General features: G+C 40.6%; 1 protein-coding gene across 4 annotated transcripts; it reads right to left on the bottom strand.

Annotated features, from left to right (window-relative positions):
• Positions 1 to 34,545: 34,545 nt before the first annotated feature.
• On the bottom strand, positions 34,546 to 61,730 carry LOC112977436 (meiosis-specific coiled-coil domain-containing protein MEIOC-like). 4 transcript variants are annotated; one of them, XM_026089808.1, is made up of 9 exons: positions 57,475 to 57,631; positions 56,585 to 56,751; positions 50,989 to 51,090; positions 47,233 to 49,039; positions 43,939 to 44,073; positions 43,644 to 43,824; positions 41,113 to 41,714; positions 35,900 to 36,217; positions 34,546 to 34,875 (listed from the first exon to the last, which is right to left on the bottom strand). In XM_026089808.1, exons 2-7 carry the CDS (start codon positions 56,728 to 56,730, stop codon positions 41,458 to 41,460), a joined length of 2,628 nt encoding a protein of 875 aa, XP_025945593.1. In that variant the 5' UTR covers positions 56,731 to 56,751; positions 57,475 to 57,631; the 3' UTR covers positions 34,546 to 34,875; positions 35,900 to 36,217; positions 41,113 to 41,457. The 4 variants fall into 4 exon arrangements, with proteins under 4 accessions (XP_025945593.1, XP_025945591.1, XP_025945589.1 ...); XM_026089806.1 differs by lacking the exon at positions 57,475 to 57,631 and adding an exon at positions 61,708 to 61,730 and having other exon boundaries at positions 34,546 to 36,217; XM_026089804.1 differs by having other exon boundaries at positions 34,546 to 36,217.
• Positions 61,731 to 72,089: the final 10,359 nt, after the last annotated feature.

Here is a 72,089-nt window from a genome sequence, read left to right as displayed (position 1 = left end):
AGTTTCTCTGGGTGGGTAAATAGCAAACAAGCTACATTTAGGGAGAGGAAAGAGGGAAGCCATTCTGGGGGAGTGTGAGCAGTTGAGGTGGTCAGCTGCTACAAGAACCAATGTTTTATGGGTCTGGGAGCAGAAGTGAGCTTAGTGGAGGGATCTGAAAGGGCACAAAAAGACAAGAGGCAGCTGTGCACACAGGAAAGTCATGGGGGAAAGCACAGAAGTAACTGATGGAGAAGTTTTTTGTTCTCCCCAAAAGCACCAAAGTCCCTGGATCAGATTTGTCAATGACAACAACAACAAAAAAAAAGAAGAAGAGAGAAAAAGCCCATGTCTCCCACCTGCCACATCTTTCTTTCAGCAACTGGGCTGCACTGCTCCAGCTTAGGGAGAAACCAGAGCGTAGATCAAACATGCGAAACAGCCGCATGGCAGTGATGGAGGACACTTTATGAACAGAACAATATAGATATCATTTAAATCCAGTGACAGCTGAGCTGTGAGAGCATCCCGATACCCCAGCACTGACATAGAGAAGGAAGAATTGAACTAAACAGGACAGCTTCTGGTCACAGCCACGGGACACAGTCACGCAGCAAACCTGGATTAGCCAGTGCTAAGGCATCACTGCTCACACTTGGTGAGAGATCACATCCCGACATGTACCCCTCATCTTCTGATAACTACTGCACCCATTTCCAGTCTTTTCTTATGACTCCCTTTTCCCTYTCCCTACCCACTCCCAGGCAGATAATTTCACATGCTCACCAGCAGCTTGTAATGCTAGGCGTTAGCCTAAATGTCAGACAGAAGTGAATTTCTCTTAAATTCCTGATCCCATGCTTGCAGTGGCACATCCCGCTCAGAGTCACCCTGCTCTAGAGTCTGGAAAAACAAAAATCAAGGCCCTCAAACATCCCAGCTCTAAGCTTTGGCAATCAGGAAAAAACATTTTACAAAAGGGAGAGCTGTGTGGTGGGTATGTTGCTGTAGGGAAAAGCAGAGGAGGCACAAAACTGCCCTTACTTCTGAGAAAGAAGGGCTGATGTGCACGCAGGCTCATGCACACACACAGCATGAAAACCTGCTTCCCAGCCCGCAACACTTCCAGTCGGATGGAGCATGGTGTAAAAGTGGCTTCTCCTGCTTTTGGCAGTTCAGTGTAAAAACTGAGTCCGTCATCTGTCCCCTCCTGTCCCAACCATTAGGAAGSAGGAGCCTGTTACAGGAGCAGGGCTCTCTTTGGTCTGTTTAGTTCTCTTTTGAACTCAAGCCCTGGAAAGCCATACATTCAGTTTTGCAGGTCCCTCATCCCACCCCGGCACAGCCAAGATTGCAGCTGTCACCCAAACAACTCCCATCATTTCTAGCCGAACACGGCCTGGACTGTCCTGTCAGGCACCCAGGTACCAGCAGGGAGCAATGCTATCTGCCATCTCACTTGTYATCCAGAGATTAAAACCTGACTGAGAACCTGTAAAATACCTCAAGAGCAGGTGTGTGGCTCCAAATGAGCACCTGCCACTAACTTATCTTGTTGATTTGGTTATTTTCTTGAAAAGGTTCTGCCCTAACGTGCCTCATTTCAAGGCTTGTTAAAGTCTTTCCCAAAAAAGCCTTCAGCTACAGTAACACAGACCTGCTCTGACCTTCCTTGGCATGTTATTTTTCCTCTTCTCTCTAACCAACATGCAGCTCAGACTCCTGCCCTGCAATCCGGTATATCACCTCTGGAAACACCGCATGCGGTCAAGGGGAATGCAGTGGATGCAACTCTCACGCCATGGGACCAAGAAAGAGGATGAGACCAAGAAAGCATTTATCAGAAGGACGCCAGCCTCAGGGAACTGGATACAATGGTGATGTATGAGATACAAGGGAATCTGGAGCAGACTATGAGGACACCCTGACACGTCAAAGGGCCAGAAGGAAATACGAGACGCGCAGGAGAAGCACACAAGCATATTTCCGTATTTAGAGCAATTAGCCACATCATTAACCCCTGCCCCTTTGCAGTCACTCAACAGTATCTAAAGTAAAAAAGAAAGAAAGGAAAAAAAAAAAAAAAAGCTTCTCTAAGAAAAAGCTATTAAGTGTACAAACACAGAAGAATCAAGGAAAGATCTCAAGGAAAGATCTATGAAAGGTAGCTGGTTGATCTTCCTTGTTAGGAGACTAATAAACACAGTCTGACTATATAACCATATAATATTTACATGAAAAAGCTATGTCCTGAGGAAAGAAGCCTAAGACTTCATACTGGCTTTTCATCTTAAAGATGATCAACATTACTAGCTAAATGCGAAAATAAACAAAAATGCCCATTCTCCCACTGGCCCGAATGATGAGTTGAGCGGAGAGCTCCATATCACTCTCTTTCATCCCATGTTGGTCTGTAGCCTGTCTTATCTTGACAGGCTACACTGCAAACTCTCTAATGCAGGCGTACTCTGTTACCTGTTTGTACAGCACCCAGCACAGTCGGTATCCTGACCTTTGGCTGGAATTAATATATTTCAAAGTTCCCATTCATAAAGGGGTAGAAAATGATACAGAAATATTCTGTGCTACGACTAACATAGGTACATCAGGAAGAGTTCCTGCAGATAACTATATTTGATCTGTCAGATCCCATAACTATTGATTGCTCATTTCTGAATGCCTATTAATCATGTATTACCCTTTTGCAAGGTAATTATAAATGGCAGCTCATGTTAAGTATGYAGTAGAGAAGCTAAAACCATTTGGCTATCTACTGCTTTCCTTACTGTTCAAATTTTCRTAACATCTGAAAATGTCCTTGGGAGATAAGCAAAAAGTGCACTCAGCTGAGGTTACATGAGACATAATTCTCACTGGAATCCTCCATTTCAGATCAGAAGTGCCATCAATTCCCATACATARTTCTTTTAAATATCAGAGCTACTTAGAAGTTATTTAACATTCAATGAGAAAGGTGATTTCTGATACATCTCTATGTTCCACAGCAAAATGCTGATTATGCTCAAAATTCAACTATTCGAATTTTCATCGACAAGATCTAAGTGATTTGTGTCACAATGACAAGAGTTGAAATATTCAGGAGCGTTCAAGAAAATCTTTTTTCTTCAGTTCATTTTGACTTTCTGGAAGCCATGGTTTCACTGTTTCATGACCATGTCCTCTCCTAAGAGGCACTCTCCCAGCTGAGCTGCATCTYCCACAGTACAAAAGCACTTTCATCTCTGCTCAAGTCACCACCACTCACAACAGTAGGAAAACGAGTGTCACGAAGCATGGAAGACACAGTTTAGACAGAGCTGACAGAGCAGTTCAGGTGGATGCAGTTTAATACAAAATCCGATCCAAAGTGTGAAACTATGTTTTTCTGATCACTCCACACCAATCATTTGTAGAAACAGGTAATTTCATGAAAGCTCAGAGGTTTCAGTCTGGGTGGCAATTCTGCTTTGCTTTCTAACAGCACATGACTCATTTTCATTAACTCACAGTGCCCCAAGAGGTCATTTAAATTCATCTCTAGTATCAATAGCATTTCTTTTGTTAAATGATGAGTTCTCTGCAATTTAACTGTACACATTTTCCTATAATCTGTTTTTAGCCAAAGCAGAAATGCACATTAAGGCATAAATGAAGCCAATAATAAAATTTCTAAAGAAGTACTTGCAAAATAAGAGATCTACAAAAGTCTGCCTATTGGGAAAAATGTGAGATGGAAACAGCAAAGCAAAACCCAGAGCCAGCGTAGAGCAGGAGCAGCTCATGGAGTTAGTGGGTAGCTGCAAGAGCTTAGACCAGCTATGAATTTGGCTGCTTGTCTTGAGAAAATATTTCTCCAGAGAGTCATACACTTTTGTTTGGTCCATACCAACCAAACTAGCAATGAGATGATGTTATTTTTCAAAAGCAGGTTCTGCTAACACATATTTTGCTAAGAACAGGTGCAGGCTGCAAAGAAGCCAGCGTCTCCTCAACCTTCTTAAGGCATCTGTCTCCGAGCTGGTCTTCTCATCTGCCTGCATTTCCTCCTGCCTGCTCCTGGGCTTCCCATGGGCTGGCCATTTATTACTTCAAAGTCAAATTTTCCCTCTGTCAAATAAAAATGATCTAATGATGGTGAGAATATGGAGAATCTTTTCAAAGGAAGCAATCTAAAGGGGTACAGACAAGCTTGCAACCTTTGGTCTTCTTCCCATTTATGGTGGTTTCCAGCTTTCCCCTGTGCCTCCATATTTCTCATGTCTCAATTCTTTTTCAGATCTCAGATCTCACTGCCATGATAGTCAGTGGTCACCTAAAATCACTTCAGAGCAGAGGAAGAAAGAACTGGCCTCAGTACTAGTCCGTTTTTCCATTCTTTATCCTACTTGACTCGCAACCTTTAACCTTTACATACAATATCTGATTACTGAACTAGTCCCTCTGAATTCAGGGACCCAGTCCCAAATTCCATTACTCAGATGAACCTTCCTTGGCCCAGGAGCAAGGGTGGAGACCTGTACGCTGTTCTTGCTAACTTTACAAACAGCCTAGAGACATCACCAAAGCCTTCATGAAATCCAGGTCATTTATTCATGCTCCTGCCACCCTCTCTGCTCTTCTGGAAATGACTTGTCAGAGGTGGTTTACTCTTTGGAAGCATTTTGTAACTTCTTTTGCAGCTTGAATTTCAGCACATGGCATGTGATTTTTATCCCTGCTGAAAACACTAGAATCCAGCACATTTCTGAATCGGAATAACTGACTCTAGGTTTTCCTTAATTGTGAGATGACAATCTGCCCTGTAGCCTCTCCTTGGAGATTCACATCTGATTCACTACATCTCATTTAGGAACAGCTCAAAAATCTCTTCTTTTTAGCTCAGTGATCTGGAAGGCCTGGGTTCAACAAAGCGCTTATGAATGTGCTGGGGCCCCTAGGCCTAGAAGCTAGACTAGAGTATCGGAGGACAGACTAGTGGATTTCTGACCTGTGCTCAGTCCCATACCTGAGAGGCCGCTAATATCCACCTTAGAGGCAGGATGCTGGGCTGCATGGCCTTTTTTGCGTTCTTACCTTTAACACACCCACAGATACCCTCAGATTCTTCTGTTTAAATTGTGTGTGACTCAGAATCCTACAGAGTATTAAATCTGTGAAGCTTGTCTTCCCAGGTATCTGCATCTATAGATGCTTGCTGGGGATGCAGTACCACAGGCTCTATAAATATGCTGTTACCTTTATAAAGACCAATGCAGCAGCATCATGCTGACAGAAGGTGGCTGCTTGGAGAATTTAGCCTCTTCTGCATTACTGAGCAAAGAGAAGATTGTTTGGCAAGATGACCTACCCCCAAAAACATGACAGCAGATGAGCTAATAACACATCACCAATGGCATAAATAGCAGATGAAAAGCTCCCTTCATGGCTACATCATTTGGAGCTGTGTCTTTGAAGGTCTGAGAAGGACTTCTGGTGGCACAAAGGAGAGTCATTACCCAGGGCCTAATTATAACCAACAAACACAGTTTTTCCATGCCGCCTTGGCCTGATCAGAAAGCCCAACATGGCTATAGAGCAGCAAAGAAACAGACTGTAAACATTTCTGCTTTATCCCTCTGACTCACAGATGTCTCTTGACAATGGACACTGATAAATAACCTTTTCCCGTGCTGCTTGCTCCCGGACCTGCTGCTTTGCATGCTTGCCCCATCTCCTTTGGAAGGGGTTGCACCCACTGGTGCAGTCAAATAAGCACGGGCCCTGGGGAGAAACTTGTCTTTGCAAGACAGGTACTGGGCAAGTAACGGCGCTTGAGCCATCCTCAGACTGAACACCCACCGGAGGGCCAGGATCAGTCTTTTCCTTTGAGTCCCGGCTCATGAAGCAGTCAAAGCTTTATGGAAGAGGCCAAATGCCTTTCCTGACACTACTCAGCACCTCCCAGGGATGGCAATGAGTGGGACTGTTGCCAGAGAGCTCCATGGATTAGGTGTCTCTGATGGACACAGGGAATGAATCACTGATGCGAAAGACAGTGAATGGGAAAGGAGAGGTCCAGAACAGGGAAAACAGAAAAGCAAATAAAAGATGAGACTCTTGAAGATGAGTACGAGACACAGAGCCTTCCTACTCATTTGGATTTCTAAAACATTTTGCTGTCAGTCAGAAAAGTCTATTTTACCACTTCCATTACAGAAGCAAAGCTTTCACATCCGAAAGTTAATTTATAGGTGCTGCCTGAAACCTTGCCAAATGGGAGAGCAGCTAAAAAATTTAGAACTTCCTTTGTAAAAATATTTGTGTCACATTTTTCCCCACAGTCCTGAAGAACTCAGTCTGACCCCCGCCAGAGTCAGAGGACTCTCTGAAGGCAAGTTCAGATTTGCCTTATCACTACTGACCACAATGGGCAGAGGCACCCTGGAACTGGCACAAGCTGGGAAAAGGCTGAGGAGGCCTGCAGAAAGCAAGGCCGCTGGTGGGCAGGAGAACTGAGGGGGGCTGCGATCAGAGTTGGAGTAGGTCCCCAAGGGATCTAAGGCAGCCTGACACACACAGCTTGCAGGGAGGAGTTTCCCCTACTACTGCTTAAACTGGCACATGTGAGGTTTGATTAAGCCCTGGAGGGTAGGATGGGGCTTTTGCAGTCACTGAACCAAAGGATGGTAACAGATTTCTTAGATTACTATAGGACCAGGCTGCAAGAGAGCTTTAAAGATCTAGTCCATCCCAGCTGCCCCACAATAGGCCAGTTCTACATCATCCAACCCTCACTGATGCTTGTTTACGCCCTTCTTATAAATCCCCAGTGATGATGCTCTCCCTCTCCCCAGGTCATCTATTCGAGTGGTTAACACCCTTTACAGCTAAGAGGACTTTTCTTCACATCTAATCCACATCTCCCTTGCCGCAGCTTTGTGGCAGAAGCTTTGCTCATACTCCCTGTGACCGACCGATAAACTCCTGCAAAGGAAGAAGGCTCAGAAGAGATGGGCAGAGACCATGAGCCCATGAAGCTCAGGGAAGAACAGGGAGTGACTGACCRCAGCTGTTGCAAAAAAAGCTGAATTTATGTCAGTACAAAGGAGACTGGAGAGCACCTCTCTTTTAAATAAACAGCTACATCAGTTGAGTAGATCAACTGACTACATCACAGTGGACCAATGGTGGTGTAAATGTTTCTCCCCTGAGTTAATCAAAAGATTGTGAATGTCTCCCTTAGTTAGCCAGATCAGCATGGAGGGAGTGAGTACGTGGCTCAGCCCAACACAGAGTATAAAAACCGAACAACTCACGGAAAGAATTTTGAAGATGGCAATGGGCTTGAGCTGGTTTCAACCCATGTATTCCTTCCTGGTGATTGGGGATGCCCACTATCGTGATGGTGAGCACATCATAGAAACCAGTAATGAAAATCACATTTGTGTTGTGACTCAACTGTGTATTGCGATTGCTATCTATTGCTAAGTCTAACTTACACGTGCACTGTGATTTTGCTGTATCACTGTATATTGCTGTATCACGCCACTAAATCAAAATCTCAAATAAGTAAAATCAGTATTGATATTAAAATTGAAGTAAAAAAAAAATCAAAATCTTCAAATGCATGAATTTGACATTAAATATTACACCCTCCATGTGTGGAATATCTAAAAGAACCTGGTCAGAGAGTATTGGACTCTGACACTCCCACGCCAATTCGGGAGTGCATTGACTTTGTCTCCGTGCAAGGCTCCCCACCCCAGTTTGCAAAGGTAACCACCCACCTTTGACAGTGACCAGCACAGAGCTGTAGGTCTGGCCTGCCAGGTTGGAGGCTGTGCAGGTGTACAGCCCATTATCCACCTGTCTGCAAAAGAGGATCTTCAGCACAAAGTTCTCCTGGTCATCCTCATAGATGACATGCCGCCGCCCTTCCAAAATGACCTCGTTGTCCTTCTTCCACACGATCTCTGGCTTGGGCTCCCCTGTCACATAGCAGCTCAGCTTGGCGTGTTTCCCCTCAGTTACGCTGCACGCGCGTGCCAGCGCCCCAAACATTGCGTTGCGGGCCCCCTTGGCGGTGAGGCCCGCTGCCCTCTCGTAATCCCGGGAGAGGCTATAGCTGATGCCGGACAGCCCTTCCGTCATGGAATAAGACTGAGCGGACAAGGAATCAAGAGCGTCGTGGGCAATATCCGTCTTCCTGATCTCCTCCCGCCTCTTTTGCAAGTGAGACAACAAGGAGACGGTCTTGCCACAGCTGGTATCAAAATAGCTGCTGCTGCCCGGGTTGTGAGAGCCCTGCCCTTCCACAACCAGCGCTGCTGAAGCACTGGCAGAGCCGATGGGATTCTCTGCTCGGCACGTGTATGTGCCACTGTCTCCGAGCTGGGTACACTGGATGGTGAGCGCATTTGACTCCCCAGCAGACTCGATCTGGAAGCGGTTGGCATCACTCCGGTTCCGCAGGTGTCTCCCATCTTTCTCCCAGTTCACAGAGAGTGGCGGGCTGCCCTGAACTTTGCATTTGAACATAGCATCTTCTCCCAAAGTTACTTTGATGGAGGTGGGTTTCTGGATGAAGTATGGGGCTGACTCTGTTACTGTGGTCTCCTCTCCAACTTTGATACTGACAGCTGCAAAAGCTTCCCCAATAGTGTTCTTGGCCCGGCAGATGTACTGGCCACTGTCCTCTAGGCTCAGGTCATAGATTGTTAGCCGGTAGAGATCCCCATCTTCGGTGGTTTTAAACCTTCCTCCAGACTGGACTGGAAGTTTATCCTTTTCCCAGCTCACAGCTGGAATGGGGTTTCCAATGATCTGGCAACTCAAGGTGGCATCCTTCCCCACAGAGACCATAAAGGCCTTAGGCCGGGTCAAGAACCGGGGGACTCCACTAAACGAGCTGTAATCCATCTTGGTTTCCTAAAGAATGAGAAAGAAAAATAGCAAGAGAAAGCAGATTAAATAGTGGAGGCAAAGAATTGCTACACTTCCATGGCATCAGGATGCTTGTCATCTAGAACAATCTAGTTGGATGATATTTTCGTTGTCCCTCTTATTATGGGTGAAAAGGTCTTGGAACATTTTAGGTCTTACAGATTTCTTAGATTTCAGCTCAGTGATGTGAATCCACTAAAGGAGAAGGTAGCTCACTTCCCCACAAGGATCACTGGGTAAAGTACAACCCTTGGGAGTTCATACGGAAATAACATAATGGTCCCTTTCAGCCTTAAAGACTTGGCACTAGCAAAAGGAGCAGCACTATATAATAGTGCTATACTATACTATAAAGGAGCAGCTATATAACATATAGGCTAGTTCTGTAATCATGGAGAAGCAGACAGACATTATATTCTGATGGATGTGTCTGCCCATCAAGACACCTTCTCTTTCATACTCATCTCCTCTTCATCTCTCTTTTCCACTTCATTTCCCTTACCCTTTTCAATTTTTCTTTCTCCTTGCTTTTTTTAAATTCTGTTTATATGCCATTCTCCATCTCTCCTCTTGTACTCCTCTCTGGTCGTTGCCCATCCCTAGACCTTGTCTCTGTAAGCGCCACATGACAGAGACCACCACATTCACACAGGGTTGTGGTAAACCCCTCTCCTCTAGGGGCCAGCCTTCAGGAGGACATGCAGATACGCCTGTCGTATATTACTGATGATACTTCTCTTTATTTCTAATTGCTCTTCAACACAAATTTAGCTATAGCTGCTTTCCCTCAGATGGTAGCCAATGAGTACCCATCACTTATAGGCAGCCTTGTCTGGACAGTCCGGACCAGACACAGCTGCAGTGGGAACGGGTGTCTGTGCACACGTATGGCTTGGGGCGCGCACACCACATAGGACGAAGCTGACTCGCGACCCCCACCTTCTCCCTCTTGCTCATGCCCACGGCAGTGCAAAGGAACTGACGGGGGAACGCACGCTGCAATCCAAACAGGGCCCGATTTCTCCAAAAAAAGCACCACGTGGCTTAGGGCTTACAGGAAAGATTTCTCATTACCCGCTTACTCTCAGCTGCTCTCTGAGCTTGCTGTTCAGCAGCCTGCAGCTGTCTGACAGCAGGGATCAGCCACGGGGACGTGGCTTAAGCTGCGTTCAAAATTAAAGCTCAGGGCAATTCTTGTGTTTTATGTCCCGAGAAAGTCAAAGCGATCGCTGGCACTAATCTTTACAGCAACATTCGCTCGCGCACACATTCTCCCGGTCCCTGAGCAGCTGGAGAGCAACGCAACGGACAGCGCTGCACTTACAGTGCACCTAGCACACAAAACTATTCACGGGGCTTCACTACTCCTGACCTGGATTCCTGGTTGTCCTTTCTCTTGCTGCTGGGGTGAATCTACTTCTAAACCTCCAAGAGCAGAAGCCCTTTTCTGTGCATTGGCTAGTATTTAGCTTGATGAGTACAGCACAGCTAAAGGCCCTGTCTTGACCCCGTTAGCACCAGTAACAGAGTCTCCTTGGGAGGAGGATTAGGCCTGACAGGAGTGCTCATCAAGGAGAGCAAACTTCCCAGCTCCAAGCCTCTCTGGAAGTCTCACTCAGGTGACTTGATCGGCGTTTCTCTCACCAAGCTACTATATCTTCCTGGCCTTATAATGCCAGACACTCCTATCTCAGCAAGTTGYACCCCTAATTTGTACGGAAGTTCTCTCCTTGGGGGTGGTCTGCACTGCTGCTCTCACGTCTGTGCTTTTTCACCTTCAGAGTGGCACACAAAGCAAAATGCCTAGGGTACTGCATGTTGTAAGGAGCTCAGAAAGGAAATAATAACCGGTCACTGCGACAGAAATATCCTTCTTAATCCTGCAGCAGTTTGGCTTCCCTGCTGGCCACACATCCACCCACTCTCTCACCCAATGACAGATGCCCTCACAATCTCCCTCCACCTCCAGCAGAAATCACTAAGGCCAAAAATCCTGCACTTTCATTTCTTGATTCACCATTTGGGCAGTGGTTTCATTACTTTTTCCATCCTCCTCCAATTCCTGTTGCAACGTGTTAACGTTAATGTGCAAGTGATGGCGCACGGGAGCGGGAGCTGGCTCTGCCACTGACCTGCTCTATGACCTTGGGGAAACTGCCTCTTTTCCCTGTGCCTTGGCTTCCCTCCCCTGTCTTCTTCACATCAGGACAGGCACAGTCTCTCAAATAATGATATGCACAGTGTATATGACAACATATTTGCAGGAGTATAGGATAAACCATGAGTGAAAAATTGTAAGATAATTTTCCATTCCATTTACTCCGCTGGGGATTGAAAGACACACAAGTCACCATAAAAATTAAATACTGGGAAAGTGCTGGTACAAAAATCCAGCATGGTATTCATTGTAATCATTACTATCATTGAGGATGGTATGACTGAACTAACCTTCAAAATTCATGTAGGCCACAGATTATATATAAGCCCAAAAAAGTGTAGTCTTTTTATACTTACCAAGAAAAATACACACTATTTCCTATCCTATCCTTCGCACTCCAAAAAACATATGAAACTCTTAAAAAGAAGCTAAGGAGAATCACACAGTGCATTCTGTTCATAAGCTTTACTAGTTGAAAAATATAAAAGTATTTTTCCCTTGGTCTCAAACTAGTCTATAAATCTGAATGCAGGAGTTTGCACTTCCCGGTCACTCTTACTACATTCAGCCTCTGTCTCCATGCAAGTCATTCAGCCTCTGTCTCCACTTATTTTAAAATATATTTTCCATAAGCACTTGCAAAACTGCAAGAACAGAAGCTGCATGAATGGTTAGAAGATGCACATATAGGCCTTGGGCTTGAGCCAAAGTGCATTGAACTCGGTGGAAATTTCCACTGAAGTCTTCCTTGAAGACTAGAGTCTTGTGCTTGTTTGGGGCAGGACCATTTTAACGTTCTGTGTGGGCTGCTGGGATTCCGGTTCCAGCAGTAGCAATCACTACAGCAACTAAGAATTAACAATCAAAAATGGACTCGGAACTCGCATCCTAATCTTGCCCACCCATTAGCCTGAATTTTAAGCTGCATCATGTCAGCAAAGTACTTGGATCTTTCTTCAGAAAGCACTGCCATGTCTCATCCTTCCTAGATCCCTGGTAGTTTCTGACAGATGTGTCACACCAACCCACTTCTAGCTTCAAATCCACGGTGTCAAAAAAGAGTAAAAAAGTTGCCTCACTTCTCCTTCAAACTAGGCTCTGCATAACATGGAGAAGTGCGTGGAGCATGCAGACAGCTAGGGACACAAGAGCTGCCTGACCCGGCGCCAGCGAGTGACCCTTCAGCAAACAGCGACTTCCCCCGAACCACCTGGGTGCCTGAGCACAGACTTCCTCGCCCGGGCACGAGGAGACACGTGCACGGCTAGAGAAGAGCTCCGTTCTGTGGGCGTGTGGCAGGCACAGACAAGGCGCGAGCACAAGAATGCTTCTCACTTCCTAAAGCTCTTGTGCATCTGCCTCGCCTGCCCTGCCGGCGCTTTCCTTCCACCCACAGCCTGCTTGCTTGGATATGTCCCTACTCCAAACAGCGCCCAAGCAGCCTTCAGCCATTCACTGGTATCTCTGATAGTCAAGGATGATTAAAACACAGGGAAGCTGCTGCATCCTGAAGGGTGTCATCAGGTGCCTATMGCCTTTTCCCACAACCGGATTGACGTAGCACATCCATCCAAGACCATTCTTCCCATAGCCTTGAGCTCCAGCTTCCYTTTCCCATTTCTCCCAAACACTTCTCCGATGTTTGCATCTCACTTCTCTCTTCACTCCAAGAGGAAGAAGCTGTTGTGCCCCAGCAGACACAGACCTGCTGGTGCAAGGTCAAGACCCCATGCTGTAACCTACATTGCATCTTGCTGTCTACCAGCTTTTGCCATGCACCCTTGCACCCAACTGCTCTTACGCCACTATGAACAGCCAGGATGTCAAAGGAAAATTCAGGGATTAGCAAAAACAGTGTGCTCATCAGTATTATTTTATATGAATATCTAATATGTTAGGAAAACAAAAGGGGATTTATTCCTTCCTCTGCTTACTTTTGTAACCACGAGAAAGGCATTTAAATCCCTGTATCTTCAGTTCCTGTCTGAAAAAGGGCGTAAAAACATTGCCTCCTGGGGCGCTGAGAGCATGAAATCCAATAACAGGCATGAAATCCCARTGCTGCAAGGATGAAACCACAGTAAGCGTAACAGCTAGGCAGACCATGCAGTTTAGATATAGTTTATCTAGTCCAACCTATCTTATAGATTAGCTGAGATAAAATACATCATAGTGGATTAGACTGTGATAAACAGACAGATTAGGAGCCAGAGAGAGAGGACGGCCTTGTGGAAATATTATTGAAAGGACAAGATTTAATTTTCTACAGTGTAACTTGTTCAACAATTTACTAAGCAAATAAACTCATTCAGATTCTTTCTGTGTACTTACAAACTTCAAAAAAAAACCCAAAACAGTAATTCTCTGCAAGTGCCAGGACAGTTGTCTTGCAAGTAGTCAGACTGACAACAAAACATGAATAAGCCTTTTGGGGGAAGAGGTACAAGTGAACAAACGTGTCAAAATAACGCAAATAAATCAGATCACTGCACAGAAACTAACTCACGGCCGCGCAGCCAGTCAAYGCCTCCTCTCCGCACTGCTTTCGGTCTCTGCCCTATACCTGCTTTACCCACAGGCAAGTGAGCAAGACCCTGGCAGTCCCTGGAAGCACCTGGAGACTGTTTCAGTGAGACTTCATCTCAGGCCACTCTGCTGACATCAGTGCCAACAGCAGACCTCAGGGAGAGGCAAATTAGCCTGCTGCACCATTGACAAGAGTTGCAGAAAGACTCTGGATCTATTCATGGAATGATTCCCTCTTACTTGAAGCTTATCCATTCTCTCAGCCCCTGGAGCAAGGCACTGCTCTGGTTATTAAATGTCACCCCTTGTACAGGCAGTGTCATCAGTCTCTTGACCTCCTGTGATGCACAGGTTGGTAACACGTTGCTTCACCAATTTTGAGTGTGTCTGCAAAGCCTTAAACAACTCTAAGGCTTCAAGGCTGTAGCAGCCAGCAGCCTGCGATGATGCTCTTTGGCATGAAGGAGGACAGAGGTTGCAGGTTATTCTCTGTCAAGGCCTTTCAATTCAATGTTTGGAAGGGAAATCCTGTCCACCATGACTTCGGGAAAAGGGCAAAAAACACTGGGCAATCCACCTCATAAAATGTTCCCAAGACAAATGTCACCATGGGTAGCACAATTGTGTAATCCTAAAACTTTGAGGATATAAAGCACATGTGAGGACAGATGCCTAAATCTAAGAGGCTACTAAAGACTAAATACAAATCAGGAATAATGAAGTTCTCTCAGACACCACCTAGAGGTATAAGACCAGTCATATGTCTGTTTGCTTATTTTCTCAGTCAGTTTTTACTCTTTCTTTGCCAAATCAGCAAGTTGTTGGTTTGGGGTCTTTTTCTCACTTTTAGAGTTGTTACCTGGACTTTCTGCATAATGACAATTGCTACAAACTTACACTCCTCCCTCTCCTGAGATGAAAGGTAAGAATCTCAGGGAACCTCCTGACTCCAGGACCTGGGCCTTTCGAAGAAAACTGCTAAAACAGAAAGCTTCAGATAAAAATCAAGACAGCACTGTTATTACTGTAGTTTACATGACATAACTGTATGTGCTGTTCCATCTAAAAACACCAGGAAACTGCATGAAATACCTGTGGGTGGGAAGGGAAGTTGATGGACATGAAATGGGAAGTGCTGATTTCCTTTGATGTTCACAGAAGTACTGCTAAGAGCAAACTGCAATAATCCAGCTGCCTTATTATTTCTCAGTCTCCCAGGGAATGGGCCAACTTTAAAAACAAATAGCTAATGTATTCTGTGCCAGCTGCAAGCTGGATGACTCAGTTGGGCACTGATGGATGCCTACAAACCATTACACGAGACAGAAGGCTTCAAGGGTGAAATGCACACCAGCACACCCAGTGCTATATGCCCGTTACATCTCTAAATCAGCTATAAGTAGAGATTTGCACAGATGCACTAATCCGAGATGGCAGTTTATCTGACGCCCATTTCATCAGAGCAGAAGTATACCTGTCACTGAAGAGCTAGACTCGGAGCTTAGCTCGGGCTACTCTAAATTCCACGTCAGTGAGGGACGACAGATTCTGGCATGTTCAAAGGTCATTTGATGAGCACATGAAAGAGCTTTCTGGGGTGGTTTGGGGGATCTGTCTCCATACTCTGAGGAGTTCTGTCGGTTGCAGAGGACTCGGTGAACCTGCAATATGCTCACCTTATTGCAATAAGCTTCTAACTCATTTCAGAACACGGCTCATCTATTCCCTCCATAGTAAGCCAAAGTTCACAGGAGATGTTAGGGGAAATTTTGCAGCTGGTCAATGGCTAACAACAAGTGGTGGTAAACTTTTGAGTGTCACTCAACAAAATGATGACTAAAGCTCAAAGCAAAACAGTCTTTCAATTATGACCTTCAGGGTAGGGCTAAATATGCACCAGTTATCTAGGAAGGGACTTCCATCACCTCATGTTCTTGCTATTAACCCTTTATCAGTAACCTGAATATTTCCAGTGACTGATAACATACAAAAAAAATCAGACAAATCGTTAGAAAATACCAGCAGGAAACAAGCGCCATTCACATGGTTTGTGTGCACTATAGAGCAATGCACTCAGATCCCTCTCCAGTCACATAAGTGTATTCTTAATATAAAACATGGGAGACCTAAAACAATTAGATGACTTACATGGTTAAAGCATATACTTATTTCTCCTGCTTGCTGCAGAGACAGAGCTATTTCTCATAAAGCTCATCCCTCTATTAACCATCTGGTCAATCACTTTCCTTCTAACACATCAGTAGTTTCTGGCTTTGCTCCAGAGTAGGAGCTTCACCTGGGATTTTCCCCATGACAGAGCTACAAAGCAACCCCAGAAACTTCTGAAGGACTAAGACAGCTCAGATGAGTCCCTCTGATGATAAATGATCTAGTCCTTTTATCATCTTTCTGAACCTAAGGCTACCAAGGCTGCTCTCACAGTGTGTAAACAGCTACGACACAGGGGAGGTCTCACGCATATAGCAATGCCTTCCTGGTCTGCGGGGATGAGCATATAGGACATGAACAGAGGGAGAAGACAAATTCTGGGGTGGCTACGCTGGGGACAGGGGTCTGCAGGAACTGTTATCAGTATTATCAGGTCTGGCTGGTTTCACCACAGATTTCACATAAATTGGATTTTGCTTAAAACACAGCTGGAGGTGAGCTGCTATGGCAAAATCCCAGCTTTAGTTACACCCTAGTGCCTGTGCTCAGATTACAAAGACTGAATCTTTAAAGCTCACCTGACTCAAGCTGTCAGAAAAAAAAAAAAAGAAAAAAGAAAAAAAGAATTTACACTGATTTATTTTACTTCAGTGGTCTCATGGTTTAGAAGTTTTACATATCTGAGGCTGGACATACTATAATATAGCTATGCGACCATATATGTTACCTCTCTGCACACACGCTCTTGTCTCTCCCTCAAACACACATTGCCATGAATAAAACAGGTTCTTACCAGCACTGAACCAAATAATCCCAACTCTTAAATCCTTTGTCAGCGGCAGTAAAAGAAAAACAAACTTGCTTATCTCAAGCTAGTAACACCACCCTGAGTTTTAGTGAGTGTGATTTCCTGTGCGAGCAGTTGGAGGATCACAGCTCCCATAAGGATGAAGAATTCCCTCTGTGACAACTAGCTGCAAGGCTCCAGCCTGAACGCTTGTATTTTAACAAGTGAACGTCACCATCATTACAGCCACTCCACCCCATTGAGCTGTAGGGCTGAAAATAGCCTCAGCTGTCGAGCTCCATCTCTCTCCATCTCTCGTCAGAGCCATTTGTAGAAATGCGAGCAGGGTGGGGGGTTGCAGTTTGAATTGGCATCGACACAGGAGCAGAGAGAAGCTCAGAGAAAAAAAGTCCTCGTTGAAGAGAAAAGCAGCACTGAGATTATGCCTTAAACTTAAAAAAAAAAAAAAAAAAAACACCACTCCTTGCTGCCACTTCTCCAGAGGAACCATTTTTCCTTCAGGCTCTTCACACACACTGCTATCCACAATTTGGGGCTGAAAACAATCATGTACAACCAACAGCTTCAAACCTGTTTTTACTCTCTTTTCTCCTCTCCTTTAGAGGCTGTTCTTTGCTCTTTGGATAACGTGTCCAGAAGTAGTTAAGCAAAGTAATCCATATTTGGTTCAGGCCAGAAGGACGAAAATTAATACCTTCAGCTCCATCTTCTTTCACACGGCAAGACATATCCCAGCATAGGAACATTGACATAGAAATAATCGCACCCCTCCCTCAGCTATGAGCAACTCCCTCCACTTTCTCTTGGCTACCAAAGTCCCCAACTCTCCTTATCTGTAGTGGAAGGTTTAGGGCTTACCTGGAGTCTTGTCAGAGTCTGAGGAGGAACAAAGCTCTAGGCAGAGCAAGAGAAAGCCGATTCCTACTGAGATGACACAAGGGGGAAGGGGGAAAAGGGGAACAGAGGACATGGGGACACCATGTTGGTTTCAGTTCCCCCCTTTGCCCTCCGGTAAAATAAAACAGAAACCCCAGCGATGGTAGGGACGCACAGCAGAAGGTCCCCCCAAGTCCCCCTGCAGTGCCTTTGCTGCTCGGGGTTAGGCTGTGCCACCCCCCCTCCCCACCCCTCCTCTCCGTTGTCCTCCTCCAGTCAAATTGCTGACGTGCTTTGCTTTCCCTCTGCAGCCCAGCTCCAAAATAGCTCTGGGTGTCACTTACAGGGGAGATTAAGTTTCCCGCAGGAGAGAGGCAAAGGGCATCGTTTTAGGGACTCGCTGGGATGGACAGTCCAGCCACAGGGGAAGAATATCAGAGCTTGGTGGTGTGGGGGACAGGCTGCGGTGACAGGGTGGGTCACTTCTGCTTCTCAAGGGTCAATCCCAGAGCCAAAAGATAAACGTGACATAGGGACTCGGGAACAGGCAGCTGCCAATTTATCAGTATTACACGCTTGCTCCTCACAAGAGAGGAATTCCTTTTCACAGGCATCAGATCAATAGTAGGTTTATAAATAACCTTCCACGAAAAAATTGTTACAATGGAGATTAAATAGCAAGCGAATAAAACCAAGCGCATCACACCATCTTTTTGCGGCATGAATCTGTTCTAAGCAGAGTCTACAAAAATGGCATAGTAGAGTTGTACTCACAGGTTCTAGATCATCTTTTTTTCTGTTCACCAGTAAGAATGCTATTTTTCTATTTCCTGAAATACATCTTGCATTCCAGTCATTCACACCACCAGTGTGAATTTTTTTGAATTTAAAAGCCAATTCCTTTAACGCTATAGGAGCCAGAAAAGAATACAGCAGACTCTCCCACAACTACATTAGCTCTGCACAGCTATCAGGAGTGAACTACAAGATATACTTATTTTTAGCAGTAAACAAAACAGATAACATGGTGCATAGTCTGAGGCCATGGATCAGCTGAAGACACAACAGTATGTTTTGTTTACTCAGTCATTTTTCAGGAGAAGGACAAATACAATAGTAGGGGAGCAAAAGGGAATTTTATTAGGGATTTTAGAAGCAGGATCCCTGTTACTCTTCTCACCCCCAAGAAAAGGAAGCATGGTGGCTCTAAAGTATCACATTATCAAGGTCGTTTCTGCCTTGGTCTACAACTGAGAGCTGCTCGTAACAGGAATCTCAACGTTTGAAGCATCTGCCTAGATCTTGCATGGTTTCAGGGCATTTGGTCACTGAAAACTAGAATGTGGAAGACATCTAGTGTGAGCTGCGTGCTAATGGGATCTCATTAAAAGCCGAGGGCAGAGCTCCAGGAGGAGGTGACAAGGCTGAAAAGCAATCAGATCAGGAGGACTCAATGTTAAGTTTATGCGATGGAACCACCAAAGACAAGGATGCTGGCCAGTGGAAGACATCAAAGCAGCCCAGCAGTACAAGTACAGCTGGTTTCTCTGCAAGGAAAAAGCTGGGCACGGATTTGCTGTGGAAGCAGATGGTATTTCAYCCCATGTGAGAGCAGGGTTGGCACCTTGTGGAGAAGTGACACGGATGGAGGAGAAAAAAGCCACGTGTCTCAGCAAGCATAAGATATACCATCCTTTTCCAAATGGGAAATAAAGAGTGGTGGTTGAGTGGTGACTCCCTGATGAGGGAGATGGAAGGACCAATCTCCCAAATCTAACCATAAGCAATATGCTGCCCACCAGTGATCAAATCTGAGACATTGCAGGGAGGTAGCATGTTACTGCCTCAAGCTCCTCATCCATTTTGAGTCAGAATACAGTTAGAAAAGACCTGCAGCAGGTCAGAAATGGCTATAAAGCTGCAGGACTGAGAGAAAAGGTACCTAGATCTCAGGTGGTGTTTTCCCCAGTTGTTCTGGTCAACAGAGAAGGCCTAGGCAAAAACAGACACATCCTGGAGATGACGGCATGGCTTATGGTACCATGGGAAGAGCTTTGCATTGCTGAACCAGGAAAAGTTAAGAAGGAATCGTGTTTAGATCACAAAGAAGGGGAAAAACAGACCTAGACACAGGTTTGTAAACCTAATGAGGAGGCATCTAATTGAGAAATACTGGTACTGTAGACAAAAGCCTGTTGATAAGTGTAAAAAAAAAATAAAATAAAATAAAAGTTTAAAAAGAGAGAAAGGAATCTTCATAATAGTAAAAGGGTTGCTCAATCCGTTAAACATTTTAGACAACTATACACTAATTAATGCAGGGAGTATAAGAATAATCAGAGGAACTAGGAGCCTCAGTTCATGATACAGCTCATGATCAATAATAAGAAGACAGTTTGATCAGGAATGGCAGGAAAAATAAAAAGGGAGAAGGCACCTACTTAATGCTGGGCCTCAGGAGATAAGTATAGTAAAACTGGAAGGCCTCATTACTGATAGAAGAGGAAATGAACAGTCTGCCAATTGGACTGTGAACTGCTAAAGCCCTCTAAGCCCAGTAGTCCAGAGAGTTTTCCACCTGCTTTGCAGTCCACCCATCCAGTTCATCTCTCTCCAATTTGACTATAAGGATAGTGCTGGAGATAATGACAAAGGCCATGATAAAGTCAAAGTAAACCACATCCACTGTTTTCCCTGCATCTGCAGATCCTGTCGTCTCATCATAGAAGGCAACCATGCTGGTCAGGCACAACTGGCCTTTCACAGAATCACAGTTTCCAATCACCTTCTCATCTTTCATGTACCATGACATGGTTTCAAGGAGGACTTCCCCCACAATCTTTCTGGGGACTGAGGTTAAACTGACTGGTCTGTAGTTCCACAGATCCTCTTTTTTGCTGTTCTTGAAGATGCCCTTCTGGAAGCATAACATTTACCSTTTTTCAGTCCTCAGGAACATGCCCCAGTTACCACAACCTTTCAAAGAGGATGGAGAGTTGCTTTGACATGATATCAGACAGCTCTCAGCACCCTCAGATGCATCCCATCTGGTCACAGGGACCTGTGTATGCTTAGTTTGCTTCATAGTGATTACTTTAGTTATATCAGTTGCTATGGATAGAGGTGCTATTGACAGGATGATGAACCTTGGTGACTCCATGAAGACACTTTATATCTCTCTGTGTAAGAGGATTCAGACACTGATTTTGAGCCATGGAGTCCATGGAACTAGATGGGTCTCTGCAAGGTTTTACTGTGCCTGTAGTTTGGTGCTGTTTACCAGCCACTGAGAGCAGTTTTAGGCAGCCTGACCAACTTTTTCTGAACTAGATTCCAGATCCCTTTTTTTTTTTTTTTTCCCAATCTCACGAATAGTCATTTACTTGCTCTCCGCTATATAGACAAGCAATTCCAGACATAACAAACAACTGCAAACTCTTAACCTGAATAACCAAGTTACCAGATCCTACTCAACAGTTAAACCAAGGCACACCTTCAGCAGTACTTTGTGACTGTTTGCAACAGAAAGTGATATGAAATACGATATCCAGTTGAAACAGTTAATAGAATTAAAATAGACATGACAAAAAGCATTCTGCTGGTGCTGGTCAGTACATTACAGCTCTACGGGTCTCCAAGCCACCCCCAAAAGGTTGACAGGGATCTTTACTCACCTTAGGGCTTTGGATCTTATTTTTATATCTTACCCAAAGGAGAGCTCAGGCCAGTGACTTCTGAACTTCCTATGCATTGGCTGAGAGATCAGGAAGATCAGTGCCACCRTTCAGTGCCATAAAGCCGCATTCATAGGAGGTGCTTTCTTCAGGACTTCCCATCCTCTGTTATGAACAGAAGATCAAATAAGTCGAAAGACAAAGTCTAAGACAACACTAACATCTCTGATTTGACATACAACCTCAGTTTTAGCCTGTTTTCCCGCAGTTTTGTAAGAGCATTCTATTTCAGACATATCAGAAGACTTCAGGTGCACAAAAATGCTATTTTACTGTCCTTCCCTTTCGATCCTTATTACACAACTGAACAAAATCCTTGGAAAGTCTGAAACAGTCATGCTTAATTCATACCATTTGCCAAAGCAAATGTTCCTTTGTGAGACAGAGGTACAGGTTTGTACTAAGCTTTTCGCTATGAACAGTTTGTAGTTTTATCTGATGTTTAACCACGATTTTTTGAAACTCATTTTGGCCACTCTGCACGGTTCTTCCCTCTGTTGCGCAGACAGTTCAAARTTATAAGAAAGCAGATGCCTATCAAAAAGCACTCTGCAACATATTTACAGTGACCTCCCAAAGACACAGAAAGGCTGCTCAAGTTTTGTTAGTAACTGAAAACTCAGCATGGGTTTGAATCCGTGTGGTTTCATTTCTGGACAGGGTAATTTGTAATTTTCCACAAGCTTAACATGAGAGAAATTATTTTCTCTCAAGTCTTGCTTTTCATTTTAAGGTCTATTCCAATCTGAAACCTAGAACACAGCAATGCCCCATGTGGAGCAAACCAAACCAAATAATTGTTTCCCAATCCCCCCATGAAGCAACCTTGCTTACGCTTCCCTGTACTATGAGATCTAGCAAGTTGTAGAGAACAGAAATTGCCAGAGGCATAAGAGGTGGATTCTTACAGGATTAAATGAGCAAAAAACTGCCTTCCATTCAACCGGTTTTCTTTAAGGAAGAGCTCAGAAACAGCACTTTACGCACTCCACTCTTTTTGTGATATACATAAGGGGCCAAGTATATGCACTAGAATTACAAAGTAATGACAGGTCTATTTTTACTACTGTCAAGATTAACAGCTCAATGACTCTGCTGGACCCATCGTGGCTGATCCCTTCTCAGAAAAAAAAAGATAAATACATACATACATACATACCAGGAGAATTCTCCACCCTCTGTTTAAGTCCCCAGAGATGTGCACAATTCAGAAGCCCTGTGTATCCCTTGTTCTGGTAGTCATACCTGCCAGACCGCTAAGTTTGACAGAGCATCTGTAAAATTCTCTATTTAATACAGACTTCCGTAGGATTTTCCTGATCGAAATAGTGAACTCAATGCAAAGAGAGACATGCAAAGAGAGACATGCATACGATGGTTTTTTTTTATTTATTTATTTTTATTTTAAGGAAGGATTTTAAATATACTCTAGTCAGCAAATTTCTGTAATCCTTTCACACTGGGAGAACAATCTTTCCCACAGTCTGAGAGGAGAAAGCAGCAAAACTGGATTTAACCTTCCAGCAAATCGTCACATACTTACCTAATGGGAAAGAGGATCCTTATCGGGATTGCCCTCCAGCTTGGCCTACTTTCACGGAGCATTTATCTCATAATTTTACCGTAAGCTCCTTGGAGCTCATCTTACTGTGTCCACCAGTACTCGGGACTGGCACCTCCTAGGCACCACACAAACAAGTAATAATCTCTCCACGTTCTCACACCGTCAGCCACTTTTTCGGACTCTGTGTGACTTGCCTTAATTATATTGACATGAGTGGATTGCCTGAGGTACTCTGAAAGAAGGTCACTAAAAATGAGACGGGCTGAAGTATCTAAAGTAGCAATGAGTTATTTATCTACTCAGGAATTTCCAAGTGTCAAAGGTTTAATTTAAAAGGAAAAGCTATAGAAGTTGAGTTAATAAAGGTTTAAATTTAGAGAGCAAATGATGAATGGGTTGAAAGGACCTGCATTTGAATGAAAGCACATGAAACGTAATCAGGCCTGTTACTGTTCCTTTTTTGTCCTTGGAAGCCCACAGCCAGCTYTTCCTTAAGTATGTTTTCTCTCCCCACCTCTACACCCGCAAACATTAGGGAACTGTGCTTTAAATAGCAACTGCTATTTATGAGGTTTTAAAATACAGAAAAATCCTTCCTTCTGCTTGAAAACTTTGCTATCTTTAACCTCCAAAATTGCTCATCTAAACTTCATGCAAGTTGAAACTTTAAAGGAGTCCAAACTGATTCAACCATGATTTCCAGACACTGAAAGAAGCTGGGTTTTGCTAGTTTTTCTTCAAAGAAATCAATGAAATTCCTTGGATTAACTAGCAAGGCTTGGGGTGTTATGTCCGGCTTCAATACTCCTTTTTAAGTACTAGAACTTTTGCATAAAAATGCAGGTTTTCGTCAAAAATGATTTCTCTTTCTCCCTACAGGAGAATTTCATTTGATTTTCTTCATGTAATACTGCACGAAAATTTAAAAATTGTCACCATTTTTCTTTTCGGTGTGTTTAATTAGTTTCTATTGAACCCTGCTACCCCCCATAAAAACCCTCTGAGGCTTTGTCTCCCCATCTATTGCTAAGAATCTTTCATGAAAAGAAAAGATCAATGCAAATAAAAATCTTAAATGCCAACAACCCACAGCCAATACAGGATATTTTTCTACCACATCTAATTCTGACAGATAGGACCACCTATTCTGTGCTAAATATCTTCCAGTCACTAGCACTGATGGCCTACTTCCAAAGGGGCTCCTAATTTAAAAGAGCATTTCCCTAAAAAAAGATTACAAAAGCCTGGCAATATTAATTAGCAGCTAGATCTTTAGAGAGACACAGAGATTGACTCTATTACAAAGGCAAATCTAAGTATAAGGTTAAAAAAAAAAGAGCTGAGGTGCTGGATTAAATTTTCTTAAAGGCAGCTCTTCAGAATTTTGAGAAAAATTAAATTGTGAACAGACAATAAAGAATGGATAATAGTGTGTTAGACAACTCTATCTGTCCACACCAGCAGGCGGATTCAGTTAGATCCAAGAAGGACAGTAAAGGGGTTGGATATGTTCTTCAGACATAATCAACTAGGGTCTGACATCACAAAATCCTTATGGGAAAACAGTGAGGATACCTCAGTTTGGGGAAAACCTTAGGCAAAGGTGTTTTTTTTTCTTTCTTGTTTTTAAACTTTGAAATGACTTTAAGGCAAAACCAGAGGAAGCATAAGAAGACTTCTCAGCAAACATTGGTGTTTGTCTTTAATCCCAGCCAATCCTACCCTCATAGACCTCAAAAAGACTTCGAGAGGTCATCTAGTCCATGTCAAAGCAGCATCACCTTCACTTACCCAATCCCTGACACATGCTAACCTGATTTGGTATTAAAGGCTTCCAAAAAAAGCTTACAGAAGCTCCTTCAATCATCTTTTTCAGTGCTTTACTGTCCTTAACATCAGACCTTTTTCTACGCAGCTAACCTGAATCGGCCCTCCTATAGTTTAAACCCACGCACCCTGAATACAAAAGATGCATCGTGCCCTTCAAACATGTAAAGGTTTCCTGCCAAAAAAAGAAAACTGTTGACTCTGTTTTCTCTTCTTTGGACTGAACAACCTTAATTCATTTCTGACTCTCTGATCATTCTCATTGCTCTCCGTTGGACCAACTCCAGCTGTCTATGTACGTTTGAAGAGGCCCAAAACAAGGCACAGCACTCCAGCTGCTGCCGTACCAGGATGGACCAGGATCAGCAGGAGGACTACTTCAGACACACTGCAGCTCAGAGGCCCTTCGTACACCCACTTATGGATTCTGCTTGCTTCAGAGCAGTCTGGCATTGGTGATTCATGGTCAGCTTGCGCTTCCCAGTAATGCCCAAATCCTTCTTCATAGAACTACACCTGATCAGCTCTCTCCTATGCTGTCTTTGTGCACTAGATTATTTTAACTCTTTCCCTTTCAGAGAATCTCATGTATTTTCTCCAGTTTGTGAYCATGGATTTCTAAGCCTGCCCTACCAAATCCTGGAAGACCCTGCCAAAATCAGATTTTTCATTAAAAGTGCTAAGCATCAGTGCACAAACAGCAGTGTTTGGTTCTTACTGTCAAAATGGAAGGCTGTATTGAGCAACCTTTAATAGCTACACGGTGAGTAAGGTTTTCCAATCAGCTCTATACCCATTCTAGAATACTTTGTCTAGACCATGTTTCAAAACTATTTACGAGACCGTCATGGAAAATGGTGACAAAAATTTTTAAAAAAGGTCAGCTTACGTGACTCTCTTGTTTCCTTTCTGTCTGTAACACTGTTGTACAAGGAAATCAGATTGGGCTGCCACGGCTTCACATAGCTATACTGACTGTTACTCCCCTCCTTAGCCTCTTCTCAGTGCTTATGGAGCAAGTCTCACTTTTTTGTTCCAATATCTATTGGGACTTGAAGTCAAGCTAGCTAACCTGCTCCCTGTTGGAAATAGATCTATTAGCCCCTTTCTTACAGGTATTAACTGTGATATTTATCTTATTGCAGCCTGCTTTTTTTTTTGGGGGGGGGGGGTCTGTTGACACCTCTCCTGCTCTACTGAGTATAGACCAATTTTTTCTTCAAGGCACTTGCAATTTTCATCTCATTTTGTGCCTTATCTTTTCCCATTTTTTTTCCCCTGTGTGATCATGCTGTCTCTGACCTATCCCACTCGGCTACCTGTCCGTGCTCAGCCCAGTTCAGGCACACCCCCTCTTTGAGGGCACCTACCTCCACAGTCAGAACGATGAAAGTACAGGCAAGTTTATTTTTTCCACTAAGCTTCCTTAACTACTGTATCTTCCTTTCCTGTAGGCTCGGTTCCACTCTGAGCAAGGACATCAGCATGTCTCTGAAAGCAACTCAAATTCAGCTGCGTGTAGCAGCCCCATCCATTATACACGTCTGAACTCCATTCCCCAGACTCCTGACAAAGAGGGAATTACATTTGAGCCTGAATAGTTGCTTTCTACACAATTATATGCAGAGTGCTCCCATTAGTCTCAGCAAATGAAAACAAAAAATTTTTTGAAGGAACATTCATCACTACTTTCCATCCCATGATCTAATATTCCTCCTAGGCTTTACTGACACATACCAGAAGCTAAGGGGAGGAGGTTATAAAGAAGACAGAGCCAGACCTTTCTCAGAGGTATGCAGCATGTAGAGGAGGTGACAGACACAAGGAAAATCCCACCTAAGTGGAAGAAAAGTCTTCCCTATGAGAGTGGTGCACCACTGGAACAGAGACCCAGAGAGGCGGTGGGATCTCCATCACTGGAGGTATTCAGAATTTGAGTGGACAAGACCCTGAGCTCTGAAATTGGCCCTGCTTTGAGCAGGGATTGGGGTAAAGATGCCAGAAGTCCCTTTCAATCCTAGCTACTTTAGTCTATGAGCTGATAAGTTCTTCTCTTAGAATATGTTCCTTGGAGGTTTTCCCCTTAAACCTGTCTAATACTTATTGAATGAAATGCAGCAGTTTCGGATGTAAAGGGAATTAAAAAAATAAAATAAAATAAAGTAAAAGGCTTCACTAGTTTCTTCCATGGATTCATTCTCTTCATGGAAAAAAAAAAATTATGCTGCTAGAAATAAACACTAGATTTATTTCTTCTCTTACACTGTGGACAGTAGTGCAGTTGTCATAGCTAAGTAACATTCTTTGTAGAAAATAGTCACTTTGTTAATAGAATTGTTTCTCAAAAATTCTTCCATTGCTTTTAAGCTTTCACTATATCTTCCCGTGTGTAAGTATTTTCTCCTTTCAGAAAGATGTGCATTCTTGAAGTGCACACAGTTTTTACAAGCAGTCTTCCCTCCTGAGCAACTCTAATTTTCTTGAAGTCTTAAACCCAGAAGCACTTCCACAGGAGGCTCCTCCGACCAAGCTTTGTATCGCTGAGTGTCAGTAGTTTGCTAGTTTTTTTTCTTGCTACCCGAGATAAACAGCATCTTTACAGCAAGGTTAAAAATTATATTAGGCACATTAGGATTTAATCCTGACATAGGTGCTTTTTGCTTGTGAATAATCTGGTTTTTTTGTTGAGTGGTGAAGATCTTAACATGCAAACTATCTTGATATCTCTTGAATCACACCGAGTCAGTTGAAGAGACTGAGAAGCAGGGCAGAAGCTTTTGTATGTAAATGCAAGTATGACATATTGAGATAGTAACAAAATATCAGAAGAAATTAGAAGCTAATTTACCTTATGAAATGTCTTTTACACAAAAAGTTTAATCCATTTCAGAAAGCTGAGAATTGCCTTTATTTTAGGTAAGTGCTTGAGTAGCACCACTGATGTCAATGGGACTAGTCAGATACTCTAAGCTAGTCGTATGCATAAATCCCTTCCTCGGTTTCAGCGCTTTCAGTTAAGGAGGAGGCATCAACACTGATAACACTGTCTCATTTTCTCATCCAAAGCCTTCTTCAGACCTTGCCTGATGACTCAGCTTGTCGCACTGCCTGCAGAACACTGCGGCCCGACAAGGCTAGACGGGCGCCCAAGAAATATGCTCGTTTGACTCTTACCTCATCCTCTCTTCTACTTGTCCAGTTCACCCATCTGTTGCACTTTGTCATTGGCTGAGCTCGCAGCGGCAGGGACAGCATTTTCCTTCAGCTTAATACAGTGCCCTATAATGTGGTTGCCTGGACACATCAGTAATATCAAAGATAATGAATGTTTTACTCAAAAATAAAACTCATTACTACGTTATTATTGGGTGTGGTGCTTTCTGCTGTCCTGAGCTTAATCCATCTAGTTGAGTTCATGCCCTACTTACTGCCTATTTGGGACRTGCTGGAAAAAGAAAACTGATATCTAACCTCTCATTCCTTCCAACACCCTTATCACCAAGTTGCCTGAGTACATTCCAGGCATGATCAATACCTGTGTCAAAGGCTGAATCTGAAAGAGATGTAATATTCCCAGCTCTGAATTAAAAGGAAAAGTGGTTATAAAAATCTTTGGAAGGAATGGGAAGGTCTCTTAAGGAAGAAGGAAGGAGTAAGCACAAAATTTATATTCATGTCTTTTCTTCTGAAGGCGACTTATTATAAGGACAATTTCATTTACAAGATAACTAGTGGAAATATTTCCTACTACAAACATAGGCAGATAATAAGAACGTATCTGTACTGGAATAAAAAAGGCATTAACATTGCACACCTTACAAAAATTAAGAATGAAGATAATCTTTAATCTTCCTGTTTTAAATGCTAAAAATCATGGAAAGTGTATCATTCTCTAGGGAAAAGAATGAATGATGTGAAACGGGTACGCATGTCATCTGATTTACAGACTCCTGCAGTCACTTCTAAAATATCTGGGGGGAGGATTTTGTGTCCTTTGATCTGCATGCTAGCATAAGCTTGGCTCTTGTACCTTAACTGTTGCCTGTTCGCAACTACAACAAAGTGTAAAGGACTAAATTTGTATCATTTTCTGCCTCCTGAGGAACAAAAAGCTGGCCTCCTAGGAAGATCTCATTAAACTCAAAAGAGATGGAAGCAAGAGTGCAGAATCTAGGCCACAGAAATAAATGGCTTTAAATTGAACTTCAAGGCAAAATTTTTTGCAAGTTGCCTAATGACAGCTATTTATATAACTCTTGGTTGTAGTTAGTGGCACGTACAGGACTGAAGGGCATAACCACAGAAAAAAGCAGAGTGCCTGCACAAAGGATTTCTAATCACAGCAAAGCAATTTATTTCCACATCGCAACTGAATTCAGTCGTTAGATTACCTTGAGCTGGAACCCAGGTGAACCATTTACCAGGTAATAAAGCATCCAGGATACAAGAGGAAAGCCCGCACTTACAAACATATAAATCCGTAGGCCAGCTTCATTCCTCACTATCTCGATCGATACATAATCGCTGCCAGCATCTATCTCTGCCTTCAAAAATCTCATTTGAATAGCAGGGCTGAATTTAGAGGTAATTCTGATTAAAATGGAATATAACTTCGCTTGCTGCTAAATGATCCCTACACCGGACACAGGGAAAAGGAAGCTGTTACTAGCGTATACGTTCAGCTTTATGGAGGTCTAAGTTAAACCGTACTAACTCTAGCCTGTATTGGACAGCAACAGTAGCCCAAACATTAGAAGAACCCCATACACAAGAGCCATTCATGCACCATCATCTCCCTGTGCATTTGAATCAAGATAGTCACAGCGGATAAGCTTTGCTAAAGGTCCCGTTAAAAATCAACCGATAAATGCAAACTGCTTATCTGCAAGAAGAATGCAGTAATTCACTCTATAAAGACTTTATGAGGCCTGAGTAAACAATTCGTTGAGTAAATTCTAGCCACACCTCCATCTCCGTTTCTTCAGATAGCCGTCATATCTGAATACGCCATTCACTCTCAAGTCTTCTGATTAAAAACCCCAGACACTAGCAAGACAGATCTTGTCTTCCTCATTCTTACTGCAATTTTCTATGACTAATCCCTCCTACCTATTAAATTGTTTGCACTTCTGGACATCGAATTTTGATGTAATTGCCCTATAAGCTTTGTTACGTCAGTGGTCTGACAAGGTAACTTAAAAGCATGTTTTGCTTCATAATTTATTATCTACAAATAAACAGGCTAATTAAAAATCTGTTGAAAATGGACTGGTGGATTGCAGAGAAATAAGACAGTGGCACCCCACCAGTTCATCTAGATTGCCTCTCTGAAACCATTGATGTTAACTGCCTACTCATCCTTGTTCAAGGCTGTACGTCTTCACGAAGGGAAAGACTTTCTCTTCCTGTATGCTGCTCTCTAAACCTAACGTTTCTTCTTCCTTGTGAAGAAAAACAAAATAGTTCATCAGCAGTTTTTTCTTCTTTGTTGCTGTTTTGGTTTTGCACGTCTTGCCTTTAATACATAATGTGCTGGGAAATCTGAAAGCACTTTCAGAAGTCTTTGAGCTTTTTTACACCTCGTTTCTACACTGTCATTCTACACCTTCACGTAGCAAGAAGTCAACCATACAACGCTTCTGCATCTTCAGCAGTCATATTTTACGCTAAGTGATTACAGCCTGTCCTGAATCGGGTATAACCATGAACTTCTACTATCACTTTCGTACAACTATACCGACTTAAGCGGAGCTTGAGTTCTCTCCTCCCCTATTTACATCAGGAACTAACAAGTCAGCCTCAAACCCATGAAAATCCAGAGGAACTCTTTCACTCAATAGGTTTGTATCACAGCAAGGTGGAAGAGCCTCAGTGATATCTGGGGTGGTGGTGGGAAAACAATGGAAGAATTTAGCATGCAAAACTGACACTGAAAGCGGGTTTAGAGAGTATTTTCTAATTGTCCATCCCTTCGTAGCCAGTTGTTCACATCTGTTCTGACACACAAACACACACACTCTTGTGTATGGGGTTTTTTTGAGCACAAGTTTCAAAGCATTCAAATAGGTTTTTCTCAATACTGTAACGTTACCATTGGAGCACGTATCCTGCTGCTTGCATCTATCTCCCTACTGCTGTCGTGAAAAAATCATAGTAGGAACTACACTGGCACCTGATTTACAAGCAGATCTGTGAAAAGAAAAATAAATAAGACTATTAAATTCTGTACCATTTGGGGGGAGGAGAGGCAGGGGAGGGGAGAGGGAGGGTTGAGTTCTCCTGAAGCACCAGAAGGGAAACAATAAACCCATGAGAGTGACTTAAAAGCCAAAGTTAAAAGCAAAAATCTACCAACCTCATGTTCAGGCTTGCTGTTTGTGAGAGATCCTCATCTATTTTACCCTGCAACATTAATCGTTTGCTATGACAGACATTCTTCAGGCACCATCACAGACTAGTAAGGTCACAAACATGGAAGGAAAAAAAAAAAGCTGCTTTTGAGTTACTTGTCACATATTATCTTCAGTAATTGCTTACCCAAACCACAAATATCTGTGAGATTCAGACTGCAAACAATAGCAGAAATCTACTTGGTAGGCAATAATATAGCCCAAAATCACCGTCTAAGAGAGTGTTTTATCCTAAAATCTAAAAGGCTGTCAGTGACTTCTAGAATGAGGACGAAAATTGCAACAGCTGATAAGGTAGGTTTCTAGCACAACACACTAGTGAGCGAGTTAAAATGACACATATAAACACTTGTTAGTTTAGTTTAATTGATCATTACTTCTCTTTTAACAGCTAGACTAAGATCTGTATACGCTAAATGTTTTCTCTGTTTAAGACGTTCACCTTTTGCTTTCCACCCACTGATTCTAAGCAAATAAACATTTCGGTTTTACATTTGTTTATGATCCATTTGCAAGATCACTGAATTTTCAGACAAATACAATCCAGCAACCTTCAGCCTTTAAGCTGTGCAAAGGAATGTTATTCTACTGATAATTCTTCAGGAATATTTGACTGAACCGCCTACTTACTGAGCTTTGCATCTCTTGTAACCTAACACTCTTGAAATATAGATACCCATACACAGCATGATTCATCAGCTAATATCACAGGTCTTCTCAGTAACCTTAACAAGCCAGCACTGTGGAAATGCAGCGTTTTCATTTCGATAAGGAACTTTTATTCAAATCAGAGCAGTACCACCAAACTGCAGGGCTTCACAAAAATCAGGCTATCAAACAAATGTGTCTTCCAAATACTTTCAACTACCATCATTTAAAAAAAAAAAAAATCAATGCAAGAGACCAAATGTTATCAGATTAATTCAGGGTGTGATAGACGAGGAGAAAAACATTTCACTGTGACTAATTTCCAAAGTATCTTCGCAGGCAAGCTGCCAGCATAGCTGTATTAAAATAGGTGCCACTATTTCTTTGCAGGTGTTTTGGAACGTGTATCAAAGCAACCACACTGTATTTGAATAAAAGTGTTATATGTCTTTTTTTTTTAATATTTCTATTAATATCTACTATGCATGCATATTGGCCATTTTTCCTCGCTCTGCTTCTTTTGTAACAAAAATATCACGTGCTGCATGCTACCGAGAGCGTCTCTTGTTTCTGGTTTTCTGGACCAGAGGCTAAATTTCGATATCCCCACTGCTGAAGAGATTACCGTGCTGTGATCTTTAATCTTGGGCAGGATATTTAAAGCTCTCATTTAAAGCTCTTATTTAAAGCTCTCAAATAAGCCCCTATATTAGTTCCTCTACATACAATAAAGGCTGAAATGAATTTGTAGTAAAGCTCTTTTTCACTTCCAGCATGGTCTGCACCACAGATAACTTCCCCTTCCTCCCTACATAGGCACGAGGCAGGGAATAGTGCTATCAGTGGAGAGCTCCATCTCTAACGATCTGCTAAATAACAGTGCTTTGGGAATCCTGTTCGCTACCTAAGGGAGGGGGAAGAGGTTGAGAGGAAAAAGAAAAAAAAAAAAGTTTCTAGCAGTGCCCCAAAATTAACTTCCGAAACATGCATACAAAGCAGCAACCACAACCAAAACCTGCAGAGTAGCCAAATACATTTAAGGTCCACAAACTAACAAAAAAAATCTGGTCTGCTTCAGTTATCCTAGTTACACGTTTTTATAGGAAGACTTCAAATTTGGTTCTTACATTATCGCAAGACGTAGCAGGGCCATGACGGCACTGAGGACTATTTGGTAACCTAAATTCCTGTGGCTTGCCAACAGTGACATCCGTTGATCATTCCCAAACCCGAGAGCACGTACAACCCAACCGCACGCAGGAGCGGTGGGATGCGTCGGGAAGCCCCTGCGATCTCCTCCCTTGGACCATTCCTGACACAACTTCTGCTGTCAGTTCTCTGAGGTGTAATACGAATGCCCCGTGGTTTTTAGCCATCAGAAGTTTTGGTCCGTGCTTCCTAGGACTCAAAGAGTTGGTTACTTATGCAATATAGGGAATGCAAATACTCGCAGGTTTGGGAAGGGAATGAAGGGAAAAGGGAACCGAAAATGTTGGCTGGGCTTTGAGAGGAACGCCAGGAAAAAGCGAGATATGGAAAAAGAGCTCAAACAATTCCACATTGAGATACTTGAGATGTATAAATCGATTGAATATGGAAATGCCCTGCTTGAAAAATCAAAGGTTTAAATTATTCGAGCACCATGAAAGCGTATAAAATTGTCCACTAAGGAAAAACAATTAATTGATTTCTTTTTTTCCTTTAAATCACTGGAAGAGAGACTGCTTAGAAATATTTTTCCCCAGTTTGAAATAATTCCACACTAGATTCCACAAGACAAACAAGCTGAATTCTTACGCTAGCTGTACAACATATGACTTGCTATCAGCCATACATTCGCCAACACTTCAGGATGGGATTAATCCCATGAACAGTGTCACCAACAGCTGAGACAGTCAGTTTATGCTCCATCTGTAAGTAATGGAAAAAAAATGGGTACTTTAAGAGCGTAACCTGCTTGACCTAAGTTACATATCTACATATTATAAAGATGAACCTCCCTCAAAGATTATGGGGTATATAAATTGCTTAGCTATTTTACGCAGAATAGAAGGCATTTTCAAAAGCCTACAAAGGGTGGCTTACGCATGGCATGAATTAAATGAAACAAGAATTTATAACATATTAGCAACACACCATTTTTTCACTGCCTAAACCTACCTGATGCGCATACGCGGAGACGCTCTCATCGGCTACGTGGGATTCCAGAGCTTCCGAGTCTGCATGTACCCGAGGTTTGCGTGAACTCTTCTTACTGAAAAAAAAAAAAAAAAAAAAAAAAAAAAAAAAATCAAGCTCTGCCAAGGGCAGCGATTTGGAAAGCGCACCGGCTTTCAGCGTCTTCTACGACGCTCAGTGCAGCAGAGCGAGGCGCCTGCTCGCAGCCGCTAACCTCCGCTCCAACCAAAGCGGGCTCTACGACGCTTTGCAAAGTTACTTCGCGTGGGGAGTGTTCATCCCGACCGCTCTTCCCCGGTAATGCTGTGCGAAGCGATGAGCGCAACTTACTGAAATCACTTAAGCTTTTTCCTTTTGTGCGTTTTCAGCCATTTAACGCAGTTCTACGTTTTCAGAGGAAGTCTCCTCCGCGCGTGACCTTGCGTTCAGAGTAAGAGAGACTCCTTAATGCCCAAGTACAACAAACGCTGTCTAGGGATAACTATGGGAAACGTTCCAATTCTTCTCCCAGAAAATTTGCTAAAGTGATAAAATCGGTGTCATAAAGCATTTTAATTTTTGTAACTGTGTTAACCCAGAACACATAAGATTTGTTTTTTCAGTGCTGAATTACCAAAAAAACAAACTAAAACAAAAAAACCCACCCCACATCTCCCATGGAGACCAGCAGCCGATTACCAGCATAAATCGAACTAGATGAAACAACAAGCTGTAACTATTTATTAGGGACATACATACAACACAATTGATTATTTAAATAAAAGGAATCGATCGCATACATAAAAAAATACTAAAAAAATCACACTGGCCATGATTTATTACAGAATTCTCACACATCTGAGACCTCCATACGCGTGACGCAAACCTCGCAATCTCCCGACCGCTGTAACAGAAACCGCGCGCGAGTGTACACAGCTCGCCTGAAGCCGCTTTGCACGAGTGAACGTAATCGAGCCTCAGCCACAAGGCATCCCGGTGTTCCACATAAAACGACGAACGGAGGAAAGGAAAAGCACAGGGAACCCACGAGTTCAGGTGGACCAGCTTGCTGTAATAACATATATCCCCAAAGAGATCTGTGAAGTATAATTTTAAGAACGTTATGCAGGAGGTAGAAGGAAGATTTTTGCAGCGTTAATTCAATATCCACAGTTGTTTGACGGAAATACTTAAATAAGCCAAACTGACTGATTAAAATCTTGTATAATCAACAATTGACTTTTTTTTTTTTTCTTTTTAAGCTAAATTATACTTTCACATATTCCTGTTGGGTGTACTAAATGGATCAACTCACAAAACCCTCCTTCGGTAATATTTCAGCAGCGGTGTAAAATTTGCTTTAAGTAAATGAGTTTGACCAACAAACATGTAAAAGATATACTTCAGACACCAAATATTATATTAAAATATAGACACTATTAATCTTTGTATATCTGTCATAAAAAATAAAAGGAAACTTATTTTTCCCATATATATTGGAAATAGCCTAATTCTGTGAAAAAACTATGCTCATTAAGTTATTACTGTGCATAAACAAGTTTTAAACTGGTTGTATTTTATACAGTAAAAAATGTAAAGCAACCTTTGCCTAGCAATGATTTGTTTTTTTTTAATTTGACTCTGGTCTAACTAGCTTTTACACACTATATGCAAATAATTTCCTTTTTTAAAGCTTATTTGGCAAACAAGCAGCAAAGAGGATTTATAGCTCCAGTTCCTCAATATTTTAGTAAGTTGCTCATAATCCCATGTATTTTCAACCTCTAACAGCACAGACTACGTACATCAAATGCATCTTATTTTTGCACCTTTGATTACAGTATTGCTAATGAAGAAAAATAATGACCCTTCATATTATATAACTGATAGAACTGATAGGAAAAATGTGGGTTTTTTTAAACAAATTATAAAGCAATCTATAACAAAAAATAAATTCATAGATGCCTAATTTTTATATAATATTCTACACAACAAAAAAGTGCTGGTGATTGAGACAGGTAAACCGCAGAGGAAATGAATCAAGGTCTTTGCATGGTTAAGGCTGTATTTCTATCCACGCAAATCAGGATAAAACAAGGTGCAAAATTCTCAGAAACCCACAGATTTAATTCGGCCAAAGCTTTTGCAGTAGGTATATTCCTCAGCTTCGAAAGAAAGCAAAATAATCCTTCTAATTCCAAGTTGTCGGCGTAGGGAGAAACCTTATAAAAAAAGGTCGGGAACACATCCTTCTGGAGTTTCTTTATATCAACTGTTCAAGGTGAACTACTAAGCTCATATTTACAAAGAGCCTACATAACTTGAGATGTCATGCCAGTAAAGCAACAGAGCCAGTTGAAGTCAAAACCTGTTAAAGCTACTGGCTTCAATGGAAGCAGGATCACACCTAGCTCATCAGTAGCCTAATTGCAAATGCACCTATTTAAAAAGAAAAAAAAAAAAGAAAAGAAAAAAGTATATTTGAACATTAACTCCTCTCATACATTCCCTATTCTTTTTCAATATAATATACAATCTTGAAGATTTAAAAAAATAATCCTGAACTCAAGACTTTCCACCTTAATGACTCTATTTAAATATATCTATATCTATATCTACATAATACTGTAGATATAAAATAGAATTAAAAATTTAATTTTACAACTAAGGTCACATACACTGCCAAAAGAACCAAAGATACAAAGAACCAAAAACCCACCCCAGACCCCTACTGCTTTGGGTTGCTCCAACATGCAGCGCTTTGACATCACAGCTCCTGAACAGAGAATAAAATCAGCTTTCAGAGCAGATAAGGAAATAACTTTTTTAAAAATACATATAGGCTTAAGGTTTGTTTGTTGCATAATCTTTACAGCAATTAAACAAAAATCCAACATCCAACAGAATCAGAGCTATAAACTAATATAAATTTGTATCTGAGAATACCATGCTGAGCAAAGCTGAATGCTATCATTTTAGGAAGAACAAATCTCAAGAAAACAAACAAAAAACCCCCCAAACAAACAGTTCAATGAAACTTTTATGCTAGATGTTCCTTGTCATTTGGGACCTTTGTTATTTCTATGAATTATACTGCATTTAGAAAAGATGGTTTGAACCCTATTTCTTTCTCGTTGCTGACAGACACAGTAGTGGAGAGGCAAGAGTTGGTGAACCTGCTCTAAGAGGAGGACCACATCCAGCTGTTCCCAAACCATATCCTAGCCACCTCAGGCTGGTACGTAGTTGAGAGCACCAATTGCTTCCATGATTACACCATTTAAGGGTGGAAGAACAGCTACCAGAGCACGACTGGCACAAGTCAACTCTACCATGAGTCTCAGCGGTTGAACACTGGCRGCCTCTATGACCAGCCGAGGTGGAAAAAGGGAAGCGCAGCTGAAGGAAAGACAGAGAAAGGCTTGGACCCTCAGGCTCACACTGATTACTGGAGCCATGGCTGTTAAGAGGAGCGATCCTATCCACAGCAAGTAGGGGTTCTTATGGCTCCTCTTTCCTTCTTTATTTCTGCAAGCAGAATGGGAGAAAACCTGGAGAGCAGATCAAAGATAATCTCAGGAAGCTGCGCTCATGGTCTCCACAGGAAAAGCACACAGGACTAAAGCTAGGAAGTCTTCTACAAAATTCTGGAATATCTTCACACTTCTCTGAAGAGAGGACATTCCTAGGCAGAGACACCTATTTTTTTAATTTCAACTACACCAAGAGTAATTCGTATTTGTCTGCTTGATTCTCAATTACCCCTAGCCGTCAGCAATAAACCTGGCCTTCCTTTTTTTCCCTTCTTTGTCAGGTCTCATCCCAGTTTGTAAGAAAGCGATGGGGGTGCGGGGTTGGGGGGGGGGGGAGAACGGGGACATTCGAGTGTCCCATGCCTCAAAGAGCAGAAGAACACACATGCCAACTCGCACCATTTAACATGGATGGCAAGAAATAAACACAGCACACGGCCTGGTAAGGCAGTAAAGGCCAAAATACCAGCAAGTACCTCCAAAAGCCTCCCACTCGTATACTCTCCATCCTCTACAACGCACTTACTTCATCAAAGAGAAAAGGTACTGAAAGTAGTAAGAAGAGACTTATTACGAACACTAGAGCATCAGTTCCCAAGCTGTGAGGCAAATCATTTCCAAATGATACATATCCAGGTACCCAGAAAAGATTAATAGCAATGGCAAACACCAACGGCAAAGAAGAGCATCCAGTTTAGGGGAAAAAACAGCAGCCATTTGGGAGCTCACAGAATCTTAGAGACTCGCCTGTTCTTGAAAAGGCTCAGCGACACAAGCATCAGAAAGCTAGACAACCTCTCCGCAAGCTGTTCTAACAGCAGTCACGACAAACTAATACCAGTTCATCAGTTTTGGTTTACACAAATACCACCAGAGTAACTTAACAGTTATAGGGACCCTGTAAATACAGAAGAAAAGCAGAGATACTGAACCCATCGGGAGACCAAAAAAAAGGTTCTTACTCTGAAGCAGCCCCTCTCCTGAGAAACGATCGGGTGAAGTCACCAGAAGTCTCCAGTTATCTACACATATTTTTTTAAATCTATGATATACTGGATTACCAGTTTGGGATTTTGAAGCATTTAAGATTCACTCATATCTATCAAAACACGCAATCTTGATTTGAAAAGGGACTCTTAAGCATCCTGTTCTCTTAAAATGGAGCAATCTAGTATCACTGCTGCCACTACCAGCTACAACTCTGCTAACTCCTTCACCTCACACAAAAACTCAAACTGCATAAACCAAACCAGAAGAGATGAATCTCAGCAAAGCTACTCTGAAACAAACAAACAAACAAAAAAAAAATCAGCAAAATTTTACTTCATTGCTCCACAAACAGAAAAACTCAGAAATCAAGCTCCAAAGCAAAACCACCTCTCTAGCTTAAGTGTAACGTGGTGCCTCAACTCTGCTTCCACTGAAGTCAATGAACTGGGAATAGAATTAATCCCTTAAAAACAGAAGCATTACGCTTAACCAGGCCAACAACTCAATGCAATACTCACAGAACTTGTACCTCGTTGCCAAATTAAACGCTAGTCAGCTAAAAAATATTTTGCGCCTGTAAGAGTGCAACTGCGACACTGGCTGCGAATCGGTTATTTTACAAAATACAGTATTATTTCTCCTGAACTATAAAAGGCTACGTAACAAAGCAACAGAACCTCAGCACTCTGAAAGGGCTTTTGCTTTTATAGGTCTAACGCTGTCCACAAGCAATGGATTTAAAGACAACGGGCATAACGTTTTTGTATGAAGACCCCGGGGGGGGTCAGCAATACTCAAATGCAGCCAAACTGTAACCTTTTTTAAATGCGTTTTTAAGACTGCAATTGAAAGCATACAGTTATTTACTGGTTTTGAAAAATAAGACTGTTAAAGGCACGTTAACTCCAGTGTGAGCCAATTAAGACCACACTCCTTCGCAATAATAATTAACACRCAAACGATACGGTAAGGACCTGCCGGGCCCGATACGTTCACCACTACAAAACGATCCCGCAGGACTACAATTATTCTGTAAACAGAAATGCAAATCAAGACTCAGGTTCTGATTTCCCGTCAACATAGTAATCATAATTCAAAAACAAAATTAGCCATGAACTCAAATACTGTAGACTCCGTTTTTCTTTTTAAAACCATGGAGTATAATTAGTTTCACAAAAGCAAATTTAACCTTCTGAAATTAATTTGTGCAAATGAACTGCACATGCACACATACACTCGCACAGCACTAAAATAATTCTTCAGTACTCACTTCTTTAGGCTATGGCTGAAAACATTTAAGTTGAATTCACTTTTCTTTAGGAAAAAGAAAGGATCTTACTATACTAAGATTCTGATTTCTATCAACTCCCATTTTTAAACTTTATTCCGTGGATTAAAATGAGGCGCCTGTAACTTTTGTCTACGAAGTTATGCGGTTACTGCCTCGTTGCAGTTAACGATGGTACTATTGAGAATACGTTTGTTCTAGACACGTTATCAGATCCAAAACGACAGACCTCTTCTTGGAACGTTTTGCAAGTACGTATATACGGAAACAATTACATATTTATCCACAAAATGTCGAATTCAACATCAAACATTATGAAGCACAGCTAAATCTTCATTTTTGTCTTTCGAACTTTCCTCACATCCCAACTGAATTTGCTTTTAAAATAAGAACTGCCCTCTGAAGCCATTCATTAATATACTGATACCTAAGAACCTTAGTTGGTTATTAGTACRTGTTAAGAGATAATCTAACATTAAGACACAGTTGTCAAAGCATTAAAATATGTGTAAGTACTCTACGAACAAAACTGGAATTACTCATTCTTTTCTAATTCTCACCCCAAACATTCACACTGATGCATAATACTTCTGATTGTCTAAGCCACAGAATGGAGACTAGTTAACAGCAATTAAAYATATGAAATCCTCGCATGCTAAAACAAATCAGTTAAACAGCTTTGGTAACCTAGTATATAGTTAGCTTTGTGTAAATATTTTGCAAACATCCCTTCCCCCAAAAAATCCCTATATACCATGTGTATATTTATATAATAATATACATATTTCCTGAGTAAATCGTTAAATCTGATTTTTTGGAAGGTTTGGCAAAAGATCAACTGTATATTACTAAAAGAGAATTTTAAATAAACATTCAATAAACACATTAAAATAAATATGGAATGTTTTCAAAAATTATAGTACCATGAACTTATATTAATAACCATAACTTTTTTTAATTAAGTGCATACTAAGTTATATAGTTACTGCTTTTTAACCCACTGAGGAATCACTAAATCTAATTTCTAATCCTGAGTGACAATTTTATATCACCTGCTAATGTGTACTCCAACATAGTACTTACTGAAAAGCTACAAACTCCTTAAATTAGTTCTTTTTCACGTAAAACATTTTGTTACACGGATTACGCTATAGGAAATCTTGGTTTACATTGCTTTAGCTGGAAACTGAGTTGGCAGCACAACTGCTGAAGCGTTTCACGCAACCAACAATTAAACACTGATTATTCTTGCCAAACTGTAAGCAATTACCTGAACGATCCGACTCCCTGTCACAAAACCAGTACAGAAGTGTGAATGAGTCTGTACGGAGTGACAGGATGCAAACTATTTAGTGATCACTTTGGCACTTAAAAGAACTATAGAATGGTGCAAAAAAACAACAACAAAAAAAACCCAACCAAACAAAAAAACCCTGAACAATTATGAAATACCTTACAAATGGATTTAAGTGCGATAAATTGTATAATTAACAAAGAAAGGAGAATTAAGTTCTGCCACTCACTGGTTTCTCAGGTCATGGCTTCAGTCACAGCTGATACATAGCTTTGGATAAGCAGACAAGGAAATGCTCAGCTATTGTTTAATTCCTCTTATTAATAAAATTCTTATGTAGCAGACATTGCAATACCAGCAATATTAAAATTGCATTAACACTATTACAAGACGTGTCTCTCAACACCAGAATCACAGTAATAAAATTGCAGCACTGATCAGTTATGTTAACTTTTTGCTTTTTGATAACCTATCAGAAACATTTTCCATAGCACTATGCAAGCCACTTTCCCCTTCCCTCCTTCCTCAGCCTTCTGCCTCCCTTTTATTATTACTACTACTACTTTTTTTGCTATTATTCCAGAATCCTCATTGATTCCTCAGATTTTTCTTTTTTGCTTCCTTTGTTTTCATGCTCCATGTTGCTTTTTTCTTGTGTGCTTGTGTTTGCAGGGCAAAGCTCTTGCAATGCCCTTTCAACTTCTTCTTGATTTTCTGGACTGCTTAAGGAGGTTTTTGGTAAAGTCATCTGTAACGCACACCATAAAGCGGTACGAGCCTTGCGCGTGGAAGCGGCCAACTCCCTAATGGCAGCTGCCAGAGCCAGAACATCTACAACAACAAAAAAAAAACATGTTACAGGTAAAACTAATACACGAGCCTGATAATATTAATGCATTAAAAACGTTTTGAATTCATTCAAAGCTCATCACTCATATGCAAAATTTGCTCAAAAAACAGTTTTTCCTTTTCAGTGGCTCTGACACGCATCCGGCCTCCCAGCAGGAAAAGACTCGCTACTGATGTTTAGATACATATTCGCCGACAGTGGAACTCAAAGAAACAAATATTTCACTGTGGAAAACACTCAGAGCTTTTCCGTATGTGATTTAGATTGTGCTTAGACATCCAAAAGCAGCATAGCTCTTCTTCAGAGACATAACCCCACCGGAAAGGTCACCATTACCCATAAAAGACTAACTGCAATACTTCTAATTATAGGTACCATATCGGATGGTTCACATAATGATTCCAAGTATCTTCATTGCAAAGTGAAGATGAGTTCATCAAAACCATGGCTTGTGGGACATTTCTTTTGTTAAGATGATGACTACCTACTTCTTGACCTATAGTTGAGCTAATTAGGGTTAATTGGAGAAGTTTATTTGGCTACAGGACTATTACTTTTAAGTATATAACATCATTAAAAAGGTGCTTGTCACCTAACTTGCGAAAGCAAAATATTTTGACTCTTTTTACAATTTATCTTTCCCCTCTTGCAAGGGGAGCGATCCTATTACGTTGCTTCAAGTCAAAAGAACTACACACTGTTGGCTTCATTGCAGCAACAGGGAGGCAATAAAGGACATAGCTCAATAAGGATCCAAAAGAGGAAAGGGGAAGAAAAAAAATTTGTGTTCCTCTCTGGAAATCTCTCTCTGAGAAATAAGTCTAGTCTGAAGAAAAAGAGTATGTTCTTAACTTTCAAAACCCAAATTCCTAAACGTATCAGCTGTACAATCATTATAGTGAATAGCAGCTACCACTTACCCTGCGCTAGTGGAACAAAATGCAGTTTGTCTTAGTTTTGCTTTATTGATGAATTAGTAATAGATGAAAATACATGGAACATTAAGCTGCTATGAATTAAGCAGATTTTTTTTGCCATTTAATACATAACTTTGAGAAGTTACTTAATTTGGTCCAACTTGTTGGACAAAAGTTTTGTCCAAAGTTTTGTCCAACTTTGAAAAGAAATAAACATGCAAAACAATGATTTCTTCAGCTTTATATCACATGGCTCTTTTCTAAGATTATTTTCCAATAATTATTTATAATAATATAATGAGCGACAATTTGTTAACTTTCTGGCAATTAAAATGCTTTCAAAGTCATAATTAAAAAGCAGATTTAGGGTCGATCTTTGAAACTCATCTTTTACAGTTGTGCTAGGTAAGAATAAACATATGTTACACGAACAGCACACAAGAAAAGGCTCTTCAGAAGCCTATACTTGTGCTGCACATCATTCTTGCTATATGTCAACATGAGATGGGAATCACAAAACACTATTTCTGACTTTTTTTTTTTTTAATTTAGATAAGGTAGACAGGCAGCACAGATCAACTCAGCAGCAAGCATATTTTTCACTTTATTATAAAGAGAAGTGAAAGACTGGCCAAATATCATTAACAAAGAAACTAAATTTGTTTAAAAATGAGTATATTTTGACTTAAAAGAGAATTACTTATGGTTATATATTAAAAAAAAAAAGTGATTTTAGGTTTACTTTTTAGTCAAGAGAAGAAAGTTTCTAAGTGTTTAAACCAGTCAGAGAGAAACAGAAAAGAAAAATTAGGTGAGAGAAGATCTTTTTAACTCTTAAAAAGTCTGACTCCTATTTTAACTATTTTAGATTTACAACCTTTTTTGCTGATGTTACAGTAAATAAAACTGGAATTTGCTGCACATTTCAAATCGCGTATTTTCACAATTGATATTTGAAAAAGTTTTAGAACCACAGGAATAGAAATCATTTACCTTTTTCATTATTATAGCGTGGTGCTCCTTGTCTCTGTGGATTAGCAGCATTAACAATCTCATCCTTGCGCCTCGCTTGTGTTACATGAATGGCTTCCAAATGATGTTCCAAAGTAGCGGATATGTTACCGTGCACCGGGGTGCCCCGAAGCCTTTCCATTTTTCCTATTAAGGTGAGTACCTGCCGGACACATCGAAAACACCAAAATCACTCGGTATTTATAATTCTCCATAAAAAAACACAATATTTCACCTGGTATTATGACTCACGAGACAATACTTCAAGAAAGCTTACTCTGGCTTGTTCGCGTAACTGGTCCACAATCAAACGATCAACTCGTGACGGGTTAGCCGGAAGTCGGGACACAGGAGTGTTATTTGAGCTAGATACACGCTTTCCTGGAAAGTTTCTTGCAAGGTCAGCTTCAGTCTGAAGAGGAAATAGATAGCTATTTTAAATATGAGTAATCAGTACTATATTACAATGTACAGTTTTGAGGGGTTTCGAGTTTTCAAATATATTAGAGGTGTGCTTGCTAGCTTTTCTTCTGATTGCATTTACAAAAAGAGTCCCCAAATATCTGTATCCAGATGTACAGCCAGCTGTTGTAAGAACATGAATACGTCTCTCATTTAGTTGTACCTCAAAGTAAAACGTTCAAAAGCAACATTTAGAACCAAAGTGTACAACTATATATTTAAATATACAGACCAAGCAGCAGTTCAAGGTAAAGTTAAGAGCACATTCATACTACGACATTCATACTATTCATATTCATATTTGAAATTTGTGCTGAAGACTTTATTTTTGCTTTACACAGATCCATATTACTTAGTCTCTGCTCTCACCTAACATGAATTGTAGGAGCTGAATGAGCTCAATTGCTTTCAACTCAAAAACCTGGAAGGTATTTGGAAAAAAAAAAAAGGATGGAGCAAGGGTCATGAATTTACATAAAGATACCACATCTTTAAGAATCACAACTAAAAAACACTTCTTTATTTCAGTGCTATTCTATATGCACACTTAATACAATTAGTAGAAATTCTTTAATGGAGAGATCCCTGGGGGAGTAAAATTTGGAAAAGAAAACACAGAAGCTCACTGTTTGCTACTGAGAACTCCAGAGCAGCAGGAACGAAGAGGTTTGAGAGCTCAGATGGCTGACGGATTAGACAGGCTAAAATTAAACACAGGTCGGTCCCACTGCAGGGAGATTCTCTCTACACTCAAGAAATTCATGCAGAGTGCGACTCTCAAAAGGGCAAGAATCTCAAGGCAAGAGGAATATGTATTTTAGCTGTAGGAATGTGAGCCATGCTATGGCAGTTGGCCTCGGGGACTGAGAAGTGGATACTCAAAACTCTCTACAGATGCAGTCTTGTAACTACACAATTCAAGGACTGAAAACATCTGCAGCTTGAGTGGATCACTAGGATAAAGTCTGGTCAGGCAGCATGGACCAGAATACTGATCACATCATTCTGACTAAGAACATCATAGAACAAGGATCAAAAAAAGCTTTCTTTAATGATGAATACGTATGAAATGTATATTATGAGCTGAGGACTTTGATCTTTCCATATGACTTAATTTCCCCAAATCCTGCAAAAGCAGGTCTGGAAGAGCCTTCTTTGTCATTACAGAAAGCAGAAGAGTTCCTGAAATCACTATTGTCTTAGACACACTGGAGCAAAAACCATCATCACCCTTTCTCACCATACAGAGAATTCTTGGTAGAAGACTGGACAGTATCAGCAATACATTTAAAGGGGATCCTGGATACAAACAAACGTAGAACTTGAGACCTGTTATTTCCTGTTGATATTTGAAGTTAAAAATCAGTCTTGGGACACCCTCGCTTTTGAAAGAAAAAGACGTTGTTCTGATCTCCCACTTGTAATCATTCTATATGAAGCAGAAGGCACAACGTGCAGAACTGTTGGGGAGTTTGGAAGAGAAGGTGACAAAACTGATGGTGGGATGCAGCAGACCCAGAGACCGCTGCCCGGCATGAAGAGGTTATGGTGGGGGGAAATGTGAGGACAAGGTGATATTCACCCACAAGTGTTAAAGGAACTCAAGGATGAAGTCAGTGAACTGTAGCATATGACCTCCTGCTTAACACCAAGCTGGTCCCAAAGGAGCGGAGGGTGGCAAAGATGAGTAATTTTTAAATACAGTCCCAGATGGAGAACAACAGAACTACAGAACATCAGCTCTGGCATTTGTATTGGGCAAACAAGTAGAAACTATAGCAAACAAAGATTAAATAGATAAGATATTGGCAAATAAAAAAGCATTTTTAATATAGAAATTGCACTTCACAAATTATTAGTATTGTCTAAAGGCATCGACAAGCAGACARGAGAGGCAGTTTTTATATTCTATTTAGATCTCCAAAAGGCTGTTAACAAGGTCTCCGAGTAAAGGGTCGATGCTGGAAAGAAAAAGGTGCTCTCCAGAGATACAGTTTGGTCAGACACCTGCCTCCTTCTCCACTGACGAGGAGGCTTCTCCAACATGGAAGAAGCAGACAGGCATTCAGACAACGTAAAATAGGACCGTGAATCATCAAGAAAACATCCTAGCTTCAAAGATCTGATCCGAAGTTCAGAGGTTTGACTGTTTCTGGGGACGTATCTCCTGCCCCTTTTGAGCTTTAATTCTCAAGTGGTAACATGCTTGTTAGTAGCATGATCTCCTCGTGGACAACAGTTCTTAACGAGAGGGGCTGAGGCAGGAAAGTGACTGTAATGAGAAGGGTATAAACTGCAGCTTCCTCTGAAAAGTCACATCCACTCAAGACACTGTTACTGTTTTTCTCTACAGCCTCAAACAGGATTATTTTCTTCCAGCACTAAACCAAAAATTTAGTAAGACAAAAACAAAAGGAATAAGGGAAAGACACTAGAAGATTGGTGACAGTTAAAAAAAGGGGGGGGGTTGTTTTGTTTTTTTAAATGACTGTGGGGGAAATGCAGGGTTTCAGATAACCTCAGTTAAAGATATAGTTGGGCATAAGGGGGCTGGGAGAAGGAAAGAGATGCAGAACACTTAGAGCACGAAGGTGCATTTTACACCAGTACTTGAAGAACCACCTGGGCTCGTGAAGGCCTTGCTGTATCCTCATGCAAGACTGACAGCTCTCAAATCATAGCAAAAGCCTACTGAATTGATGAACAACTAGCTAATGATTTTGTATTGACCACAGAAATACAAAAACAGTGTCCAAGCTGAAGACAATTCAGTGCTTTGGTCGGTGACGCTCTTATCATATTTGTTGTAGCAAACATTCACATCAAATTTCGGTTAATAGAAAGAAACGCCCTATCCCACTGGAAAGAGACATTAGAAACTGAACCCCAAAGTCACATGCATGATTTAAAAGCAGTCGTACCAAACAGCGCAAATGTTATATTCCAAGCAGATGTTGCACACGGTGTTTTAAATATCTGAAACCAATTTAATGCAGCAATAGGATTTTCTCCTTCTCAAAAAGGAGTGACAGGCCAGAATACCTAATGTCTATAACTGCTTCTTGCAATCACCACCTTAGATGGAAAATTATCATCAGTTATGTTTTACCTTCTTTCTCTCTTTCTCCAAAGCTCTCCACTGCTCATAACACTCCTCCAGTCGTGTATGAAGCTCATTGGCAGGTCCACTGCGATTTCTTGGAGGTCTATACTTGTTGAATGGTGTTGGAAAGGCAAAGTATGGTGCAGTTATTTCCCCACAAAACAGATCATTGATGAAAGGGTTCAAGTGGTTAAAATCGTCATAATGAAAAAGGTCAACCAAGTCTGAGAATGGGAATGGTGAAGGAGGAAAATTGAAATTATTTGCTGATGAAAATAGATGGTGATTAAATGGAGGAAAGTTGGGATTTTGCTTAAAATCAGACATTAATGGGAAAGAAGGAAGAAAAGAAGGACTGATGAAATCTGACATGCTACCACCATTCTGTTCTTGCTTTTTTCGGAACATATTGAATGGCTGGCGATTTTGGGTTGTGTACCCAAAATGAGGAATCCAGTTCCTTCTGCCTCTTCTATCATCTTTATTACTGTTCTCCTGGGTTTGCTTTTTTTGAAATCTGTGGTACTTTTCAGAGTCTTCACTTACAGAATTCTGCCGTGTCAACCAGTCAGATGAAAAATTAATGGGAAATTCAYGGTACTGCCCCTCCTTACTAGTCAAGGAATCATGTTGGGAGCGTCCAGTGGGTTTCAGTTGTTTATGATTTTCTGAGATGAAATTAGAAACTGCCAAATTATTAGAAACACCATTTGATACTTGTAACCTTCCATCTTTCCTTGAAGAGAGGACAGGTGAGATCTGTGAGTAATAAGAGGACTGTGTTATAGACTGATGGGTGGGAGAGCCACCAGACATGGTTGAAACCCCTGAAGACGACTGCGGGCTTGTTACCATTTGTTTTCGATAAGTGATATCTGACACAGCTGTGGGACTTGCAGTCTTCCCATCCAGCCACGAATGCCCATGGTATAATGAATAACTCCCATTCTGCACAATGTTTTTTACAGATAAATCATATTCCGAAATTTTACGAGAGCATTCTTTAGGATTAATATGGATCGTACATTCATTATTATTAAAAGCATCCCCCAAAGTAAAGGTATTATGACCATTTTGCACATGGGTTTCCTGTGGCTTTCTGTTTGCTCCTCCAGAAAAATGATTTTCTTTAGGTGGTTGATTGAAAAAATATAGAGATGGATGAACGGATGACTGTGATTTATGAGTAGCTGTAAAGTTTTCATATCTTTTAGAAAACAAGTGGTTGTCCTGGGATACTTTATCCCAAGGGTCATCAACAGGCTGGTTAGACAGCTCAGGGGAGTACTTTGTTTGTTCTTGTGCATCATTTTTCATAATTTTGCCTCTTGACCTTTCAGCTTTCCAATACTCTTTCTGAAAGTTAGTGCCTTCTTTAATTCTGTTTTGAGAAGAAAAGGTGCTAAAATTGGAACTGATTTTTTCATAGTCTCTGTTTAACCTCATATGGTCATAATTGCACACATGCTGATTATAGTCCACATTCTGAAACGAAAACCCTTCTTGCTGAATTACAGTATTATTTGGGAAAGAGGAATTTTCAGGGTAACTGTTCTTCAGGATATTATCAGGCTGAGTGCAAGAGTCAGAGGGAGAAAGCCAAGACTCTATGAGATGAAGATCTTCAAATCCTCTGTGTAACATCTCCACATCGTGCGACTTCTGCAAATGTTCTTGATAGTAGCTCTGCGTGCCAATCAGGTTTGAAAAGTCCTTACTTTCAACAGAGTGCTTAGATGAAAGCCCTGAGAATTCACCACTGTTTCCAAGATCGGGTGCCCACATCGGTGGAAATAATCTTGAAAGAGAATTCCTGTAAAAAAATTAAACAAACTTTCAGGAATCACTGAACACATTTCTTACGCTAAAACAGTTCACATTTCAAAGTTATTTCCCCCACACACTAAATGTTTAAATCCCTGTTACGTCTTTGGCTTATCATATACAGCTTTGTTACAAAATTTAAGGTGAAAAAAATGCTGCTACAGTGAGTAAAAGCTATATGAAATCTGACTGCCAATGCTGTTCTCTAATATTAATCACTTTGTCTACCACAATTTTAGGCTCCCTCTCATACTTTCGTGTGCCAAAGTGTTACAATACTACAGCCTCTTACTTCTAGTTGTCATTTATGAAATACATTTATTGGCGCAATGTCAGAAGAATAAAACAAAGATGTGAACTTATGCCACACACTTAACCCAAAATTTCAGTGTATCCTTTAAAAAAAAAAAAATCAGCCATATGCTACTATTATAAAAGTAGTGCCAGGCTCTGTAACGCTTACTACCTCTTGCTACTTGTTGGGAAAAATGCAACAAAAACGTGGAAGTTTTTTTCCCATCACTTGCAAAGCACGTATCATGAGATTTGATTTCCAACAGTATTTGTAAGCTACCAGATAATTATATTATTCCTGTGATCACCCTAACACTCACCTGCATGTCTAACGGGTTTCAGATGAGAAAAATGAGAACTGAAAAAGAACAATATTCTAATATATCACTATCACTCCATTCTACTTTAATTATTTTGATATTATAGGTTTAACAAAAATCATCAAAATCCCTGCAATTTGATTGAACTTCAAGAGCCTGGTTTTTTTCATATGAAGGGGGAATAACTAAACATCCTTGTGAAGTTTTCCTTTCCATACATCTCAGGGCAAGTTGAATGAAATTCAAGCAAGAGGATATTAACTTTACCATCCAGTATCACAGATCCCTGAAATCCATAAGAGAGCATAATTTTGCAGACACTTATTCCTTACATTTTATATCTTCCAATTCAAAACAAGCAAACCAAAACTTTTTGTATTAAAAGACAAATAATTCTTCCAAATTTCCTATACAAACTCTGTTTTCAGTTCCAAATCATAGACTTGCTTGATGCTATGGGTATTACACTTCTCAAAAAGGCACCAAAATTCAAGATAATATAATAGCAGTATATGCCAATATAAAGACACTGTCACATTACCTTCCCCTAAAACAAAACAAAAAAAGTGAAGTGACATGTACATTTTTCACTAAAATTTAATCATTTTCTCATTAAAAAAAAAACAACAGAATTTCTGCTATGTTCATATTGCTAGAAAGTAAGGCGCATGGTTCCCCCTATCAAATTTCAATAATGTTGCATAAACTGAAATTAGGAAGGCAAGAAAACAAGCCAATTAATTTTATACCATGCAAAGAACGTTAAGCTACCTGACCCTTGCCCTGATCGGATTTAGAGGCTAAAAAGGTAGGAGACACAGACATGTTAACTAATATTAATMGTTTGATTTGGATAATACTCATGTTTTATTTTCGTAACCTATAAGCTATTATACAAAACTGTTGTGAGCCAACAGCTTGCTACCCAAAGTGATAATAGCTACAGTGATCAAATAATATCAGCTCCAGGACTGTTTATAATATTTATATTCAAGACTGCAGAGTTTATTTGTATTCATTAATTATTTTAAGTTCAACTGTATTCATAGTTAACTCTCCATTGTTTATTTTAAAAGGAGGGGTTTTTTTTTCCCCAAATGCTGTAGACTGATGGAAGACTATAAAAAATTGTGTTTCTAACAGTTTATTTCAATTGCTAGTAAAAAAAAAAAAAAAGTTACCATTTTAAGGGAATTTAAATGATAAAAATAAGTCCTTTGTCACTCAATTCCAAGAAATCATGCAAAATGCATGTCATACATTGGTAACAAAACGATGTAATAAAAAAAGATAGGTAACATAAGAACTTTCGGAATAAACTTACCAATCTGTAACTGGTTCCGGTTTGTTTGGCTCCTCTAAAATGCTTGTCACCAGCCCAAACATATCGGGACCATTACCAGAATACGAAAGATTTATCTGTGCCCTGAAAAAATAAAACACCTAGATAAATAAGAGCTTACAAAACAGGCAGGAGTAATATAACATGAATTTAGCTTTAATTTATTATAGTAGTAAAATGTTCTGCATTTAACGTATTCGCACTACACAAACTGAAAACTCTTTGTGCATTTGTGAGTTCTATAGCTAAAACAGGTAGAAGAACAGTTTTCCTTTATCATTTCCTATTTTCCCACCTTCTTGCTTCACTGGAGATGTCTCTAGCATTCTGTGAAGAGATGGGAGCAACAAAAGATTCTTCTCTCTTTCCAATAAACTTTCTTTGAACTATTAATATTACACAGATACGACATTTTTATCTTTTCTGTCTCCGTATAAAGGTAAATATGATAAGTCTTCTCTAAACCTTGAAGATTCTAATTTATTCAGTTTTGATACTGAAGATTATTTTAATCTTAAAAATATTATCTTACTTAAATATACTTAAAAGACATTAATTGAATCATTTTTCAACCCTCTTTTCTGAAAGCAGTTGTTCAAGACAGCATTAAATATTCTGGATAAACTCTAAAGGTGTTCAACCATCACTTTTCTTACACAATCCCAACTTTTGTCTTTTATTTCAGTTTCAAAATGAGATCTTTATAGAGCTGTTTACAATGAAATGTAGAACTGTGAACTGGTATCGGATAATTAGACCTCTTCTGTATCTTTCTCAGACAGAACTCTTGGTTTTTATGAACAAGGCCTATTTATTTTGGTTTTGGTGTGCAACCAACTGGAGATCATAGGTGGAAGCTGCATATAGAAGAAGATTATCAGTAAGTAAGGGAAAGTAATCAGAGACCACTGGCAAAGTGGTATGGAAACAAAAAAACCCAAACTGTTGACCATTTTAGAACTGTGCACAGGACAGTAGCAGGAAGCTGGATGCACTGCAGAATTAAACATTCCTAGGAAAGACCGAGTACAGGCTAGCATTAAGTCTAAAGTTGCCCAGACTTCAGAGATGTGGCAGAAGTGAGATGAGACTTTCATACTGGATGCGCACAGAAGCGCTACAACACAGTTCAAGGCAAGAGAATCTGCACCTTCGTGAATCCTTTTTTCTTAAATCAGTCAGTTGTTCAAACGCTGAACTAGAAACACCCCCTTGTGTCTCATGCAAGTACTTCTCACTACCAGCAATCTGAAAATTCTTGGTACTGTAACATGTCAAAGAACCATCTAAAAATCCTGACCCATCCTGATCCATACTTCCCATGAACCTCACTGACACATACATGAAAGAAGGCAATTAAGTTCATGTCTTCTGGCTTCAAAATAAAATATCTTCTACCAAAAGTCGGATAATTCATGTTAAAGTCACAATCTCAGTCTTAAAGGCATTCAATTTTCTCAAGACCATGGCAAGCTGCTATTATCCTTTCTAATTTCGTATCGGAAAATACTTGCTGTAAAATCTCTTGATTTTGCAACATCAAGGGGTCAAATCTTTGTCTCTCAGCGTTGTAAGACATCCTACTTTCTAAAAAGGCACAGCAACATGAAAAGAATCCATGAAAATAAACAGTACATGGGAAAGGCCAGAATCACAGAATGGTTGAGGTTGGAAGGGACCTCAGGAGATCATCTAGTCCAACCCCCCTACTCAAGCAGGGTCACCTAGAGCACGTTGTACAGGATTGTGTCCAGATGTTTTTTGATTATCTCCAGAGAAAGAGACTCCACAACCTCTCTGGGCAACCTGTGCCAGWGCTCTGTCACCCTCACAGTGAAGAAGTTTTTCCTCATGTTCAGACAGAGCTTCCTGTGCCTCAGTTTGCGTCCATTGCTTCTCATCCTGAAAAGAGTCTGGCCCCAGCCTCTCGACACCTTCCCTTCAGATACTTGTACACGTTGATAAGATCCCTCTCAGCCTTCTCTTCTCTAGGCTGAACAGGCCCAGCTCTCTCAGCCTTTCCTCATAAAAGAGATGCTCCATCCAGTCCCTTAATCATCTTAGTGGCCCTTTGCTGGACTCGCTCCAGTAGCTCCATGTCTCTCCTGTACTGGGGAGCCCAGAACTGGACGCAGCACTCCAGGTGTGGCCTCACCAGGGCTGAGGAGAGGGGCAGGATCACCTCCCTTGACCTGCTGGCAACACTCTTCCTGATGCACCCCAGGATCCCATTGGCCTTCTTGGCCACAAGGACACATGGCTGGCTCACAGGGGAGCAAATAAATAGATAAATAAATAAAATTGCTTGTAACTATACCAAACAGAGTATGAACATCCAACCTGACACTGAGTTCGTGGTAGTGAGCAAGCCTGTCCCTGAAGACAGAGGAAGAGCAAGAAAGAGGACACAAGAACTAAGAACTACAGCTCCTCAGCAAAACTTCCAAGGGACTGACAGGGGGAGTAGGCTGTAGAAGATGAGCAGAAGAGCAACAAATAGTAGTAGTACCTTTTGGCACATCCTTGTGCTGTTCTGGCTGTTGTGAATAACTCCAGAATTGAAACTTGGGACACATCCATAGTCTTTAAAGACAGAAGTTAAGTGGAACTGTCACCTTTTTCAGGAGATACTACATTTGAGAATATGCCTGATTTCTTCAAAGCTGCAAATAACTTCATCCAACCTAGGGCTGAATAAGGATGCATTTCCAAAGGGACAACCCTCAAGGGAAGCTTGTGGCACAAGAATACTGGTCTAACAAAAGGCCAATGCACAGAAAAAGGCACTGAGGGTCCTTGAATTTATTGTGTGAAATAATTTCAGCGGTGAAATAGATGAGAATTAAAAGGACAAAAGCACAAGCAAAGTTACACTGCAAAGAAATATCCAGTGATGGACTAGTCACTCTCACCAAGCCGTTTAGAGAAACTAAAATGATACGGGTGTACTACACTTAACACAGTTAGGCACCAAGCACTCTAAAATATTACAAGAAAAAAAACAGCAACTTCAAGGAATTCTGCATATCTACATTCTCAGCATGAGTGTACACGTGGGTTATCACTAACAGACAAGTAACATTTATTTGTTTAGGTCTTTGAATTGCTTTTTTTCAGCTACCTTGTGTTTGCTGTCTTACAACAATTTAGAGTCTGCTTTTAAGAAGAGATTGTATATTTTATTAGCAGCCTGCCACTCTGAGATTAAGCTTAGCACTTACGGCTTCTAATAAAGATATATGATCTTTTATTCAAAATAAACATCCCTGCACTTACAGCTACTAATAAGGATATATGATCTTTTACTCAAAACAAAATTCAAAATAAACATCTCTGCAACACTCTTCCTGATGAAGACTAGCAAAAACCCCAGCATTTAGCTTCTTCGCAATGCATGCATCTTTCTTAACTGTCCCCTTTCAACTCTTGTGAACCAGCGGACTCCCCTTTCTTGGCACCTCAAACTTCCTCTTTCTTATTAGGTAACTGATTAAAAAATAAAAATAAAAAGAGATTGATATTAGAAATGCTAATAAAGTCGTCATAAGTATCAAGTGTCAAAAACTACTGTGCCAATCAGCATCAACCAACCCCCCAGAACAAGGCAATATTATACTGCCAGGACTTGACGTTAAGTTAGAAAAAAAGAGAGCAGGATGCCTAACACTAAATTATTGTTTATGCATTTCTAAAGCTGGAAGAGTTTTAACATTATTTCAGTTACTGTACACAAACCATTAAATAACCAATATAAGAGAGAGAACACCCACCCATATAAAAGAGAAAGCAGCAAATTCTGAAGAGTATGAAAGTGACCCCAAGGAGAGAAACGAATAGATAACACACCGAGTCAAATTAGTCTAGTGGCAAGCAGCTGCAGCAAGAATTTCTTAAATCTAACCGAGCGGATCACAAAACCAGTCAGGAGAACTGCTATACCTAGATCACGCCTAAGCTCCGTTTAGTCCACGCTTCCACGTTTGGTACCAGTCAGCGGCAAAAGTCTGGAGAGCAGGACAGAGCGATCCTTCTCCTAGAATATCCTTCGGCTTGGCAGTCAACAGGCTGGAAGTTTTCTGAGCCGTACAATATTCCAAACCTTTGTGTTTATGTAGTCAATGAACCAACCCTTAATGAATTTGCCTAGTTCCCTTTTGTTATCCCTGCGCTTCTTGGACAGTGAAGTAACAAAACATATTTATGGATTGTGTGAAAAAGAGTCCTTTTAGTTTAAGCTGCTACCTGATTTTTTCAACCCTTATTTTTATATTGCGAAATAATCATTTCCTGTTCCTCATAGTCATCACATCACTCATGATTTTATAGAAGTCTCTTTTCAAAGCTGAAGAGTCATTTTATTTATTCTCTCCTAACACGGAAGCTTTCAAACCTTTATCCAGCTTTCTTGCCCTCCTCTAACACAGTAGAATTATTAAAGGTATAATTAAGATTGGATGATCAGAAATCACAGATGTTTGCAATAGTCAAGACTTGGTCAGAGTAGATTTCTCCAGTGTAATAAAAATGTTTCTGGTTTTGTCTTTAATTTATTTTTTGATAAACCTCAAGACCTTATTTGCCCTTCTGTCAAATACTAAGCACTGAGGTGAACTTTTCAAAGATCTATCATGGAGGACCCCACAAGACGACCAAGGGAAGGCTGAAGAGAGAAAGTAACCTGGGTGTTAATGTTGGGAATCCAGGTAAAATCAAGACTGGAAAGTCCATTACGATTTAAAGAGAAAAGCCAAAGTGATCCTTCTCTCTTTAGGGAGCATTCCAAGGTTGCCTGTTTTAATTATAGGGAAAATACAGTTTTTAATCTCAGAAATGAGTGCTGATCTTTTCCACCAAAAAGTTTATTGGACTACATAAATCACTTATTGAACTAGCTATTTTTAGGTGACAAACAAGTTCACTTATGTATTTGTAATGCATGATTCAAATAACAAAGACCCTTTGCATTCTTCAAGCTTCTGAAAATATGAAGCTTTTTGAATATAAAAATCATACTTGAAGGCATTATGTCAAGGGCAGGATATTATAGAAAGCTGATGCATTTTCAAGAGTAGCTGTATACATATTTATGCTGTCAGTGGCAAAGGGCTACCCACTCACATCTGTCCTGTGTCTAACACACTCTGTATTATTGATGTTCCAGGAAAAAATCATCAAGCAGGATCAAAATGATCTATAGTACCAAGGGACAGGAGGTAGGGAAAAAGAGGGGTCTTTTTAAAGCAGTTTTCAATTACATATGACAGGTTCCCATTTCATTCCCTAAAAATAGTATTTTTTTAAATCAATTTTTAAAATGTATATATGTATATAAAAAATGTTTATATACATGCATTTAATTTTATACAAAATATATAAATATAAACCCACACAGACCTCCTACCATTTTTCACAAGCTCTATAAGAAATATTATACAGTGAAGATAATTTATAGAGTTTCTAGCAAAGTAGTTATCCCATAACTTCTTCCTAAAGAGACCTGGAATCCCACTTGTGCTGCCCAGTAACAATTTCAGTTTTCTAGAATATCACCATAAGATTATACCAAGAAGGTTCATACCTTTTTTTTGTGCAGTCTTGAAAAGAAGTTTTTGCGCTGATATCATCTCCACATGCAGCCCAGTCACTATATAGACGTGAAGATTCTAGTGAAGGTGGCGTATTAGTAATTGTTCCTAATAACGGGGAGAATAATTGAGTGTCCATTTTCTGTTTCTTGCTATTTACCTACATTGAAAAGAGAAGGAAAAAATTTTAAATGTTCGATTTTATATAAACGAGCAGCAAAGACAACATCAAAGTACGACCTTCCTTTTATATCTTGATCTAAATGATTTCTCAGGAAAATTAAACGTATACCAGTTAAGCAGGCATTACACAATGATACAATCTAAAATTTGCTCTTTTCTTTGGCCTAAGAAATTTATGTATCTGCTTAAAAATATATATATATATAAAATATATATATATWTTTTTTTTTCTATAAAATTACAGGAATTCTCTACAGATTTCACAGTGTGGGTGTTTGTGTCTCAAATCCACAAGCTCAGACTCTTCCAGCCTATATTACTGAAAATGCACGTGCCACGGGCATACACATCTTTTCTGAGAAAACAAAGAGCAGAGCAATTATCCCTGCTGTACCCCTGAACATACAAAATATTCCTGCAAAGAGCTCCACGTAAGTAGGGAAGAACATTCGTTTGAGAATTCCATGGAGCAAAATTCACTTAAGAGAAGTAAACTCTCTTCTCACTTTAAGCTTTGGTTCAGGAAATCTATTACAGTTAGATGATTGACAATCACCATTCAAAGAACAGGCAATCAGAGGCCTAAGTAACAACGAAGGACTGCACCTAAATCGGTATCTGAACTAGGAGCTGCCTAAACAGAAGCTGTGATTTATAAAGGTTTAGGTAGAATCAGAGAGCAATTTAGGCTGGAAGGAACCTCTTTGATGCTCTGGGGTCATCCAGTCTAATTCCCTGCTCAGAGCAGATCCAATCAGATCAGGTTACTCAGGCTTTTGCCCAGTTGAATTTTSAGTATCTTCAAGGATGGAGATCTCACCACCTTCTATCYGGGCAACTTGTTCTAATAGCTGACCGCTGTCCTATTCAAAATATATATACATGACACACACACACAGATGGAGATGTAGAAAATTACTGATATCAAGATGCAACTTGTGTCCATGCTTGTTGTCAAAGGCTGTCCYGCCCCACTCCCCACATACGAGCATCTCCTGGCGCTGCCAGGTCCTGTGCTTGTCCCCTTGCTGGGGAAGGCCAACTGGCAAGCAGCGTCCCTGGAGAAAACTGCTGGCACCAATGCTATTTAGTGGCTTTGYTCATGACCTAGATGATRGGACAGAGAGCACTGTCAGYRAGTTTGTGGGCAGYCCCAGTTGGGAGGGAGCAGTTGACACTCTGGAGGGCAGGGCTGCTGTTCAGAGGGACCTCAACAGGCTGGAGAAATGGTCTGGCAGGAACCTCATGAAGTTCAACGGAAGTAAAGATGGAGTCTTGCACGTGGTGTGGGATAACCCCATACCACAGGACAGCCTAGGAGCGACTGGCTAGAAAGCAGCTCTGCAGGAAAGGATTGCGAGTCCTGGTGGACAAGCTGGACACCAGTCAGCAGTGTGGCCTTGCGGCAAAGCAAGGCCACCCAAACGTTGGGCTGCTTTAGCAAGGGTAACCAGTGGGGCAAGGGCAGTGAACAAAGGCATTAACCAGCACTGGMCCCAGCAGTTATCCCCAAGGGATGCTGCTAGCAACTGGCTGCCAGCTGGGCTTTCTACCGCTGACCACAACCCAGTTAGCTTGACGGTCCAGCCAGTTTCCCACCCACCTCATCTTCCACGTCTCTGCAATGTGGCTACAAAGAGAAGAGCCAGTGTCAAAGCCAATTCATATAAAGCAGTCCTGCAAGTACACCACTCAAGCCTTGGTTCTTAGACCATGCACAAACCCTAAACAGAGCATCTTAATAGTTACTTCAAACTATTTTCAATAGCTTCTGGAGCGCAAAGGTCTAAGCGATCGATCAACATGAAAAAAAAAATGGAGTTGTTTGATGAGGTGCTTCTATTTTAGTGGCAAAAGGCCAGAATTTCAAAAAAAACAAGTTTGGACTCCACAGAATGTCACATGACTTGGGGTAAAAGACAGAATGAATATTGGAATACACTTATGTCAATATATATTCAAATTCAAAAGAACATTTAGTAAGAATTTTGGTTGTACATCTACCTCTACAGAATATCACACTGGGGGAGTGGAAGAAGTTTGTACACCATCCATTTTGAACCAGAACAACAGCAGGTAAAAAGAACAGCTCTCCAGGCTCCACTGATAGCATCAACCAGATCATCATTTCGTGTAACAGGCATTCATACAACTAGCAACATGTAGACAGCTAAGTTTAGATGCCTTAAATCTGCTAACTGAATCTCACCCAAGTGGTGCAAGACACAAAAATACAGAAACATCATAATCACTACAGGAAATTCTGATGATAAAACCATTCTGTGCTTTGCTGAAAACATTCACTCATAACCACTCCTGAAATATAAAGATGTCTATTAAGTGAAGGCAAAATTACAAACTTATATGACCCACAAACTAAGCCAGACTTTTACCAAGGTTCTTGCAGAGATCTGAACTACAACACACTACCAAAAACGCTTGAAAACCCAGCCTCCTCAGATCAGCTGGTACGACAAAGTATTTGACTGATATGTTTATAGCATAAACATACAYAGTCACTAAGGGCTAACGCAGCCCAAACCATGTTTTCCGCTTCTTCCTATGCCGTGCACCACTGGGTCGTGCATCTCGATTATCTAGCAAACCCCTTCTAGTAATCCGATTTGTCCCTCTTTCCAGGACCTCAATTACAGACAAGAGAAGGGCACAGCGCTAGGACGTTAAGAAACGGCAATTTTCAGAGCTGCTTCTGGATGCATATACAGTCTGGCAGCAGGAAGAGTTCTGAACACACCACCAAAAAAAGTACAGCTAGCTTAATGCAAGACCCTAACGTTCAGAAGCTTTGCTGAAATCCTGCTACCTGGCTGCTGGGGATGGAAATCCAGAGCTTTAAGACTATGACAATTAAAAACAAACAAACAAACAACTTTTGTTACACGAAGGATCAAAGTATATACTGCTTATTGTAAATGCAGCTGGAATAGGTACAAAAAGTGAGACTCCACTTTTTAGCTAGCTAAAAAATACTTTCATCAGGTCAACCAAGCTTTGGACTGAAAAAGCCAAACAATTTGCTAAACCCTTTTTGAATAACTGCAGAGAGACCTTAACCATGTACTTATTAAAATCCTGAAAAGGCTTAAAAACAGAACATGACRGGAACAAATAGTGCTACCATGAAGACTGGGCCATCATACTTAAGAACATTAAACTGATCTACCAAACTCTCCTTTTATTGTTTGATATAAAAACTACATTGTCACTAGAAACCATATTGATATGGCCTAAAGTTTAGCTAATTCTGTGAGACTGGTACTCGCTATTGGAGAAATACCTCTGAAGCCTAGAACAAGCCAATAGAAAATAGAGGTTTTAGGAGAAATGCTCAGTGTCTGAATGTAGCCTTATGCATCAAGCCCACCGAGAGCCACTGACAGGCTTTTCAAAAGTTATTTGTACCTAAATAGCATAAAAGAACAAAAATTTGATATTGGTCACTCCACTATCTCATGCCCCATCCTTTTAAAAAGAGAAAATGCTATGTTAACCTGAACTTTTCTCTCTCCCTATGACCCTTTTCTCAAAGGTAGAACAATAAAGCCTTGCTTACTACAAATCTTAGGCCTGAATTTGGTTTAGTGAAAGCTGTCATAGATCCAAAAGATCTCTCTTCCTCATTCTTGGGCTGAAAAAGAAGTAAAGTGGTATGACCTGGCAAAGGGTGCTCCTACCTTGACCTGGACAGAACAAATCTTTGACACTGTAGGGTACTTTAACAAAAATAAAAATAACTTACACTGAGGGTTTAATCAGTTTCTATAAACTTGCCTTACACATCCAAACAAATTCCTACCAAATAACATAAACTAAGGTGGTATAACCACAGAAAGGCTGGACACATACTCTGTAACATTCTGTAAGGGCACGCTGTCTATATGTGTATCAGTAGACAAAAAGAAAGAACGCCTCCTCGCCCGGAGGCTAAAAGGCTCACGGTGCTCGCGTGATACAGCTGAACTTTTACCCCTTCAGATCAGGAGGGCAGTATCCAAACTACCTACTCCAAACGTCTCCTCGCTTGTGCTAACTCTTGAACCACGCGCAGGAATTGTTTGGGAAAGCCTTTGCTGACCAAGGCCAAAATTGTATTAACAATTTAGCAACACTGACAATCACGTGCCTGCGCCTCGGTCTTGTTTAGTCTGCTGGAAATCAACATATAAATTATGCTCCATGGCTAAAGTATAAAATACTTCTGCAGAGCTTAAAAACAGGAGCTGTAACTAATGGATTATCTTTTATTTTCAGAGCCATTAGTCACTGCTGATGTGAGTTGTGCAGGACAATGTGACTAAAGCTCAGGAGAGGAGGTACTTCATGTACCCTAGATACAGCCTCATCAGTCAGCACTTCCAAAACAGTGGAGACTCATTCTAGCTAGTTAAAAAAAAAAAAAAGAAAGTTCAAAATAACTGAGAAACTCTCATCTGTGCTTTAAATATGAACTAACAGCAAGTTACAGTAAAAAAGAAAGAGATAAAACATTATTCTGTCTCTTACAGTAGTACTTTTGTTTCAAAATTCTTCACTGAATCTCAGATAGAGCGATAACCTAAATAACTGGCTTTACGGAGAAAGGACAGCCTGCAGAGGAACAGACTTGTTTCAGTCAGAACTCCAACTTTAAACGAATGAATGAAATGCTATCTCCAACAAAATCAAATGACAACTCCCACAGTCTTCGGCAGAGCTCTTACTTCACTCTCCCCACCCGGCAAATCACGGATAGCCAGTATTCTCACTAAATTACCTCTCAAAACAGCAACAAAAAAAAACCTTATTACATCTCAAAACCTAGACACATCGCCTTAGTGGATTTTTTTTTTTCAAAGCATAACAGGATACAGCTTCTGTTCGTTCTTGTAAAATGGAAATGCGAATGTGCTAAATTCTCTCCCTGCAAACATACCTGACCATATATATATATATATATATATATATATATATATATATTTTTTGGAGACATCTACCACTGTTATTAAGTCACATCGTATCTTCAAATGCACACAGAGGAGCTTTTAACTTCCTGCAGAAGTTCTTCATAACTGAGGAGTGAACATAAACACAAGCATTTATCAAAAAACATTCACCGCTTCCAAAAGCCTCACACTGCTCATCACATTCAGAAGCTCTTCTAAAGTTTATTCGGGAATAAACAAACCAACAGAACTTTGTCAGCGTAACAGCAACTATGCAATTATAAATATATATGAAATTAAACAGTATCAAAGTTATTAGACATCGATATTATTAGGGTATCTGTGACACGAGTCCTGTGCCCCACTGCACACTGCCATTCCTAACCCCAAGCTGGCTCACTTTTTGCTACCTGGCCTCTTTGCGCTTCCGTCTCCTTCACGCTGCTTCCTAAAGATTTGCTGTTACTATCTGCGTGGTCTCACTGCTGCAGCAGCGAGAGCAAAGGACCTCAAGGGAGGCTGTTGTTCCAATATTTTTCTTCCTGCTGTCGTCTCATTCCACAATAAAGTGCCCAGCTAGCACAGCTGCCACGCATGCAGTCAGACGAGATGTGCAGATCTCTATAAAGGACTCGATAAAGAGTAATTTGTACTGAGAACAGAAGATCCTACATGGCAGAGAAATCGCAGAATAGCGAGGTTGGAAGGGACACTTGGAGATCATCCAGTTAACCCCTTCCCCTGCTCAAATTTGGGTGAACTAGAGCAAGCTGCTCAGGACCTTGGCCCATCGAGTTTGGGGTATCTCCAAGGATGAGCAGGATAGAAGATGCACAGAAATCCCAGGGTGCCTCCCCACTACCTTGTGCTACAAATACAGGATACATTTTCCTTAGAGAGAGGTTTCTGCCTCACCATCACTATTTGAGATAGGCAGCCAGGAGATGCACATCTATAAGCTTCTGAAAATCCTCTGATCCTTTGTCCAAAGATTTAACAGCACGGGGAGTAGAGTAAAAGATTCAGATATTCTTCCTCATTACTGAAAATTTTTTGTTTAGTAAGTTCTCCAGCTAAGCACTGGAAACACAGTTCAAGACTGTAACCTCACATTTTGAGACAGCTATAGCTGCTGACAGACTAGCAAAGGCCCCTCAAACAGAACGGAAAAGTTTTAGGGACTTTCGTAGAGACCACTACATCATGTAAAAAAAAAATCATATGAAAAGTCTGCAATGAAGTTAGGGAGATCTGGAGTATCTTGCTGAACTACAGCATTAGTGAAAGTGGAGTTTAAAAACATTTCAACAGGGTGTCGCTATCTTCCTGTTTAGAGTCAGGAACAGTATACAGCCTATACAAGGCTGCAGCAATAGTATCTAATACTAAAGCAATTCTCTGAAAGGACATATTCTAAGTTAAAATATAACATAATCACAGCTAAATCTCTCTGCTTCATTCCTTACAAATAATTAGCAGAAATTACTTGTATTGCCCTATATACAAGTCTTAGCTAACAGAAAGTACATGATTCCCCCCTCCCCCAAAAAACTTTTAGCTAAATTAATATAAAAGATCTTTTACAGTCACTTATCCTAAAACTGCAGGAACTCACAGCTGCAGAGTATTGCTCCCAGATACTCCTTATAAATAGCTATCACAACTTATTTGTAACATGAGTAACAGCACTGCACAGCATTTTTACTTCTACCTTGAGTATATTCTTTTCTGATTTCTTGGCAAGACAAACATTTCTTGTTTTTCCTTGACAAGATAAACTAAACATAAGATAAAGCAGCGTCTTGTATTGTCTTTTGACTTGAGACTTCTAATAATTCCTACCCATAGCCACTTTAACCTAAAGCACACTGGAATTGGTTAACCCATTCAGGATGCACTGCTATTAATTCTCTGAAGCTGAAACCAGGGAAAATAATAAGAATTCTATAAGCTGCTTTCTTGTGTTACCTGGGAAACTAACCAGCAGGAGAAGCAAATGTGTGATGGGGACAAATGAAAACTAAACCTGGGGGAGAGAACAGATCAGCTATTAAGATCTCTCTTAATACTACAGACAGAAAGATACAAAAATGGTAGATTACTGCAGACTTGCTTCTATATCCCAGAACTTCATAATATCTTAAAAGACCTACTAGAGCAGGAGAGGGGAATGTTGCTTTTCAACACCCAAAGAATCAGGAAATTTTTGTCTGAGAAAAAGGAATCAAGTCTGCAAGACCTCACTCAGACAACAGGGTCAAAATGACATAACAAAAACAAAAAACAAAAAAACCCTACACTTTTGGGAAAAAAAGGGGGGGAAATGTACAGTTTGGAGATGCTTATTTGATATATGGGTTCTATAGCACAATTACTATCAAGAATACTCATGGACTATTGGGGCATTGCTTTTTTTTTTTTTTTTTTAATTTATTTGTGTTTTTTTTAAAACAGTAACATCTAAATATGTTCATTTCAGGTAGCCAAAGAATTTTCATCCAGGTAACTTCTGGCAATTGTTCTTTAGAAGGCTTTGCGGTAGCAATCTCACAAATGCCCTTGACAAGAGCCACTCAAAGCCAGACGGAATGGGGAACGGCTGACTTCCAGGAATAGAGGATTATTCTCCCGTACAAACACAAAATAGAGAGATCTGCTCCATCTGTAGCGCAGAATTCTCTCCAGACTTCTTTTATAGGTTGTTTTACACATTTAGTTAGAACAAGCAATAGATCATAAAGTTATTTATTTCTGTTTACCTAAGCAAACTCACTTTTTTGGACTCACCTGTGGCTTGTAATGACCAAGTGTGGCGCTTTGTTTGACCATGTCCTTGCTATCAGTACAAAAGTTCTCTTCTCTGAAGTATGCAGCATTGCCATATGAGCAGCAATTTAGATTCTTAAGCACAGAGTTAGCCTATTTAAAGAAAAAAAAAAAAAAGTTAAACACAAAAAAGCAACAATTACCAGGACCGTCAAAGTCTTACTTATTATGCATGAAACTCGTTTCTAGCTGCCCCCCATTGCTCCTCCCACCTCCTTTCCACGTCACACCACCCACAGCCATGCCAATACCACCTACATCTCACACATTCACAGAACAGTGACGATGTTTCTTTATCACTGTGAGATCCCACATGACAAAACAGCTCATCTGATACGAGATCTGCTGACCACAGGTCACACGGAGTCCTGGAACGGGCAAGGCAGCTGCACTGCACTGCACCTGGGATCACGCAGGCAGGGGCGTACTGCCCAGTGACAGTCTCCTCTCTTCAGCTTTGTCCCCTCACATACGTAGACGGATATATCACGTAGGTGCACATCTGCCGCGCAAGTATATAATCTCACCGCACGATCCCACTCGCAGGCACGCATCCACACAGAACAGAACATCCACCCCCATTACATGGTAGGACAAACAAGTACGTGGGCTCGCGCCCACTTAAGGACCCTCCTGCACCTTCACAAACTCACAGCTTCTGTCAATGGCAACGGCAAAGTAGTTCTTACCACACGCCGCTATCCAAAAACAGCTGTGAAAAAAAAAACACATTTCCAGGAGCACTCCAAGGAAGTCTAATATGCTGATTCTGCAAATCCTTTTCTATGCTCTCTGGACATCCATTTACATGCGTTACAACCTAACGTCGTATGCTTCCCTTAAGGAAAAACGGATTATCAAATTGCCACTGCCTAGCGCCATGCCTGCAGTTTGCACGTGTGCCATTTCTCCAACTTCACCCATTTACATTGCACGATACAGCAAAACAGCGTCCAAGCTTAGCAAGTCTGTGCACTATGTGAACGTAAGGCTTCATCTTCGCTGACAAAAAGTTTTATTTGGTGGAAGCAATGAATACAGGAACGGCTGCTTTCAGATCAAGATAAAGCAAGATAAAATTTGCAACAGTTATATCACGATAAATTCTTAAAAAGTAAAAAAGCACTTGCACTTACGCAAAGTAACAAGATAATGTCAAACTGTACCCACACCCAACTGTGGCTGACCTACTCTGACCTACTGAAGCTAAGGATTTACCTAGGCTGATGCCCAGTCTAGAGTCTGCGGCAATAAATCATTTAGCCCACAGTCAAGTCTGTGCTGTTCCCTTTTCCAAGGGCCTGCTGAAAGCAGATTAAGAGCCGGATGAATTGGTCAAAGCACTCTTGACAGTCGCTTTTCTCAAGATTCCCACAGCATTTCCATCATCATGCAATGGAAAAACATGCTACAACAGACAGGAAAGCCTGTAGGCAGGAGCAAGCTGCAGAAGAGTTCTGTGAAATGTCTGTACGGTAACCATGATGCTTCTGGGAAGTGCCGGGCTTGCCACTCATGTACGAGCCGGTCCTCTACGCGTGTGTAACGCACCAGTCTTCTAACGAGGAAGGAGCCACAGTAACGCCACCCTCTCAACACTACAGAAAGCTCTGTGGCCCACACAGATGGAAAGGTTAAGCACCCTATATTTAATCTAAGATACAGGGTTCTGCACCGAAATGACTCAGGTGCACGCAATTGTTCCTAGGTGCTAATTTTACTGTATACAGTTTCCTTTCAGAGCTAGTAAGATTTTTATACCATCCATGATTATTTCTTCAGTCAACACGTGTCTAAGCCACGAACCTTTACAAATCTTTTAACTACTTGCGATTTATTAGCCGTTCCTCTGTCAAAGCAGACTTAATGAAACACAATTAGCTAATCACTACATCAGTGACACAAAGTAACACTGGGTACTTTATAAGAATAAGGACTTTGCAACTTTAAAATAGGGATGCACAAGGCATTAGTTGTAATTTGAAACCCCAAACAACAATCCGTTTATATTTCGGAATAGGAATTAAAATGGGTACTACTTCAAATCATGGGAAACATTCAAAGCAGTGCAGATGCTGTATTAGCCTTCACAACCTATGTGAGCGTCCAACCGAAATTTAAAATTTACATAGCTGTTTGAAAAAGATAAGAGTTCTACCTCTGCTCGCTAGCCAACATGCCCTCTTTCAGAAAAATAGATTTTCAATTATCACTTTCCGTGAGCTGTTACTTAGCTTTTAGGGGTTGATAGAAACGCATGCTTATTGCGCTACTGGTAAATAATTCATTCCTAGAAAAGCCTTTTGGGATATCTTAAGCATATGAGGTGCTACATTATAGCATTGATAGAAGCAAATGCTTTAGTTAAAGAAAAACTGCCAGCTTGCATTTTGTTAAATTGACAAACTTAAATGAAAAAGTCTCTCATCGAGTACTTCAGTGTCATGTCCTGAATTTTTTTTAACTGGTTCAAAAGAGTTTGGGTTTTTTTTTTTTTTCTTTTTTTTCTTTTGATGCTGATCAAGAATAAACTTTGAGCAAAGAGATGAATGGCAACAAGAGCATCACCAAAAGAAAACAAGTAGATCCACCAGCAGGGAAAACTGGCTTCCTACGCATTCATGCCTTATCCGAAGCTAATCACACCAGCAGCAGTTTCCATACCACATCCGCGTGGCCTCACCAGTGTCTCCGCTCCCTCCCAGCTTGTCCTAATGACCATCGGCTAAGAGCCCACTGTGGCAGGACTGGTTTTAGCTGCGTGCTGACCAGCAGCCCACACTGAACAGTTACAACCATGCCAAGGCCTTTCTCTCCGGGAGGACACTGATCTGGACCTCCCTTCTGTGAATCTGTCTACTTCTACAGCATTTACAGAAATTTATCATCGCCGAGACATTTATTCGCCTCTCCCTCAGTTTAAGTGAATTTGACCAATGGTTCAAAACTTACAGGAGGAATGACAGACTGCTCAACAACTTAACCTTAGTTTTCCCCGAAGGAGGGGAAAAAAATCCTCCTAATCCTTCACACAAAGTATAAAAAATTTTGAATGTCCACAAGATGCATCTTCCCCTCAACACTTTTTAAAGTTAACACTAGAAACTTCAAATTAACTTGTAAATAGTGAGCCCCCTCAGCGCTCGTAGTCATTCTACTGATTTTGGTGCCTCTGTGCAACTTGCTTTGCCCCCTATGGAACGGGTAATGAAAGCATTACCCTTGAACACAGCGTGCGCCATTATTATAGCTTCAACCTTTTCTAAAGTTAATAATTCAGAAATTCAGATTTTTAACCTCTACACTTACTGTGTTTTTTGTTTTATTAATTTGAAAAAATAAGGAGTAATTTGCCAGCAGGTAGCTTAGAAACAAAGCCCTCGTCTGTAATTCATTTCAATTAAGGGAAAAAAAAAGTTACTTATGCTGATTTTAATCATAAACAAACTGTAACCGTGGCCCAAAGTCACAAGTACTTCAAATACTGGAGCCCTGCTATTTTCAACTACATTTTCCCGCAACAGTGGCTTATGCCTGCTGCCCTTACTCTCTCGAGTTTCAGCACATGGTTTTTGTTTATAAGACATCATAAGGAGTAGTCCCCAACTTAAAAAAATAGTAATAATAATAAAAAAACACCTTCATGAAACGTTGACATGAAGTTACCAACTGTAAGAACTATGACCAAGTCAGGTGCAAAATGCCATTACCCAAAAGCTCAAATTTGGGACTAATGACGGGAAGTTTTACTTACGTGGGGAAAAACAGCCACTTTAACATGTTTATCTCTAAGCAGCCTACAATATTCAAAATACTCTGAGTAACCAAATACATATTTAAGTATGTGAATAGCAGATTTCATATTCACTGCAGGCTCCATGGAAATATAACAGAACTTCATATTAGCTACCTGCATATATTCACCCTCACCTTGGAATTCTTAACATGTGTCACATTCCGTTATCTTCTGGTAGAGCAAGAAAACACAAGGGAGTATTAAATAAACAGATACTGAGTTTTTAACTTTACCTTCTGATTATTTGACTTTTTAAAGTGAGTAGAAGCTGTTTAAGTGCATTAAAACCAATCACAATTTGTAGATTACATCATTTCAAATACATATTTCTTCAGAATAGGTTTCAATATATTATCAGTAAACCTTTTATTTTAGGAATATAAAATTCCAACTGGTGACTGACTAAATATTTTTTCCAGATTCAGTTTGATAGATGGACTATCTAGTACAATTTAAACTCCACTAAATCAAAAAAAATCAGTTCCAAATGTATTTTTAAAGTTGTTTTTAAACAAACATGAAAATGATGAAATTGCCAATTACTGAATGTGTCAAAACAAACTCTGAGGTTACAAAAAACAAACTCTTTGAAGTTACAAATCAAGTAAATAGAATTTTTATCAGTTGTACAAAGATCTATATACACTATATATCATTATATAGAGATTTTATCTTATTTTCATTAGACTGCTAAGATCAGATATAAAGCTACTTTTCCCACTTGACCACTTCCTCAGCTTGTGAAATTCCAGTAATAGAGGTCTCAGAGATTGCAGACTTAAGTAAATACTGTCACAATACCATTTAACAGATCTAAACTGCAGAAACACAGAAACGAAGGGGGAACTATTACCTGGTTGAAAAGTTATTAAATTACTCGGAGTAGGGATGACAGCAAGTATTCCCAAGTTTCCTATCCTCTTCGTAAGTCTCTCATCATTGTCTCTATCAGAAGGCTCTGGTGGTGAACACTTAAGAGACACTTGTGTTTGGAGAATTATGTTTCTGTGTCAGGCATTCATAATATGCAATCATGTGAAAAGCTGGGCACTGTCAGGCAAATAAATTATCACAGTTACTTTAAACTACAGCATTATAGCACCCTTATCAAATATTACACTGCAAAAAAATTGCTTTGCCGAATTGCTTGCCAGCTTCCTAAAATATCAGTGTTACTTCAGACAGCAAGCATCTCACCTGATCAATAAATTCCACACAAATCTCAACTCCCACTGTGAGAATCAACTTCCATTCAAGACAAACCCGCACAGATGGTACCACCAGCCATTCCCCGCATGCATTCCTTCCACCGACACAGGCCACCGAGGGAGCAAAGGCAGCACAGGCTTTGAAACATGCCAACTGAACACACCGAAGCACTGCAGCAGCGGCAGCAGCTGATCCCGGTGCTTTCGAGTCCAGTGGCGTAGCCTAGCCAGCGCTGAAGCAGTGCTACCGCCGCACCTCGTTTACCTTCCCTAACATTGCTGCCATGGGACACCCGCTACACACCTCAGTTACTATACGCACACAGAAACTGTTGCCAGGCTCTGGACAGCGTCTCTGCTCCACCCATTGAAGCTGCAGGACAAAAACAGCAGAAAGCAGCAGGCAGATTTCAGGCTGTGGGAAAGAAAAAGGCCCCTCAAGACAAACTAGCAGCGCTGGCATTAAGCAATTACTCCACATAGCTTTTCCTAGATAGAGGAGTCTCTAAGCTGTACTAACACCAAGAGAAACAGTACAAATTGCTTGCCCTTAAATGTCACCTCATGTTTTCTTCAGATACACTCCATTTTAAATACCTCTGCAGCAACTGCAAACCTCCCCTAACACGCAAAGATTTCACACTGCCAAAGGCCCTGCTACAGAAGTGAAAGAAACASCGAGCTTACATTTTTGGTCTTCTTGCTTTACAACCAGTCTCAGCCATGTAATGTCTGATGTCACTGGAGTACCAGTATGTGGAAGTACTATGGGAATTGTAGTCTTTCCTCTATTGTGCAATAGCTACAAGGTCCAGGACTCCAGCTCTGAGGCTTCGAAACAGTCTGCTTAACACAGAGGCTTACGGGAACTGCCCGTGAAATACATCCGAACTAATTTACCCAGGAACTGTTTCTCAGATTGGAAAGAAGAAAAGTGTACCGAAGGTTTTGAAATGCACCTTCTTCTGTTTCCCACACATGCAGTAATTTCTAAGCAATTCCTCTCAGGTGATCATGTACTTCCAAAACCTTAACTTAAAATCATCATCAGGAAGCACTACCTACTGAGGAACTATGAATACCTATGAGGCGCTCTAGCATTGTATTTAAATGCACAAAAGTTCCTCTAACAACTTCTTTGTCCCTTGTACCTCTGGGGTTCTGGCATTTCCACATGAAAAAATAATTCGCTCAAATATATGTTTTGTCAGTGGTCATGATGGAACTGCCATTGCTGTTCCTATCTTCCCCACTGAAAACTATCATTTGGCTCACCTTAGCTAAGTAACCACGAAAGACTTGCACAATTTGCCCTATCGCTCCTGTAACAAGAATTAAAAATAAAATTATTTTACTTAAAGGCTGTCTTGCATATTAATATGCATGTGCTGTACCTGACTTAACTTCTCCCCATTATCAGTCATATATCTCTTTAGGCATATTATCACCTTTTACATTATCACGTATTATCACCTTTTACACATCTTTTTTCCATAATAACACCATCATTTTCCCACAATTCTTTGCCTTGTTAATTCAGACAGATAGTGAATCCTGAACATTCTCTCACACTACCATACTCTTAAGCTATAACAAGAATAAAGAAATAACATAATTTAAGTAAATTAAGAGGTCCACAGAGATAATGGAAGAGAACTATTTTGATCTTTACAAAGAAAACAACACAAAAGCAATCAACTTGCCAAAACGGATATAATATGAAAACATTTTGGTTGCTGGGAACGGTAATCAGTTTTTGGCCAAGTATTTCTATAGAGTTTCAGGACTAGAATGAGAGAGAAAGCATAGAGCTAACAAGCTCTGATTATTTTTTTCTAGAAACTCAAGCCACCCTTCAACATACACTCAAGCTAGTTGAGTTAAACCTAAAACATACATTCTTAGCCTTGAACAGTAAAACTGAAGTGTTTATCATGCTACAGACCCATCTTACAGAACAAGAGAAAACTTCTGTGACTGCTAGAATTTAGAGCAGATATCAAAAAATCATTGTCTTAAATTCTTGAACAATTTAATGCAAGCAGACTAAAAATGAAACTTTTTTTTTTTTTTTTTGGAAAAAAGGACTTTGTCTAAAGTTATCGTCTGTTCCCAAAGTATTTTCTACGTTTCGTGTCAGTGAAAACATTGCTAAAAGCAACACCGCAGAAAGAATGCCACACAGCAAGTAACATTCCCAAAATATTATTTAAATGTTTCCATATAGCTTTTCTAACACCAGCAGTAAATAGGAAATGAGGTCACCCATTCCTAAAATCTCAGCCCTTGTTTAAATGTTATTCTTATTCTCCCTTTGATTACTATCTATATGAAGCTGCAAAGGTATTCAAAGAGCACGAATGTCCTTCTCCAGCTTCTCCAAAAGTCTTACGTAGACAAAAATCATTTAAGACTAACAACATACATAAACATGGCGTAGAAAGCTTTTACATCAATTTCCACATTTAGGCTTTTGGAATAAGGCCTCTTCCTTCTTGATGATGCATTGTTATACTTCGCTGTTTTTAAAGCGGGGTTCTAC

Source organism: Apteryx rowi, unplaced genomic scaffold (assembly GCF_003343035.1).
Source record: "Apteryx rowi isolate R43461 unplaced genomic scaffold, aptRow1 scaffold_83, whole genome shotgun sequence".
NCBI classification, from domain to species: Eukaryota; Metazoa; Chordata; class Aves; order Apterygiformes; family Apterygidae; genus Apteryx; species Apteryx rowi.
The sequence above is the reverse complement of the archived record's forward strand: the minus strand, read 5'-3'. Positions and strand labels throughout refer to the sequence as shown.